At 44.0% G+C, this 71,943-nt stretch overlaps 1 protein-coding gene across 1 annotated transcript; it reads right to left on the bottom strand.

Moving 5' to 3' along the window:
- Window positions 1-17,740: 17,740 nt before the first annotated feature.
- Window positions 17,741-43,818, bottom strand: SLC2A1 (solute carrier family 2 member 1). The gene is made up of 10 exons (XM_027864394.1): window positions 43,454-43,818; window positions 31,547-31,642; window positions 22,699-22,859; window positions 22,142-22,382; window positions 21,333-21,495; window positions 21,058-21,245; window positions 20,621-20,725; window positions 20,154-20,255; window positions 19,179-19,382; window positions 17,741-18,878 (listed from the first exon to the last, which is right to left on the bottom strand). Exons 1-10 carry the CDS (start codon window positions 43,469-43,471, stop codon window positions 18,681-18,683), a joined length of 1,476 nt encoding a protein of 491 aa, XP_027720195.1. The 5' UTR covers window positions 43,472-43,818; the 3' UTR covers window positions 17,741-18,680.
- Window positions 43,819-71,943: the final 28,125 nt, after the last annotated feature.

The following is a 71,943-nucleotide window of genomic DNA, read 5'->3' as shown; positions in this document are numbered from 1 at the left end:
AGAAAGAAATATACCTTTTTCTTGGTAGTACATGGCACCTACACAAAAACTGACCATGTACTAGGGCATAAAAACCTCACAATCCAATGCAGAAAGTAAAAAATATTAAATGCATCCTTTTCAGATCATGGTGCAATAAAAATTGCATGTCATAAAGGGCCGTGGAAAGATAGGCTAAAAATTAATTGGAAACTAAATCTAATCCTAAAGAATGAGTGGGTTAAACAACAAATCATAGAAACAATAAATAACTTCATCCAAAAGAATGACAATAATGAGACAACATACTAAAACTTATGGGATGCAACAAAAGTAGTTCTTAGGGGAAGTTTTGTATCTCTAAATGCTTACATGAATAAATTAGAAAAAGAAGAGATCAATGAATTGGGCACGCAACTAAAAAAAGCTAGAAAAAGAACAAATTAAAAATCCCCAATTTTATACTAAATTAGAAATTCTGAAAATGAAAGGAGAGATTAATAAAATTGAAATTAAGAAAACTACTGAATTAAAAAATAAAACTAAGAGCTGATTTTATTAAAAAAAACAATAAAATAGATAAACATTTGATTAATTTGATTAAAAAAAGAAAGAAGAAAACCAAATTACCAGCATCAAAAATGAAAAGAGTGAATTCACCACCAATGAAGAGGAAATCAAAACAAATAACTAGGAGCTATTTTGCCCAACTGTATGCCAATAAATTTGGCAATCTTAGTGAAATAGATGAATATTTACAAAGATATAAATTGCCCAGATTAACAGAAGAGAAAATAAAATACTTAAATAACCCCATTTCAAATAAAGAAATTGAACAAGCCATCAATGAACTCCCTAGAAGAGAAAAACTCCTAAGAAAAGAAAAAAATCTCCTTGGCAGATGGATTTACAAGTGAATTCTGTCAACCTTAGAACAACTAATTCCAATACTTCATAAACTATTTGGGAAAATAGGTGGAGTCCTACCAAATTCTTTTTATGATACAAATATAGTGCTGATACCTAACCTGGGAAAAGCCAAAACAGAGAAAAAAAATTATAGACCAATTTCCCTAATGAATATAGACACAAACATTTTAAATAAAATATTAGCCAAGAGATCACAGCAACTAATCTTGAGGATAATACACTATGACCAGGTAGGATCTATACCAGGTATGCAGGGCTGGTTCAATATTAGGAAAACTATCAGCATAATTGACCATATCAACAACAAAACTAACATAAATCATATGATTATCTCAACAGATGCAGAAAAAGCATTTAACAAAATACGATGCCCATTCCTATTAAAAAACACTAGAGAGCATAGGAATAAATGGAGTCTTCCTTAAAATAATAGGTAGCATCTATCTAAAACCATCAGCAAGCATTATATGTAATGGGGATAAGCTAGAAGCATTTCCAGTAAGATTGGGGTGAAACAAGGATTTCCATTACCACCACTGTTATTCAATATTGTATTAGAAATGTTAGCTTTAGCAATAAGAGAAGAAAAAGAAATTGAAAGAATTAGAATAGACAAAAAAGAAACAAAGCTATCACTTTTTGTAGATGGTATGATGGTATACTCAGAGAATCCTAGAGAATCAATTAAAAAACTACTTGAAATAATAAACAACTTTAGCAAAGTTGCAGGATATAAAATAAACCCACAAAAATCATTGGCATTTCTACATATTACTAACAAAGGCCAGAAATAAGTGATAGAAAGAGAAATTCCATTTAAAGTTACTATAGACATTAAAAAATATTTGTGAGTCTACCTGCCAAAACAAACTCAGGAACTATATGGACAGAATTACAAAACACATTTTTGCACAAATTAAGTCAGATCCAAATAATTGGAAAAATATCAATTGTTCATGGATAGGCCAAGCTAATATAATAAAAATGACAATTCTACCTAAATTAATTTACTTATTCAGTGCCATACCAATCAAACTACCAAAAAATTATTTTATGGAGCTAGGAAAAAAACAATAACAAAATTAATCTGGAAGAACAAAAGGGTTAAGGTAGTTTGAAAGAAAGGTTGGGGGCTGAGTTGTGTATGATGGGGTGATTCTAAAAAACAAAATTGGGTAGGAAAAGGTAAAAGGGAGCAGTTATATTATAAAAATGGGGTGTGAAAGGAAGAACAAATAGAAGAAACAAGTAGGGGTGGAGGGCTGTTAACGTTGGAATCATACTCTCATCTGGGTTGAAGAGGAAACAATGTGTACATCTAGAAGGGTGTAGAAGTCTTCTGAACATGTAGGTGAGAAAAGTGGGGGATAGGGTGAGGGAAGAACTTTTAGAGGGGAGTGTAGATTGGGATTTAGGAGGGTGGGGGAGAGGTGGATTGAGATTGGGGGTAGAGATGGGGAAGGGGATGGGAGAGACTTGAAGGGATGAGTGAAGTGGGAGGTGGGAGTGTGCAGAGAGAAGATTAGGTAACAGGGATAGGGTAAAAAGAAAGGTTGAGTAAGAAAATAGTGAGTAAAAATAAGATGGAGGGAAGTTCACAAATAGTAATTCTAACTGAATGAGAATGGGATGTTTATAGCAGCTCTCTTTATGGTGGCAATGAACTGGAAATTGCAGGAATCTCCATCAGCTGGGGAATGGCTGAACAAGTTGTATGTGGTTGTGATGGAATACTACTGTGCTATAAGAAACGAGGAGCTCGGTGTATGATCTGATGATGAGTGAAGTGAGCAGAACCAAGAGATCATTGTACAAAATAACAACTACTTTGTGTGATGACTAATATTGATAAACTTAACCCTTCCTGGCAATACAAGGATCTAAGACATCTCCAGAGGCCTTGTGATGGAAAATGCAATCTACATCCAAAGAAAGAACTAAGGAATTTGAATTGCTATTTTTTTTCTCTTCTTTTGAGTTTTGTTTCCTCTTTCTGATGGTTCCTCCTATTGGTTTTTAATTTTTACTTACAACATCACTAATGTTAAATATGTTTAATATGAATGTAAATGTATAGCCTATATCAGATTGTGTGCCATCTTGGGGAGGGTGGTGGGGAGGAAGGGGGAGAAAAAATTTTAAACTCAAAAGCATACGGAAGTGATTATTGATAAATCAAAAGAAATTAATAAAAAAAAGAAAAAAAAAAGAAATGAGGAGCTCGGGGCAGCTAGGTGGAGCAGTGGATAGAGCACCAGTCCTGAAGTCAGGAGGACCTGAGTTCAAATCTGGCCTCAGACCAACCACTTGATACTTATTAGCTGTGTGACCCTGGGCAAGTCACTTAACCTCAATTGCCTAAAAAAAAAAAAAAAGAGGACCTCAAAGAGTTTTTTAAAAAAAATGAGTAGTTCATTGATCTTAGAAAGGCATGGAAAGACTTGCATGAAATGATGTAGAGAGACTTGAGCAGAAACAAGAGAACATTGTATACAGTAACAGCAATACTGTTTTAAGAATAACTTTGAGGGGCAGCTAGGTGGCACAGTGGCTAGAGCTCTGGCTTTGGAGACAGGAGGACCTGAGTTCAAATTCGACCAGACATTTGACAGTTAATAGTCATGTGACCCTGGGAAAGTCACTTAACCCTGATTGCCTCATCAAAAAGCAAAAAAAAAAAAAACTGAGCAACTAAGTCATTTTGACTATTATAAATACACAAATTAAAAATAAAGAACATATAAAGAGGGATGCTATCTGTGTATATATATATATATACATACACCTATTTGTATCTAATGGTAGCCATCTCTAGGATGGGGGGGGGAAGAGAGAGGGAAGAAAAAGGGGAAAAAAGAAATTTACATGATAACTTTGTTGTATATTTGGAGGGAATAGTAAATTTGTACGTGGTAGATTTACAGTTTCATGTGGAATCATCTTTTTTATTATACTGTGTTATGGAAATGCTTGTTTTGTTCCCAGAATTGAAAATAAAGTTAATTTTTTAAAAAAGGAAAAAAATAGAGTAATTTAAGCAAAACTAATCATAGGGGAAATAGAAACAAAAATCTTCTAAATAGCAATATTAGAGACACAAATGGAGGAAAACATAAACTTAACTCTCATGACTTTATATATGAAATGATTAAACAATTCAATAAAATTAGAGTGGCAAGAATGGAGCAAAAAAAAGAAATTCCACAATTTGTTGTTTAAAAGAAACACATCTATGAAGGAAAGACAAAGAGGCTGGAACAAAATTTACTATAATCAGATATAACCAAAAAAGCAAGACTTGCAATCATGCCATTAGGCAAAATAAAAAATAAAAATTTGTAATGTCGAGATATACAAGTAAATTACATTATGCTTAAACGAACTATAGACAATGAAATTCAACATTAATAGCAAACTTATATACTCTGAATACCATAGTATTTAAATTCATAGAAGGACAATTTAGTATATTGCAAAACAAAACAAAACAAAAAAGCAGAAGAGAAAATAAAGAAAAAAGGATTGGAAAATTTAAAGCCAAAAGATTAATGGTGCCTTCTGAATTAATCCATTAAAAATATTCCTATTTCTTAGCACCACATGGTACTTTTAAACAAATAGACCATGTATTAGAGTACAGAGAAATTGCAAATAAATGTTTTAAAAAGGCAAAAATACTGAATAAATCCTTTAAAGACCATAATGAAATCAAAACAGTAATCAATGCAAGGAATTGACACACAGCCAAATGGAGAGACTAATAGAATCCTAACTATCTAGTGGGTCAAAGAACAAATCACAGAACCAATAAATAACTGTGGGAAAGACAATGAGAAAAGAAACCAACATTTTTGGGATGCAGCTAAACCAACCTTTGGAGAAAAATTATATTCCTGAAAAGATACAATAATGAAGTAGAAAAATAAAAGATTAATGAACTGAACATGCATTTTTAAAAATAAGGCAGCTAGATGGCACAGTGGATAGAGTATGGGACTTGAAATTAGGAAGACATGAATTTCATTCTTGCTTCAGACGTTTTCTAGCTATGTGACCCTGAACAAGTCACTGCTCTTCGCCTCTGTTTCCCCACTTCTAAAATAGAGTCAATAATATTACCTACTTCTCTGGGTTGTTGTGTGGATAAAATGAGATAAAAGATTTAAAGAGAAACAGATATAAAAAGTACTTTGCAAACCTGAAAGTGCTATAGAAATGCTAGTTATTTTTATTATTAATAAAAAATTAGAAAGCTAACAAATAAACCCAGAATAAGCATAAGAAGAAATCTTGAAAATTCAAGGAAAAATAGATAAATGGAGAAGCAAAAAGACTATAGAATTGACAACACTAAAATGTGATTCTTTAAAAAAACAAGTAAAATTAATAAAATTTTAGCCAACTTGATTAAAGGGTAGAAAATTATTAAATTTTTTTTAGGCAATTGGGGTTAAGTGACTTGCCCAGGGTCATACAACTAGTAAGTGTCAAGTGTTTGGTTTGAGGCCAGACTTGAACTCAGGTCCTCCTGACCTCAGGGCCGGTGCTCTATCCACTGTATGACCTAGTTGCCCCTAAAAATTATTAAAATTCTTAAAATGAACAAGGTAAGAGTCTAGCATTTAGAAGCCACTAGTAGGGAATTGCAAGGGCTAGGGTACCTGCCAGTTCTTGTCATTTATCCAACCATTTTGTCCTGTACTAGGTTCAATGTTAGGGAAAGCCTGACATCTCCTTAGGAGACTGGGCTTCCCATTACCATATTTGTGGGCTCATCACCCCTGCTCTTTCTCCCACCAAAGGGAAAAGCCAAAGAGATACCCAATGCACAAGAATATGATTTAGGTATGGTACAGGTGTTTATTCGCATACTGAAAGCAATTATAACTATAATGGAGTCACAGTGGGAATTACAGAATAATTAGAACAGAAATTCAGTAGCTTAAATGAATTGCTGGTGGAGCTGTAAATTGGTCTAGCCATTCCGGAAACTAATTTGGAGCTATGCCCCAAAGACAACTCTACTGTGTACACCCTTTGACCCATTACTAATTTGATACCATTACTAAGCCTATGAAGGAAGGAAATGAGCATTTATTAAGTGCCTACTATGAATAGACACTATACTAAGCACTTTACAAATTTTATCTTATTGATCCTCACAACAGCCCCATTTTACCATTGAGGAAACTGAGTCAGATAGAGAGGTAAAGTGATTTGCACAGGGTCATACAGCTAGAAAGTGTCTGAGGCTGGATTTGAACTCAGATCTTCACGTCTCCAAGTCCAGTTTCTACCCACTGTGTCATCTAGCTGCCTCTATGACCTAAAGAGATCAAAAAAATAAGCAAAACACCCATATGTACAAAAATATTTATAGCATGCTTTTTGTAGTAGTCAAAAACTGGCAACTAAAGAGGGGGGCTGGAGGGGCAGCGCTGTTCTGCCTATTGGGAAACAGCTAAACAAACCGTGGCGTATGAACGTGATGGAATATTAAAAACGGAGAACGCCTCTATTATCTGTTGCAAAATGAAGTGGGTAAAGCTAGGGGGTTTACTATTGTTTACTCTTCCTTCTTGAAGAGGACCATGACATCAGGGAGGTGATGCCAACCAAGACTTGTAGGTGAATTGGATTTAAATGAAGGAGGGCTGTGCAAGGTCACCAACCTCACTTTCTCCTCCGGAGTCATCTGGGTCCAGTGGCCAGATATGGATCAGGATAAATGAAGATGGCCAGAACTAGGGGGAACAATTTATTCAATGACAAGGACCTTGTAGAGAAACACAATGGACTTTTGAACCCGAATGCCAGAATAAGTCCAGATTACTGAAAATGAATTGTACCACTTACCCCCTGCTAGAGAGATGATGGACTTACCCAGAATGATACATTCTTATGTGGACATGAGCGATTAGGGGTTTGTTTTACTGGATTATATGTATTTATTGTGACTTTTTTTTTAATTGTTCTATTGGGGAGCAAAGGAAGGGAAAGCTAATAAATAAAAAAAATGAAATTACTTAGTTCTACATCAAAATGATTATATAGAGTATGCCTTTGTGATCCACTCTGCTCTGCATATATATGAATGTAAAAATATACTTATTTTTTAAAAAACGTAAAGACCTGTTGAAAAAAATTCAACAGCTTAATCCGTAGCTACTTTTGCTATAAAGTCATATCATCAAAACATAAAACAGTTAGTAGTTCTACTAATTAGCCATTTAACATTTCATCTTTGTAGGAGCATTAAAAACCCCCTTTTAAATGAAACTGAAAATATGAATAAATAATATTTTTCTGAATTGAAACCTTTCCAGACTTTTCTCTTTAGGAAAGTGGGTAGAAGAAAAGATAAAGCCTTTTTTAAGGAAATGTATTAAGAGTGATAACAAGTTGTTGTTCAGTCATATCCGACTCTTTGTGATTCTATTTGGATTTTTCTTGGCAGAGATACCGGAGTGGTTTGCCATTTCCTTCTCCAACTCATTCTACAGATGAGGAAACTGAGGCAAACAGTTAAGTGACTTGCCCAGGGTTCACACAGCTATTAAGTGTCCAAGGCCAGATTTGAACTCAGGAAGATGATTTTTCCTGACTTTAGGTCCCATCCTCTACCCACTGCACCATCTAGCTGCCCCATGATAGCAAGATGTCTGGGCAAATAAGATCTTAACCTTCTGGACCCTAGAAGTGATTGGGATATTAACTTACCTAAAGATAGGCTCCTACTTTATCCCAGAAGGGACTGGCCTATGAAATACCCACTGGAATTCCATTCAAAGGGAGGGACCTTCTATTATTTAAAAGAGTTCTCCGCAGGTGTCTGGACAGAGATGAAGAGATAAAGGGTAGGAGAAAAGTGTCCCGGAGGGAATGGGAAGATGACTTGAATTACTATTCTGGAATGTTAACTCCAAACTCTATTTTTACACATTGTGATATTCTTCTTGCAGAATTCCAATAAATAAATTGCCTTGGGAAAGAGGGAAGATTGTTAGTGTGGACATCCTTCTCTTTAAACTAGAAACAACTTAGATCTGATATTAACATTAAATAAAATTATTTCTCGAAGATTTGTGCCTGGATCACAGAGATGAGCATTAATACTTGTTCTTCAACATCTCAGGTGGGATTGTCTAATCTGGAGAAGCTGAAGCCACTTAGGTGGGTCCTGCCCTTTGCTGCTAGCAAACCTCCAGGCCAGGGTAGGGAACCTGGGGCCTGGATACCACTTGTGGCCCTCTAGGTCCTCAAGTGCAGCCCTTTAACTGAATCCAAACTTCACAGAACAAATCCCTTTATTAAGGTTCCAGGGGTTCTCCACCCCTGCTCCAGGCCTTTCTAGCTCACCGGGCCTCCTATCAAAAGGAAAGAACCATAAGAAGAGGCAGATAGTCAGGGGCCCTGGTGCAGCCTTGCCTAGTTAAGTCTCCCAACCCTACTTGCTATGTAGGTGGGATCTAAATGATTCCCCAAGGTACTCCTCAACTAGAGTCACAAGTTGCTATCTTGAGACCCAAGAGCCTAGAAGGTGACCAGCTGGAAAATGGCCTTTGATAAAGGTCCTGGGGGTCCTCAGTTCTTCTGTTTCACCAGTTAGTTAGGGGACTCTCAGGGAATGAGCCCCTTCGTGGTTGACAGTTATGGTACCTGCGCATACTCTAGGGCACAAAGGGAGGACCTCATTAGTAATAACTCACACCTACATTTTGCTCTGAGGTTTGCAAAGCGCTTAACAAATGTTCTCTCAGCTTATCCTCACAACAACCCTGTAAGGTAGGTGCTATGATCATTTCCATTTTACTGATGAAGAAACTGAGACAGATATTAGTTAAATGACTTGCCCAGGTCACACAGCTATTGAGTATTGAAGGCTGGATCAAAACCCAAGTCTTCCTGACTCGAGACCCAGCCCTCTATCCCTTGTGTCTTCTAGCTGCCCCTACAGAAAGATTGAGGATGGTTATTAGAAAGGATTATCAAAGTGAATGATGAAGTTGCCAAAAAATAATCATCAAGGATGAGATGCAGAGAATAACTATTGAACACTGTGAGGAAATGAGTTGGGATGTCAGTAGAGAGTGTCACTGAAGATTGGGAGAGGGTGGTATTATCAATCAATGAGGTCAACTTCAAGGTGTTCAGGGTGTTAAGTGATGGCAAGTCCAGCAAGGTCTTGAATGGGCAGTGGGAAGCAAGGAGTATTCTGCCACATCCTTCTGGCCCTGGACATGGGGTATTGAGAGGTTGGGCATCGTCAAGGGGAAGGCAAGTTTAAGTTAGTTTGAGGAATTAGGAGTATAAAAGGAAAAGAAGGCGGAGAGAATTTCTAGTAAGGATATACTATTAGGGAAGAATTTTTTTTCTTTCTTTCTGTCAACAGAAGAGGGTAAGGTGGCTGTGTGATGGGAAGGAGATTGTTTTCTGAAATATTTTGATAACTGTATTTCAATAGAATTGGTTTTCATTGTAATCCTATGTGTTTTATTTAAATTTATTTAAAATATTATTCTGAAAAGTCTTCCCCAGACTGCCAAGTAGGGGGCAGGGGTGATGGTTTATAATACAAAAAAGGCCAAAAAAAAAAAAAGGCAGTAAGTGAACCACTACAGAAGATCTTGTTTCCTATAAAGCTTATGGTACACTTGTAATGGAATGGATAGGAAGGGTTTGGGACAAGGGTGGGGAACTGTGGTCTTGAGACCACATGTGGTCTTCTAGTTCCTTGGGTGTGGCCTTTTGACTGAGCCCAAGTTTTACAGAATAAATCCTATTATTAAAGGGATTTGTTCTGTGAAGTTTAAATTCAGTCAAAGGGTCGCACTTGAGGACCTAGAGAACCACTTTGAAGGTTCCACATGATGGGTTTGGGGGAAGAAGAAGCATAGCCATGTGTCAGGAATGCAGGGGCTTCTGAAGTCATATGCAGAGCAGGCCATAGAATCGCCCTGGCAAGCTGAGTAGACTGGCAGACAAGCAGCAAAGAATGGAGAACTGTGGCCATCTGTCTGGTGCCATGCAGAAAGTGTGGATGCTACAGGAGTGGTGGCTGATGCAGGTGCAGCAAGGGCACACAGACGCTAGAACAAGTAGTTTTTCATAGTTTTTCTTGATTTCCCCTATTTTTAATCTGAGATCCACAGATAGGTTGGAGATTCTCCTTTTCCTTAGTCAGTTCCTTTGAGCCATGAGTGTATATAGTCAGGAGGCCTCACCAGCCTCACCCAAAGATCTGAGAAGTCCGCCAGCAAGTGATTTAGGAGGAGATGGCTAGACGTGGGTGCTTCCATTTAGAAACATTCGATCCATTTCCTTTCTATCTTATTGAATGTAAAATAAACTATATTGTCACAGAAGGCTAACTGAATCTGAGGACTACAGTACATTGAAAAAGGAAAGCCCAGAGAGAACAGGGTTTCCTGAGCTAAACACAGGCAGTAGATTTCATATTGAAATTCCTAAAAAGATCACTAAAGAGATGGTTGATTAATATCTTGAAAGGGAAGCAGTGATTTCAAAGAGCCGGCATGACTTCATCTAGAACCGGTCATGCCAGACTAACCTCAATCTCATTTTTGAAAGGATTGCTAAACCAGTGGATGAGGGAAAGGCTGTGGATGTAGTCTGGTTGATTTTTAGCAAAGCTGTTGATAATGTGTCTCAACAGTTTCTGTAGAGGAGTAGACCAGCAATAATATAATTAGATGGTTTCAGAACTGGTTGAATGCGCAGATTCAAAGAGTAGATTAGTTTTTGAATCTGACCGGGATGGGGGGTGGGGGTGGTCATATAAGCAGTTAAGCCTTGGTACTGAAGTGTGGGTTTGGCTATGTAGGGAAGCAGTCTATATATTTGTGGGCTGAGCTATTTAGGGTTACTGCAACCTCGTAGGAAGGCTGTCCCGTGCTCATGCCGTACAGAAACTGAAGAGACCGCTGGCTTTTACCTTAATTAAAGTACCACCTGGTGTACTACACACATTTTGCCTGCCTTTACTGGATAATTAACATAATGACAAGCTATTTTCTTGTAGCCTTCAGGAAGGCATTTCTGTAGCCTCATGACTCGAGAGCACCAGGAAAGGGGCCAAGGGATCACAGTTATAACATGGGAATGTGAACTAACTTTCTGGAGGAGGGCAGGAAAGAAAAACAGCCCTACTCCTTTGCTAGTTGGGCTTGGAGCCATGTCCCATTTCTGATCTTTATGTATTTTGTAATAAATATACTTTATGCATGGCAGAGAGATCTGGAATCCAGAGGGCAATGGAAAGAAGGGTGTATGGTGTATGGTGGACAGATAACAGATGAGGAACTTAAAGAACAAGAATAAAAGATGTCATTGAGGAAATGTATGACAGGAAGAGAAGATGGAATGGGATGGTGTTGGACAAGTAAACACATCGACCGCCATTTTTTATTCTAATCTAGTCTTCTCAAAGGGAGTTTGCTGATAATGGGAGCTCCAACTCCTACAGCATTCCCTAACAACCCTTCTCCCAGGGGCCAGCGTGAAGGGGAGGGGCCAATTACCCCTCTGTCTCTATGGGGTCAATTGAGACCAGCACCACTTGTGCTCTCCCCTAAATTCCCTCAAGTCTCAATAGGGGCTGGTTGAGGCAAACACACAGATTCCTCCTCCCAAGCCTTGGTGGGGGCCGATCAAGGAACGCACAGCATTCAGCCTGCACATTCACCCCATGGGGGCCCCCCACTCACTGACCAGTGCCCATTTGTTTTACAGGGCAATAGACAAAGAAGGCACATTGCCAGCAATAGCCTCATAATTTTACATGACTTCATCCCTATATCTACCATGGCTGCGAAATAGAAACAGTTTTGAACCATCATCATGAAAACTCCTATCTAACACCTGCGAAGTAGGGATCATTATGGCTATGGATGCTGAGAAGAAAATGCTAAGAAAGAATAACAGAAAATCCACTTTACGCACGCTAAAGTTCACCTTACTTACAGATGGTCAAGTACAGAGTTCAAAAGATGGACAGCCAGAATGTTCCACTACTACCTTCTCTGTCAGAAGGAACTGAAGGAGGCTTCTAGCATGTTTGATGGACCCCCTCTGGCACACTTCCAGGGGGATATAAGCCAACGTTACCCAGTATGCGCAGGCATCAATAGACAAGTTGTCAGTCACTCAACAAGTATTTATTAGAAATACAAAGAAAGGTAAAAACAAGCAAACAAAAATAGTTCCTGCTCCCATGGAACTCACTGTCTAATGGGAAAGACAACACGAAAGTAACTGTATAAACAAGAGATATCCAGGATAAACTGGGGGATAGTTTCAGAAGGAAGCTGCTGAGATTAAGAAGGCCCGAGGGGGCAGCTAGGTGGTGCAGTGGATAGAGCACTGGCCCTGGAATCAGGAGGACTTGAGTTCGAATCTGGCCTCAGACACCAAACACTCACTTAGCTGTGTGACCCTGGGCAAGTCACTTAACCCCAATTGCCTCACAAAAAACCCCCCAAAAAACAAAGAAAGACCTTGTAGAAGGTAGAAGGTAGAATTCTAGCTGAAACCTGAAGGGAGCCAGGAGGCAGATAAGAAGAAAAATACTGTAGATATGAGAGATAGCCAGAGAAAACGCCTTTTTACCTTTTGAAAAAATGATTTTCATTGTTATTTTCTGTTTCTTACATCACCATAAATATCCCAAGTATTCCTCCTTTTCCTGTCCCAAAGAGGCACCCCACATGACAAACAGCATTTTTTAGAGAAGAAAAAAAATCAGCACGGTTGACTGATACTTTGAAAAAGTCAGAAAAATTTCTGCAATGTGTAACAGCTGTGGACCTCTCCCCTCCATGAACCTCCTCACATCTCTTCATGTGAGGCCTGCTTGATCTTGATAATTTTGGTACATTCACTTGGGATTTTTTGGTGGGTTTTGTTCTTTCCATTTACGTGCTGTAATTATTGTGTATATTGTTTTCTTGGCTCTGCATACTTCACTCAGCATCAGTTCACGGAGATCTTTCTGTGCTTCTTTGTGTTCGTCTCACACATTTCTTACAGAGTAGAAATATCCGTCACATTCGTGTACCACAATTTATTTCACCACTCCCCAATTGATGGGCCTCTACTTTGTTTCCAGTTCTTGGCAATCACAAAAAGTCCTGCTATAAATATTTTGTAGTATATAGGGACTTTCTTATTGGTTCCTTCCTTTGGGGGTATAAACCCAGTAATGGACTCTTTGATTCAAAGGGTGTAGACATTTTAGTCACTTTATTTGCTTAATTCCAAATTGCTTTCCAAAATGGTCCTACCGTTTCACAGCTCCACCATCTACATCTATTGAGGTGATCATATGGTACCTTTCCACTTTTGTTTAATTTGAATTGTTAACATTTTCTCCACAACTTTCTTAAGTCTAGGGAATCAATAAAACAATAAATCAAGCTCTGATTTGTAGTGACTGCTGATTTCTGAGGTGTAAATGCTCACAATAATAATAGACTTTCTGGAGCAGATCTGGCCATGGAAAGCCACTAAACCAGAGACACTCTCTCTAAGACAGAGATCTCTAGGAGGGATCTCATGGATTTCTCAGAGGTTAACGGTACAGGATGCAGGGGTGGGGAACCTGCAGCCTCGAAGCCACATGTGGCCTTCTCAGTCCTCCAGTGTGGCCTTTGACTAAGTCCAAGTTTTACAGAACACATCCTTTTATTAAGGGGATTTATTCTGTGAAGTTTGGAACCTCTTGGATTTGTGAAGTTTGGAACTAACAAGTATACTGTGTATGTGTGTGCGTGTGTATGTGCGAGTGCATGCACGAGTTTAGATATCAGAAATCCTGGGTGGGAACCAGGGGTGTGCTAGAGCCAGCTTAAAGCTGATTATTAAATTTTCAGTATGATCATTTACACCTGGGAAATTGGCAAACTACGAATCAGGGCTTGATTTATTGTTTTGTTGATGGTCTAGAACTAAGAAAGTGATGAAGAAAATATCAATAAATCAGATTGAACTTCTAACTGTATCTTGCTTTTCATTTATTCCCTCTCCCCCCCCCCCCAAGCTGTTGTTCAAAATGTATCACTGTGGAGCTTGGAGCTCTGCCCCTTACTGGCTTGCTGTGACAGTGGGCATTGCCTGATCTAAGTAGACAGGACAGGCAACCACTTATGGAGGGGGCATGCCTATGCATGATGAGGGATGCTTTTTAATATTTTCTGCGATTCAGTATATACACCCATGGCAGACCTCCCTTCACATTTGCAGGTCAAGACCAAAGTATACCTTCTCTTGTGTGATTTTTCATCCATGTCTTTCCACAAATCCTTCAGAAAGGTCTGCCTGGTGGTGGTGGTGGTGGTTGTTTCAAACATTTTGTGGATATTAGTCTAAGCACTAGGGCTGCTCATTTGTCCTTCCTCACTCTCATGATCTTTTCCATTCATATGTATCCAAGTTAAAGTCCAACAATAAAACCGTCTTTGAAAATGCACTTATTTTAGTGCCAGTGACTCACCTCTCTATAGCTCGTGGGGATGCATTTCCTCCTAAGTCATTTTATATGTGCTACAGGATTAAGAGCTGGAAGGACCTTTGGAGATACTTTATTTCAACCGCCTCATTTTACAGATGGAAAAACACTGGCCTAGGGAGGTGAACTCAATGGCAGAGCATGGATTTGAATTATGTATTCTAATTCTAAATTTAGCAGGCTTCCCCCCCACAATGTAGCCACCACAGTGAATTTAACGTTTCAACAAACATTTATTAAACACTTACTATATGCAAGGCACTGATACAAAGGCAAAACATAAAAACTGGCTCTGCCTGTAAGGATTTCATATTTTAACGGGGTATATAACATACACACAAGAAGGAAATGCAAACTAGGGAGTGAACATGGGTGGGGGTTTCATATTTTACCCGGATACATAGCATATAGACAAGAAGTAAATGCGAAGTAGAGAGTGAATATGGGTGGGGATTTCATATTTTACTGGAATACATAACACACGCAAGAAGTAAATACAAAGAAGGAAGTGATTGGGGGGTGGGGGGTGGGGAGTAACCTCTGAGCCTCCTTTTCCTAGTCCGTCAAAAAGGTTGAATAAAACTTTGCATTGCCTCCCAACCAGGGTTATTGGGAGGAAATCGCTTCCTAAAGCTTTTAAGCATCATAGAAATGCGAGCTGCTATAATGATTAGCATTATCTTCATGAAAGAGTCGCTCGTGGAAACTTCAGGACGACAGAAGTCAAGTTCATAGACTCAGCTTTGGCAGCTTCCCACTAGATCCGTTGACGTCACCCCTAAGAAAATTCAAGCTCGCCGGGACTTCGGGTCCCAGGAGCCTTTCTGCTCCATTCCAGCCGAACTACAATTCCCAGAAGGCTGAGAGCGCCAACAGCCGCGGTAACCGCGGGAGCTCATCACGTGGTCATGAAGCCTTGGGTAGTGATTGGTGGAGAGGTGCGCTTGTTTCCCCGAGTCCTGGCTCTGTGTGCACATGCGTGAGGGGTGGTGGGCAACGGAATTGGAGAGATCTAGCTTCCCGCGTTCTGGCTGTATCTGCGCATGAGTGGGATCTGATGAACAACGGGATTGGTGGAGGGATCTCGCCACGCTAGTCCTGGCTCTGTCTACGCAGGCGTGGGGAATTGAGTGCGAGGATACCTAGCAAGTTTCCGAGAAGTAACAGGTTGGATGATTCTCTTACATATCATGGAGGCGGGGGACGGAACCCGAAAGCGGAAGTGACATGCCCCCTGGGAAATGAAGTTCCCCGGCTCTGTTGCGCTTGCGCAGTGCTGGATCCGTCTAATTGTGTAGGTGTTGGGGGGAACTGGGCGGGCCAGTCATTTCCGGCTCCACGTGGGTAGTGGATACGCTCAGGTCCCAGGCTGGAAAACTACAGCCCCTCGGTAGGGCTGGGTGCCAGGAAGGTTGGGATTCGATCCCCGGCTCCTCTTTCATAATGACGATAGCTAACATTTCTATAGCAATTAAAGTTTGCGAAGCACTTTACTTGTTCTCCTTCGATCCGCACAATCCTGTAAGTTATGTGCTGTGATTATTCCCATTATCCAAACGGACAAGCTGAAGCATAGTCAAGCGACTTGCCTACGGTCAGGGGGGTAGTAAGGGTCTGAGGCGAGACTTGAACTCGGATCTTTTCAGACTCCCAAGCCCAGTGCCTCCTTGCTGCTCCTCTGTGCCACGCTTTGTGCTTGGGGCCATCTACAGAACCTCGATAAGAAAGGGAACCGTAAACTTGGTGACGATTATGGGAGGATCACTTGAGGAAACGGATCATGTGCCTTCTCTCCGTAAAATGGGTGCAAAAAGGCCTTTTCACGCCCTTAATCCCTACTTCCTATGAGGATGCAGGTCGTGGAGTGCTGGCAACTGGGAAGTCGGCTCTGATTTTATCACCCAGTTGATCTTGGGGCAATTAATGTCCCTGTTCCTCAGTTTCCTCATCTGTAAAATGAAGGGTTTGTGCGAGATGGCCCCTGAGGACCCTGCTGGCTTTATGACGTTTTTGTGTGTGTCTCCTCCCTCTCTAGTTTGGATTGGACTCAAGTCACTTCTGCCTCGAGGGTCCTCGATCCCTCATGTGTAAAATGCACTTCTGGACCCACAGGGTTCCAAGGAAAGCACATCATAAAAACAGGGAGTTAGAGATCGCCTGTGCTCATAGCGACCCTGTTTCCATTCTGCAGGGTGATACACATGGCCCAGGAAACAGTATTACAATTCCCCACTCGCACCCATCACTCATTTCATTTCCCTGAGGTCCCTTGTCCTACTCCTACTGCCCACCTCCCTCTATACGTTAATCTTATGTCCTGGGGACGAGGCCAGAATGAACTCTGATGGCCTGAACTGTTAGGTTTTAGGTTGGATTGAAGAGGGCATGACCGAGCCTCTGTCCAAATGCTTATGGGCAGGTCTCAGCCAAATCCCAGTGGAGAGTGGATGGGACCAGGGATAGCAAACTTAAAAGGTAGGCAGCAGTCTAGTGGGAAAGAGACTGGATTTGGAGTCAGAAGACCTGAGATTCCAATTCTTTTGCCATTTTGTTACTTCTGTGAACTTGAGCACATCCTTTCCTCTTCCTGGGCCTTTGAATCTCATCTAGGAATGACAGATTTGAACTAGATGATCTCTCTGAGGAATGGGGAGGTTCAGAAGATCACATGCTTTTCAAGCTAAAAGGGGCCCAGGTCCCTTTCTGACCAGTACTCTTTCCAGTATACTTGGAGATCAACCTAGGCCTTGTCAATAATTATTAAAATTAAAATCTATGGATTTAAAACAACTGTGTCCCCCCTTCTCTTCCTTCTTCCAGCTTCATCTTGACTCCCAATCCCATAGCCAGTTGAATAGAGAATGAGGTACGAGGAGCCTTGGATTACATGGCTTTTAAGGTCCCTTTCAGCTCTCTCCACATTCTGTACCTGGCCCTGCTGCCCCCCCCCCCCCCCCCCCCCTGTGAAGGATCTCATAGGATGATAAGAGTTGGAAGGACCACAGGATCTAGCAGGAAGGGACCTTGAGGCAGTCTGATTCAACTTCATCTTCTTATAAATGAAAACTTTGAGGCCCAGAGAAAGGAAGGGATTTGCCCAGCATCACACAAGTAACAAGCTGAAGTGTGGGGATTTGAACCGAGGCCTTCTACACTCCAGATGCCAGTCCTGGCACATAGGTTGATGCCATATATTTGAGACCTGGTTTTCTAGAGCCAGAATCCAAGTGTAGGGTAAAGGGCAGCTTCACTTGTAGAAAAACAAAGTTTCATGCATGTCGCCAGACTGATGGATGGACAGACAGCCAATGTAGAAATCAGGCTTTATAAGTGTGCCTTTCAGCTTTAGATACTGGGGAATGAATGTGCAGGGTTATTTACATGTTGTCCTGTCCATCAGATACGCTATAACTTACTGCTATTAACAACAAACAAAATATATATATAATATATATAAATATCTTCTGATCTATACACAACGGGCCAGACAAATCCATGTCTCTTGACACTGTCAGCAACCTCAGGCAGCTAGTTCTGTATGTCACCCCTCCCTCCAAGGTTCCGTTTGGCAACCAGCTCCTGGCTTGGTGCTGCTGGTGGCAAGATGGTGGCCTCAGAGCCTGTGTCCCTCCTCCCAACCCTTCCCTGCTCCCCAGAGTGTGTCCAGCCAGCCCCTGGACAGAGATTCCTCTGGGGGTGGAGGTGGGGAGTAGGGACAAGAGAACCTGGTTGGAAGGCTGCAGCAGGGAAGGGGAGAACTCATTCTGGGTTAGTGTGTCTGTCCTTGGTTGTAGATCCAGCCCTATAGATTAGTGTAGTGGATAAGAAAGGAATAGGTCTGAGAATGTCTCCTCCACCCTCCCTGCCAGACACTCTGGTTCATATGTGCCATAGTGGCCCAACTGGGGTGGGGGACTTGGGCTGATTTAATGTTTTAAAAAATTAAAAGTTTTTTTTTTTTTAAAAAATGTTTGCTAAAGATTCAGCTCTGATTTTTCCTCCTGTGCACAATCTTGAAGGAGAGAGCTTCAGCCCCAGCTTGTCCTTGGCTAGTGCCTCTGACTGGATCTTTCTGCTTGGAGATCCAGGGCAGGGGGGCAGAGGAAGAGGAGCCCCAGTAATCCGTCCTTGTCCAGGATGGTGAGGCCGGGGAGGGCCAGAGAGGGATGGGGAAGAGAGAGAAGAGTCCTGGGGCTCAGGAGGTCCAGCAGGCAAGCCCTCGGCCAAGGGACCGCCGCCCCACTCCTCACACTTGGGAGTCGGCTCCCAGGCTGTGGAACTCATCAGGTGTCTTGTCACCTTGGCCAGCTCCCCCTTGTCGGAAGCCAGAGGCAATTTCATCAAAGGTCCGGCCCCTGGTCTCAGGGACTTTGAAGTAGGTGAAGATGAAGAAAAGGACGAGCAGCACAGTGAAGATGATGAAGACGTAGGGGCCGCACAGTTGCTGAAAAATACAAAGGGGGTCTGTGAGAGGCCTGGCCTTGGAGAAGGAGGAGTTGGCCATAAGCTAAGGGGAGTAGTCGTGACTAGGGCTGCCCGAATGGTCAGAGAGATGCTCCTTCCGGCTTGGTGGGTCACCTCGAGCAAGCCAAGGCCCCTCTCTTGGCTTTAACTGCCTGAGTTTTAGGTTATAGGAAGTCTGAATGCAGTCAGATTTGAAGAGAGCAAAGAAGGTGTGATCTCCATGTCTGAGAGGGCATGGGGTGATGGCAGGAGGAGGGGGTGAGAGCATAAAAGGACTCACCTCTACATACTGGAAGCACATTCCCACAATAAAGTTGGAGGACCAGTTAGACAGGCCAGCCACAGCAAAGGCAGCTGGGCGAGGGCCCTGGCTGAAGAGCTCAGCGACAATGAACCATGGGATGGGGCCAGGGCCAATCTCAAAGAAAGCCACAAAGCCAAAGATAGCCACGATGCTTATGTAGGACATCCAGGGGAGCTGGTCCTGTTCAGAAGAGGGGAAAAGGAGCTTTAGTGAACCCTGCCCCCACATTGCCACACAGAAGGATGCCTTGGAGCCATGAGGCTCTGCAGATATGGATCCCCCCAAAGTCCCAAGCAGGGTTAGGAAGTTTCATTCCTAGAGGCCTTTCATCTTGCCATTCCCACCAATCATGTTCCCAGACTTTCCAGTCTGGCTAGAGAGGACACCTGGTCACTATGGCAGTACAGGCCCAATGTTTGGTTGGGTAGTTCAGGGATACCTTCCATATAACTCCCCCCTCCTTCTCCAAGGCCTTTAGCCATGTTCGAGGCTGCAGAGTAGTTGCCTGGTAAGCTTAATTGCATCTTTTCCAGCTCTACCTAGTTGAGGACATGGTCCAGTCAGCACATTTCCCCAGGCCCCATGGCAGAGGGCTCAGCCTCTCTGGCTTTCCATCCCTTAGAGATGGGGAAGGACCTTGCTGAGGCTGTTATTGGGAAGGACTCTGGCTGTCCGTGGGGTGAACCCCTACCAACTAGCAGTACAGAATCTGGCTCTCTGTGTCCAGAGCTGGGCCCTCACAGGACTTGGGTAAGAGCTTGGTTCTAATCCAGAGATCTGCCACTCGATACCCATGGAATCTTTGGCAAGTCAATTTCTTGAGGCCTTTGCAAAATGAGGTCCCTCCCTAATCTAAATCTTCTCTTATAACAGGGACTCAGGAAATCTAGATTTGCATATTGGCGGCTTTGATCCCCATCCCTCCTCAGGGGCAGGCAGCGCCTGACTCACCAGCAGGGCCAGGGCAATTGTCATGAGCACAGCGCAGCCCGCCATGCCTGCTAGACCAATGAGGTGCAGAGTTCGGCGTCCAGCCCGCTCCACCACAAACAGCTGCAGGTAGAGTAGAAGCATCAGAATCACGGTGTTCCAAATCTTATCCTTTCCCACTTCCATGGTTCCCTATCAACCACAGCCTTTGACCCCCCCCAGTCTAATAGGGCCACTAATCCCAAGTCCAGGATCCCCAGATAGTGCAAGAGGACAGCTTCCTGTCACTGTCACACCATTATCCAGTGTTGGGGATGAGGGAGAAGGCTGGACCTCTGGGCTGGCACTGGGAAGATGGAGGAGGACGGGGATGGGGAAAGTAGGATCCCTTCTCTTGGAACAAGCAAGGCCCCCAGTAGAAATATCCAGTGGGGAACAGGTCCTGTGGTGCTAACCCTGGGACAGACTGGGCTGGCCAGGAAACTCACCGACACAACAGTGAATGCAGTATTGACCACCCCAGAACCAATGGTGGCGTAGACTGGCTGTTCCACTCCGGACTTCTCAAAGATGCTAGTGGAGTAATAGAAGACCTGAAAAACAGAGCAGCCATATAGAGGGGTGAGGGGAATCAGGTCATTCCACCCAATCTCCTGCCTCTACACAGAGGGTGTGAGACTTTGACACAAAGATGTAAAGAGTGAAGAAGGAAGGGAAGCCCAGGCAGCCAGGGAGGGAGCCAGACTTTCATTTCATATGCACTCTTTCTGGCCAGGCTGAGTCAGTGTGGTTGGGTTTGGGGTTCAGCAAACCCACGGGCACTGTTCCGGTGTTGGGCTCATGGTACTATTCAAGGCCCTGCAAAGGAGCCTGGAAAAGACGTCTGTGAGGCTAGCTACTGTGTTCAGGGTGGATGCCTACTCACAGCATTGATCCCGGACAGCTGCTGGGACAGCTGGAGCACCACTGCAATGAGGACGGGCTGCCGGTACATGGGGGAGCGGAACAACTCCAGGATGGTCACTTTCTTCTCACGCATCATCTGCCGGCTCTCCTCCTTCATCTCCTGAAGGTCGCTACTCACATCAGTGGTTCCCCGAAGTTTCTTCAGGACTAGGGTGAGGGGACAGAGCTATGAGGACACAAGCGAAGCCAGGGGGGCAGGCAAAAGAGAAGGAGATGGCAGCAGGTGCTACTGACCGCTCTTGGCCTTATTCTCTTCATTGCGGTTGATGAGCAGGAAGCGGGGGCTCTCAGGACAGAAGGGCAGCAGGGCACATTGGATCAGGGATGGGATGAAGATGAAACCCAAGAGAAGGGGCCACAGTTCTTCATTACCCATGATGGAGTCCAGGCCAAACACCTAGAGGAACCAAGGATCCAGACCTGAGTCATAGGATCAGCTGGAAGGGCCCATCAGAGACCATCTGGTCCCATCCCTTCATTTTACAGGTGTGGAAATGAATCGGATGGGTGACACTTCCCTGGGGTCACATAGTGAATAAATGTCCTTGCTGGGCAAACCTTGCCCTCCACTCCCAAGTAACAGCACTTGGAGAGCTGGGGGGAGGAGAGGAGAGGCCTTTTGTTAACTTTGCACAGCTTCCTCTGCTCTGGCCAGGCCATTTCATCCTTCCTTCTGGGAAGACATCCTAACTCCCAACCTCTGCTCAGGTTTGAGCTCCCTACCTAGAGCTGTATTTTTCTAATACATCCAAATCCTACTTACCTTGAAGGCCCAGCCCTAGTCCCACTTTCAGGAAGCTCTCACTGACCAGTCTCAGCCCACAGTGGTTATAGCCCTTGGGTCTGGACTGCTCTTGGAGTGAAACTTTCAAGTCCATAAAGGACAAGAGGGTGGAAATGCAACTGGAAGGATTCAGATCAGATTTTAGCAAGAGCTACCTGGCTGTAGGGTTCAGGTGAGATAGGATTGTGTTTCTAGGGAAGGCTCGAGGCAGAGGGATAGATAGGGAAGAGGTGACCCCATCCCATCCGTAATGACTTACCTGGGCGATGAGGATGCCAATGACAATGCCTAGTTGGTGAAGGGTGCCCAAGGCTCCACGTAGGGCTGTGGGTGACACCTCCCCCACATACATGGGCACAAAGCCTGTGGTGAGGCCGCAGTACAAGCCAATAATGAAGCGCCCCAAGATCAGCATCTCAAAGGACATGGCCATTTTGGAGAAGCCCATGAGCACAGCAGCAATAAAGGCCAGACTGTTCATCATCAGCATGGAATTCCGTCTGGGAGACAAGAGACCAGGGGTCTATGGTCAGAGGTCAGGGTGTGACATGAAGGGTCAAAGTCTGGGACAGAGGCCATCAGATGGGGTGGTTCTTCTCAGAGGTGGCCGAATATGGGTGGGGAAGGAGGCATACATTGTTAGTCATGTCCAATTTATTGTTTTCCTCTGCTATTACTTTGTTACAAGGGAAGATTCTATGGAATGGGAGAAGTCATTAGGAAGCATCAGTAAAAGGTTTAAAAAAAAAAGAAGCAACAAGTAGACAATGCTAGGGGATAGAATTAGGGTGGCTCAAATGGATATCATTTTCTTACCGGCCAAAACGATTGACAAAGAGACCCACGGAGAAGGAGCCGATCATACCACCAACGGAGAAGATGGCCACGGAGAGGGACCACAAAGTGGTCAGGGTGGTGGATGATACGGGTTCATTATATCGATTCACCCAGGTTCTATTGTAAAATTCCTCTATTACCTGTGAAGAAAACATCCAAGTCCTTTGAAGGGGGAGTCTCAGCTAGGAACTATAATAGGTAAGCCACTCCCCTTCCCAGAACCCCAAATTTGTTTCACCTTCTCTAAAGGAGTATTGGTCCCTCCAGCAATGACATCCCACCATCATATATTGGAATATTTCAATCAATGAGGTTTTCCTGATGCACAGCAGGGCCTGACATTCAGGTTGCTGATACTATGACTAATGGAATTTCAGACAGCAGGCAAGGTCTGGGAGAGGAGGACCTATGAGAAATGGCCCTTCTTCTGTGACTGTGGTGGGAATGAAAGTGTCTGTTATACGATGGGACAGAGACCACAAGTGGCCTGGGAAGTCTTTCTTCTGAAGCCCCCATGAATGGTAGGTCTTATGGGCTGGATGCTTAACTTAGCAGGCAGAGCTCATACTGTGGCCTGGGATAGCCCCACCCACCACCTGGGCTTTGGCAAAGACAGCAGCTTTGCCAGCCCAGCTGAAAGGTAATGCAGAAAGACAGGTTCTTCCATCCAGTCAGCTCCCCCCAAGGCTAGAAGCAGGGGGTAGGAAGAAAAGGAGGGTGTGTGGGGGGTGTGTGTGAAGGAGGGTGGTTGTGTGTGTGTGTGTGTGTGTGTGTGTGTTTTCAGGTCCTGCAACATGGGAGTGAAACCCAAGAGCCTGGGTTCCAAATCCTTCCTCTAACCACTTTGCTAGTTCATACTCTCCCCCCACTCCCCTTCATCCACCAATACAAATACAGCTTTCCCCAAAGAATAGGAAAAGGGAGGCAAGAGAACCCTGGCTTGGAATTGGGGGATGGGGAAATAAGAGAGTGGGTGTAGAACCAGGAAGAACAAGGATTCCAGGAAATGCAAGCACCAACGTAGTACCGCCCCTCCCTGGCCCAGGCACCCCACCGAGCCAGGTGAGAAGAGGCCAAGCTAGTAACTGAGTTTGGCAGGAACACAGTGTGGTGTGCTGGAGGCAGTGCCTGGTTCTGCCCTGAATACAGGAAGCTATTACAGACAACTGTACACAAAGGACCTACGTTTTAAGAGACAGTGACTGGAAAACACCTCCTGTAGGATACAAAGCCATCCGTACATGCTGGTGGTCAGAGAGGATCTGGCTGCTGAGGATGGAGCCCAGCCACAGCCTTTAAGAGTGGGCACCTTTTTCTCCTTGCTTCTGGGGCTACAAGTGGAAAATCCTCAGTTGTCCTACTTCACACACACCCTTCCCCACCCTAGCCTTTGGGATAAGAGTTGGGGAGGTGGAGTCTAATGGATTTGAGGAGGGCCGAGAGGCTCAAGCTATTTGAGTTGTTCACAGTTGAACATTGGTGGGGATGCTGAGGCACAAGAAGATGGTGAAAGATAGACAATAAGCTCCTTGAGGGCAGGGATTGTGTCTGGCATACAGTAGGTGCTGAATAAATGCTCGTGGATTGACTGAGGGAGGCTCTAAGTTAAGGTAACTGAGACACAAGGCAGCACTAAGCCAGATATCTTGGCTCCTGACCTGGCCCAGCCCTCTTCCTTATGAGGTCATCTAGGTCTGGTTAGAACTGGAAACCTGCTCCTTCTCAATTCCTCTCCTCTCCTATACACACCACCTACTTCTCTTTGCTCCTCTTGGGACTGAATGGGGACAAGAGGAAGGAGTGCTGGGTACCTTTGGAGGAGGAGGCATTGAAGACCACCTCCAATACACCAAGTCGACTGCGCATTCCACCTTGTTTCCCTGTCTGTCCAAAGAGGGGGTAGACCTCAGTGACCTGTAAAGCCCTTTGAGGTCTGACATGTCTAATATTCTAGTAGGAAGGTCCTGGGAGCATTTCTCCCCAAAGGAGCTCAGAATTCAACCTTCTTGGCCTTATTGGACTTGTTAAGCCTGGCCACTCTGGAATTGGGGTGGGGAGGTCGCTAACTGGCCAAAGATGGGCTCCTCTTTTGCACACAGAAGCAAGGAAGCCATCCCCCTCCACAGGGCCAGTCATTTCTTCAGGATCTAAATAGAGAGGATTCTAGAATGACTGGTAGCACTTCCCCAACAGCCATTTGCAAAAACACAGATTCTCAGGGCAACTAGGTCCCACCTATGATTGGAGCATAAACACTTCTACAATATCTATGAAATTTGTAAGGAGGGCTGGTATGGGGTGGGAAGGGAAAGATGAGGGAGAGAGGCAGACGGTCTACTTTGGAGATAAGCTTTGAGGTTCCCAGGGGGTCACTTGTATGCAGAACAGAGATAAAAAATCCATGAAGGAGGAAAACAGTGAAGCATTTCTGTCCCCTTGGGTTCAAAGGGTTGGGCTAGGGACCAGTAGAGTGGAAATCTGTATAGGGCAACTGAGCTATATATAAATGCTCATTCCTACCTAAGGTCAAGTCTCCCACATCACCCACCATGTACCACAAGCACAATATGTATCCCATGTTCATGCTCAAGCAAAGTGGCCAATTCACCATCCCCAAGGCCCTTATGCCTGAAATGCCCTTTCTGGGGAGCTAGTTCAGGAAGTTAAGATGACATCTTGGCCAGAACGCTGGAGCCAGGAAGACCCAAGTTCAAATCCAAACTCAAATACTTACTAGTTGTGTCACCCTGGGCAAATCTCTTAAAATGCTGCCTGCCTCAGCTTCCCCTCTGTAAAATGGGGATAATAACTGTTTCTTCCAGGGTTGTTGTGAGAATCAATTAGGAGAACATGAAAGTGCTTTGTAAACCTTAAAGCCCTATAATTGTTATTGCTAGTTCTGCTGCCACTACTACTATTACTACCACCCACAGTCCTTCTTTCAGTATCCAACTCAACTGCTACCTCCTTTGAAGAATTCCAGATTCTCTAGTTAGTAGTTATAAGATTAAGAGTTAGTAGTAGTCATGAGGTAAAAGATCTAGGATTAGACAGGACCACAGAGGTCTATCTAATCCAAGCCTCTCATTTACAGCTAACATAAGTGAATAAGAAGAGAACGTAAATGACTTGCTGAAAGTCACACGAGCATCTCTTCTGAAAACATGCCTAACAAGCTATGATCTGATTGTCACCCACAGTGCTGGGGAACTCACTACTTACCATGCATGGCAACCCATCCCACTTTTGGATAGCCCTTACACTGAGACGAATTTTGTCATCGGTACCAATCCTTCGGGGCTCTAGGCTTCACTTTGGATAAGGAAAGCTACTGGCAGGAGATGGAGTTATTCCAATCTCAGGCTAAGAGGGGCTCAAAATCAGAAACAGAATCTGGAGTTGGAAGGGTAGATACCCCATTGCTCCTAACTCTTTTCTTGGCCTGTTCTCTTCCTTCACCTCGGACTAATAAATTAGTCCAAGAAAAGGGTGAGAAGCAGGCCTGGCCCAACGATGCTTCTTCCTACCATCCCCAGAAATATACATAAGTGAGGTTCACAGATGGAAACCTTACTGAAATGTATCCCTGAGGTTCCAGACAGAAGGCATCATCCTCTATTTCTCAAAGACTTAAGCTCATTAATCGCCACTGAGTTACTCCTCTGGGCCTAGAGAGGTTTGGTAGGAAGGTGGGGTATGCTGGAGCCAGCTTAAACCTGCCTGTAGCCTATTATTGTTAGGGAAATAGGCAAATGATAAACCAGAGTTTGATTTTTGTTTTGTTTCTGCAGAGTAATGGAGAAATATGTTAACAATTAAGTGAGTCATGAGCATACCTTTTTTTTTTTTTTTCAGAGAATGGGATGGGGGGGAGTGTGTATGCATGCAAGCACGCATGGTCTCGAGACACTTTTTGCCCCTACGCTGAATAGCCCCATATGCTCTGGGAATTCTACATCTCTCCCTCTCTTCTCTACATCTCAGCTGTTACACCTTGCTCTCGTCATGTTTTCCTTCCTCTTCCTCTAACACTAACACTGTCTGGCTGGCTTAGGCTCAGAGACTCTAAATCTGTTTTTTCCTAATCCGTTGTGGCCTTGAAGAGTCAGGTAAACAAGTCTAGCTGAGCCATGTCTCACGGAGAGTACTTGAGATCAGAGGCACTATCCTAGGAGTTTTAAGGGATAGCAATGGGAGGGAGCTACTGAACGACTTAGAATCCTAGATCTGGAGTAGAAGGGGTCTCAGAAGCCATCTGCTTCAAGCCCCTTCATTTTACAGGTGAGGAGATTAAGGGATTTGCCCAAGATTACTGAAAGTAGTAGTAAGCATCCTATGGAAGAACCGAACCCAGCTCCCTGGGCTCTAGTGTTAATGCTTATTCAACCATAGCAGAGCAACTAAGGGAAAACAACCCTTCCAGGTTCTTGGTTTCAATTTAGATAGGTGAAGATACTGGCTAAGTGAGACTGTTGGAAGTTATTCCAGTCTCACAGATAACTAAACTGAGTCTCAATATCAGAATCACAGAATCTAGAATTGAAAAGTCCCTTAGGTGCCATTTGGTCCAGCCTACGTGAAATCTGAACAAGAATCACGGTCTTTCCACCTCCCCCCCCAACATCTGACAAATCCGGCTTCTGCCTGAAAACTCACTACCCCTAGAGGCAGCCCATTGTGCATGGTGTAGCTCTAATTTGCCTAAATTCTCCTCTTTGTAACTTCAACACTTTTCTTTGTTCAGTTCTGGGGGAAACCAAGGAGAAGCAAGACAAATCTCTCCCTCCATGAAGACCCTTCAAATACTTGAAGACAGCCAACCTCTCTACTCAACTATGATCCATATCCCTCAGGAGGTGTTCCTATAGGAAGGACACCCAGAAAATCAGTAATAGAGTGGATACCAGGCTGGACTCAGAGACCAAGGCCATTTCTGTTTCAGGGCATTTACCCCTTCTTGAGCTGAGCTGAGGGGCTGAGTGGAGGGGGAAAGGGAGACAGGCAAGTTCTGGGCTCCTTCCCCCCCCGGGGACCTCCAGAGAAACTGGCAGATTTCCAAGCCTGCACTTGGAAGATTTCTTAGCTCTGGGGTCAGACTTGAGGGCCCCAACATGATATGAAGGGGGCCCTCCAAAGGGGGTCTCTCAAAAAAAAACTCCTTTGGGGGCTGAGCCTGAATGTGCAGTAGGATTAGCCGGGACCCTTCCTGCCATCCCAAAGCCACTCAGAGCTGGAAGGAGTCTCAGAGCCCATCTCATCTGATCTCTTCATTGGATAGAGGAGGAAACTGAGGGAAGAGAAAAAGCATTGGCCAAGGTCACATAGCAAGTTGGTGGAACAACAGGGACTTTCCCAGGTGTCCCATCACTTCAGTGTTGATTCTATGACAACACACTGCCTTGGGGGATGGGAAGTGAGAGGGACAAGGGAATATCTTTATTTCCTCACTACACGGTCATAAAATTTGGGAGAAGCTCAGAGTTCATCTCATCTAAATCCTCCACAATCAGGCTTCTGTTCCCACCAATTTACTGACTGTTCTGAGGTCACCAGCAGCTTTCTGTTTGCCAAACCCGACGGGCTTTTTTTCAATCCTTGTTCTTTTGACCTTTGTCAAATGGTGCCGCGGTTGACTGCCTTCTCCTCCTCCATCTGATGCCTTTGACTTCAGCCTCCTTCACTGAGCCCTCTTCTACCCAGGGACCTTCAGTCCCTTACCAGACATCTCCCACCTGGATGTAGTCCATGGCTCTGTTCCCTCTCCTGGAGTCTTTGCCAGGTACAGAACTTTGGGAAACGGTCAAAGCTTTCTGGATGGGAGCTTAGTGCTTTTTAAGATTCAAAGGGGATGGTCAGCAGAAAGGAGCTGTTTCCCATGGTATCTGGCCCTCCCCTCCCCCAGTTTGCCTTTCTTTTGTCTCCTTGGAGGAATCAGGGCAGGTTAAGCTAGTGCTTGCGCAAGGACATCTCAGGTAGGGCAAGAGCCTTGGGCTGGGGATAAACCTGCCTGTGCTTGTATCACCTTCTGGTCACTAGTTCTGAGGATCGTAGTTTTAGAGCTAGAGAGAACTTTAGAGTCTTAGACCCCCTCATTTTACAGAGGAAGAAATTGAGGGAGGGTAAGTGACTCACCTAGGGCCAAATCACTAGTAAATGTCCAAGGCAAGATTTGAACCCAGATGCCCTGACTCTACATCCAATTGTATTAGAGATGCTGGCTTTGTCAGCAGCTAGGCCTAATGATAGCAGTGATTTCTTCTAATTCACGTTGCAGTGATATTCCGCCCCCCCCTTTCAGAAGCTGCTAGATACTGCTGGTCTTGGAGTCAGGAAGTCAGTCAATTTTTAGTCACATCTGACTCTGTGACCCCATTGGGGTTTTCTTGTCAAAGATACTGGAGTGGTTTGCCATTTCCTTTTCCAGCTCACTTTTCAGATTCAGAAACTGAGGCAAACAGGGTTAAGTGACTTGCCCAGGGTCACATAGATAGTAAGTGTCTGAAGCCAGATTTGAACTCAGGAAGATGAGTCTTCCTGACTCCGGGCCTAGTGCTTATCCAACTAGCTGCCTCTGAAGTCAGGAAGATCCAGGTTCAGTTCAAGTCCCTTCTCATTGTTCTTTAGACCACTCTAAGCCTCTGTTTCCTCATCTGTGAAATGGGAGGTAATGATATATGCAGTACCTACGTCCCAGGGTGGTTGTGTATGAGTGCCAGTTATTGCTATTCTGAAGTCTGCCTTTGAGGCAACACCCACGTCTGCAAAGAAAACCCTGTGGCTGATCTGGGCCAGAGGTGGAGGACACAGGCAGCTTAGAAAGCTCTGAGTAAATGCTGTGTGAATGAATCAATGGACTTTATGATGTCTATTTCAGAATTCTCAAGCTTACTTCCTGGTTCTTAGCCAGGTTGTAGGTTCGAGGGGCTGGCATCCCTAATACACAATTAGGGAAACGTCCTCATCTGTATGAGTGGAGTATCCCTCAGAAGTAATGATCTAGTACAAAGGGTGGGGTAGCAGAAACCTAAGTCTGAGGCCACAATCCAGCATTTATTAGCTCAACACTGTGGCCAAGTCACTTGGTTAACAGACTGAATCTTAGTTTCCTTTTCTATGAAAGATGAGACAAAAATACTTTGCAACCTACCTTCTATGGTTATTTCAAGGAATATGATTTATAAACCTGAAAGCACTATAGAAATCCAAGTTATTACTCTGCCTATAACTCATGTTGGGGTACCCAACCTTACATGTCAGATGGATACATGGATCCTTCTGACTAGTCAGGATCCTAAAAAGTCCTGGTATTTCCCAGAGAAAGGGAAAACTATTCCTAAAGCCAAGATAGGCTAGAAATATGCTCTAATACCATGGCCACCAGCATAGTATAGGCCCTAGTCACTCCAGCCTGGTCTCCTCCTAATGCCTCTTCCCTCTGCCCTGGATAAATCGATCCTTTTCTCATGTGCCGTCTATCAGAATAATCTTCCAAATCCCTGAAGCTAGTCATGTCAGTCCTCTGCTCAAAAGCTTTCAAGGGGGGCAGCTAGATGGCACAGTGGATAGAGGACTGGCCCTGGATTCAGGAGGACCTGAGTTCAAATCCGGCCTCAGACACATAATACTTACTAGCTGTGTGACCCTGGGCAAGTTACTTAACCCCATTGCCCAAACAAAAAAAACAAAAACAAAAACAAAACAAAACAAAAAAAAGCTTTCAAGGGATCCCTATTGCCTAGACAGTAAAATCTGAGCTTCTCTTCCTGGCATTCATGGCCTCCATGATCCGCTACCATTCTCCTTTCTAACTTATCTCACCCTCTTTCCCCCTGCATAGTATATTCACGGGGTAGCTAGGTGGTACAGCGGATGCGGATAGAGCACTGGCCCTGGATTCAGGAGGACCTAGGTTCAAATCAGGCCTCAGACACATAACACTTACTAGCTGTGTGACCCTTTGTAAGTCACTTAGCCCCACTGCCTAGCCGTGCCCCCCCAAAATGCACAGTTTATATTCTGGCGAAACTGAACCACTTGAGGTCCCCTGGACCCACCCGTGCCCATGTTTCCATGCTGGGTCTTTGTCTCCACTGTTCCTTAATCTGAAATGTCCTATTACCCTGATGAATTCCCATCTGCCTTTTAAAGCTGAACTCAAACCTCCTCCAGTAAAGTCCCTGAACCAGTCTGGGCCTTGGTTCCTCATCTGCCATGATGGAGTTAGATTAGATAACCTGAGGTTCCTGTGAACCTTCCCTGGCCCTTTGTCAGTAATGACCTCTTCCCAGAACACCCCTCCTTGGACCTCACATCATCTAGTCTTGTCCTTTACAGGTGCCTGACTGTGTCTCATCCCCCTCCTAGACTGTAGGTTCCATGATGGCAAAGATCATGTTTTCCCTAAATGCTGGTTTAGGTGCCAAGCCACACGAGGTGCTCCGTAGATGTTTGGTGAACTAGACTGAACTTCTGTGGTCACCGCTGTTAAAGATCCCTGCCTGCTAATGGAGGATGACTCAGCATCCCAGACTTTGCTTGTGACCTGCCTCCCTCCCAGAGGGTGTGGCCTGGTAGGCACCCACATTCCAAACAACACAGATTGGCCCTGGGCACCGCCCATTTCCATTCTGCAGCTCTGGGGAGGCTCTCGGGCCACCTCAATGTGGCCCAGAGCTCTCAGGGTCCCACTGTATTGAGTGAGAGAGATCAGAAACCCTGGGGGTTTCCGATAGGACAGTGGATTGGTCGTGAGGGAATGGTGGCAATAGGGAAGAGGGGATGGTGTGTGTGTGTGTGTGTGTGTGTGTGTGTTGAGGGGAGTACTTACCTTCTGTGGGGCATTGATGACTCCAGTGTTGTAGCCAAATTGTAGGGAGCCCAGCACGGCGCCACCCACGGCCAGCATGAGGGAGGCCGTCACCCGCTGTAGGAAGAGAAGCAGATGAGTCAGTCAGTGAGGCTCTGGGTTGCATTATGAGCCCCAGAGGGGAAAGGTTGTGATTAGAACAGACATGGCCACTATCCCTTAACATTTTATATTCTCAGTCAGGGATGCAGGTGCAGGGTAAACTCTTGAGAGGTACAAGATGGAGAAAACCAGGGGGAAGAAAGGTAATGGTGGTGTTGTATAGAGAGAAAGGAATGGGCATTTATTCTTTTTAATTCTTATTTTCAGTCCCAAATTGTCTCCTTCCCTCTACTCCCAACTATCAAGGCATACCCATAGTATATATGAAGTCACATAAAACATTTCCATGGAATGTGAGTTAAGTAAGTGCCTAATGTGTGCAAGGGTACTGTGTGCTAAGGATTTCTCACTTGATAAGACTGGCTGGGTGTGATAAAGTGAAGAGTTGGGATAGGAGTGGAAAGGCAGGGACAGATGGGGGCATCTCTCCCCTGAAACCCTCTATTTGTATAGAAGCAGTATGCTGGTAAGGCCACTGCCTAACAAGGCCAGGCACAGTCAGGGCCTGTTTCCCAGGAGAGGGACCTCCCCCCTGGCCAAGGTCAAAGCCTCAGCTTTTTATTTCACATTATTCCCCTTTATGCACTCACTGTTTCAGATGAATTCTCCAGATCTCTAGCCTTTGTACATCATGGTCCAACATAGCCTTTTCTCCCTAACCTCCACCTCTTAAAAGCCCTTTCTTTTTCTTCAAGGCTCAGGACTAGGAGTCACCTACTAGAAGTCATTCCTGACTCACTCCCTGGATCTGTTTGGGGTGTCTCTCCCTCAATAATCATATAAATGCTTACTTTTTCTCTCCTTAGTAGAATGTAAACTACTCAAAGGTAGGCCTTTGCCCGTTTGCAGGCCTGGAAACCGTCGCTTGGACAGACCCTAGTGGCTTGGGCTCTCTGATCAAGTATAACCTGACTTTCTCAGTGGGAACCCCAAAGGAGGAGGGAGGGAGGAGGGCATGGAGGATATGAAGGAAGGAAGGAGAAAGGAAAGGAAGGTCTAGGGAAGCCCTGACCTTGTGCACATACAGCTTCACCTTTCAGGAGAAATACAGAGCAGTGTTTCCGGCTGCAGAAATAAAGCTGGTGAAGTATGAGGAAAGATGAAATTTTTATTGAACTGTTGTACCTGTAAAGGGCAAGGTAGAGTGGGCTTGCCTGTGTCAGCCTCAGGCCCTCCCCCAGCAGGGCCTGCCCCACTGCTCCCCTCATTCTCTCAGTTCTATCCCATGGCTGCATTCAGCAGTCAAGTTTACCAAACATACTTTTCCTGGCCTTTTGCCAAATGAAGAGACTGGATTCTTAATTTCTCTTTAAATTCAAAAGCCTAAGAGATTCCTTTTCTCCTCTGCTAGGGGTGGTGGGAAGGCAGTGGAGCTGAGAAGCGTTTTATTGTGAGGCAGAGAAACAAACAATAGTGGAAAAGGTGCTGGACCCAGTTCAAATTCAGGCTCTGAAACTTACCGTCTTTTGTGACCTTGAAACTAATAACAATCACTTTATTTTCTGAGGCTTGGTTTCCTCATTTGTAAAAGAGGGATAATACCTACACCAACTATACCCTACCGCCCTAAGGGGGTGTGGGGGGAGGTGAGGGAGATCCGAATTTTACAGATGAGGAAACTGAGGCTCAGAGACGTGATTTGTCCAAGGTGACAAAGGCATTGTCAATACCTTTTCTACTGTACTACAGTGCCTCTCAATAAAAAGTTTCTTAGACCAAGAGGAGTCACATAGGCTTTTCAGCTGGATTTTGTAGATGAGAAAACTGAGGCCCATGGGGAGGGGGTGGGCGGCGGGCTTTGAACTCACATACCCTGACTTCAAATCTCTGCCACCCTCAAAAGTCTCCATTCTATCAAGCTCCTGAATTCAAGCAGTGGTTTGGGCTGAAGCTTCCCTCGCTATAAGCTCATTTGATCACACTGCTCCAACCTCTGCCACCTAGAAGGTCCTAAAGAGTTTTGTCTAACTTGGGGACCAGGGATGGATTTGGGTTTGAGACCCTGGGGCCTATATCCTTTACTGTGTCCTTTGGCACCTGTGACAATCACCTTTCTAGGGACAGTTTCCTCACCTGTAAAACTCACAGGGCCGGCCTAGATGACCTGATGTGTCTTCCTGCTCTAGGGTCATTCTAGCTCAACTGAACAACTCCTCCAGGAAACCTTCCCTAAAGTCCTCAAGCAGGCCACAAGCCCTCCTGGGATCTTCTCACCAGCTCAGACTAGCAGTCAGTATCAAACAATCTGCCCATAATTGTTTTATGCTTTGTGGGTCTTATCTCCCAAATTAAATTCCGAACTCCCAGAGGGCAGGGCTGGGGCTACAAAAAAGCACTGCTGAATAAATACTGGTTGACAGATTAGGGAAGATAGGCTCTGGGGCTGGGGTGAGGAACCTGTGGCCTCCTAGGTCCTTGGGTGCAGCCTTTTGACTTGAGTCCAGGTTTTACAGAACAAATCCTTTTATTATATAATCCTTTTATTAATCCTTTTATTTGTTCTGCGAAGTTTAGATTCAGTCAAAGAGCTGCACTTGAGGACCTAGAAGGCCACATGTGGCCTGGAGGCCACAAGTTCCCCACCCCTGCTGGGTTTTGAAAACAGCACAGATCTGAGTCTGACTGAAAAACAGGGTTGTCACCCTTCTGAGGAAGTAACGAGGACAATAACAGATCCCATTACTCTACTGGCATTTTCCCAGATGTCATATTTGATACAACCTTTATAAGGCAAGCAGTGGCAAGTGGTATTAATGCCCATTTCACAGATGAGGAAACTGATGCCTAGAGGGGAAAAAAAAAAGACTTGCTCCTAGTCACAGAGGAACCTGTAGGTAGATAACCTACCAGGAAAGGTTATCAGCTTGGAGCAACTGGGCTGGATTTATCAGCCCCAGCTGATAACCTTAGCAACCAGCATTCAGAGGGAGGGGTGGAAGGAAGGAGATAGGAGCTGGGTGGAACTGAACTGGACTGGACTGTCCATCCCTAGAAATATTTGAAAAGCAGAGGGGTTGTGTTTCCAGGTTCTCCCTGGGCTCTTGAGGGTGCAGCTCTTTGAGCGTAGAAAGAGTGGGAAGTAGCAAGCATCTTGTAAGGCAAGCAATCCGGTGAGCTAGAAAAGACCACTGCTGCAAGACTTGGTTTTGCAGGCAAAAGGCATACATTCCCAATTTCTGTTCTGTGTGACCTTGGGTTAGTCACTTTCTATTTCTGAGCCTCAGTTTTTTTAATCTGGAAAATAATGATAAAACATCACATTATAAACATTTAAGTGCTGCCAAAATGTGAGTCGTTTACAATCCCCAGCCCTCCTTGCCCATTTCTGCCTTAATTCCATGGAACCATCCCCTGAGATAGGACAGATCAGAACACCAGGTTCATGGCCTGGTCAAATTCCCTCCTTTTCTTGCCTGACAGGAGAATCATAGAATCCCAAAAGAAGGAATTTTTCAAAGTCCAACTTCCATGAGAAGCAGGATACCTTTTGATAGGAACCCAGTCACATGGTTACCTGGCCTTAACCTGAACACCTACGATGATGAGAAGGCTACTACCTACCTACACAAGCAGCCTGCTCCATTGTTGGGAGCCTGGAGTCATTAGAAATGTTTTCCTTAGATGAAAACCCTATACAAACATTAACCCTAATTCTGCCTCCTCATCCCAGGTTTTCATAGTTCTGCACCTTGGGGTCAGGCTGCTTTTTCTTGATTCTGGGCTGTCCAGAGCTGAGGTTTGTCAGCAATCTTCCTCTGGCCCTTGTCTTGAAAAGTGCTAAGATAGGGATAGGTCTTGCATTGTTCTTTAAATAAGTATGTATGAGTCTGGTCTCAATTAGACAGGACTTTCCCCAAGTAGGGCTGGCTCTCCTGTTTCTGCTCTCTGGCCCTCCCCATCCCCCAGCTTAGCACAGTGGGAGAGGATGTAGAGGGCACCAAGGCTAGTAAAAACTCTTGGAGAGATGTGTATAGGAAGGGCCATATTGGGGCAGAGAGACTGGACTTGTCCTGTTCCTGAGGACTCTCAGCAGAACCAGGGGTAATGATGCTGCACGTCAGGGAAGACTTCCTAGCAATGATAACAGCCATCCTCAGATGGCCTGAGCTACTGGCCTTGGGAAGCTCCCGGGGGAGGGCTAAATGGACCACTTGTCGGGAGGCAGAGAGAATCTGTCTCACATATAAGTTGGACTCATGCCATCAGATACCCCTTCCACCTCTGAGTGAATATTTTATCTAACAGGCCCTTGAGAGATCTCATAGGCCCAGAGCAGAAGCATTTTACAGAGATAAGGGGTAGAAGGAAAACTGGGGGGCCCCAAAAGCTTGTTTTTGTCTCTACTTGTTTTCTTCCTGGATTTGTAAATTTTTTTTTTAATCACGTAATTTCAGAGAGGGAAGTTCACTTAGTCTAACCCAGACACTCATTTTACAGATGAGGAAATAGGCTCAAAGAGAGAAAAGGGACTTGCCCTGGGTCAAGCATGTTGCAGATACAGGATTAGAACCCAGGCCTCCTGATTCCTAGTCCCAAATACTGTGTTGGGCAGCAAACTCATATAACTTAATCTATCAGAAAGCCTCCCAGTCATGAGTTGGTCCTTTTAGGGCAGACATCATACACCTGGATGACCTTTAGGTGACCTCTGGTGTTAGGTTCTCATTATCCTGAAATCAGATTACTTCCGCCTGGATTCTGGTGTTAGGCTTCAGGGTTGCTCTGACTGATTCTTCTACCTCTGCTCCAGGGAACCTGTTTCCAGGTTCCACATAGGCCCACAGGCAGGCAGACAGAATCCTTGTTTCCAGGTATTTCTCTATGCCAACATATGCAGAGATTGGGGATTTAGGAACCTGGAACTGGTGAGATACAGAAATTTGGTGGACCCTGTCTTCAGGGCTAGCAAAGGGCTCTCCTTTGGAATCTTGTGTAAGTAAAAATCGTGTTTTAACTGCACCAGGACAGCTTGGTCTAGAAGAAATCCTTTCTCTATACCCTAGCTCAATGACTATGGTCTCTCATGGAGGAGAGATAGGATCTGGAGTCAGGAAGAGCTTGAGTTCAAATCTAGCCCCAGGCACTGGGCAAGTCACTTAAAAAAAAAAGTCTGCCTCAGTTTCCTCGTCTGTAAAATGAGGATGATAACGGCCACCTATATCATAGGGTTGCCATGAGGATCAAAGGAGATGACCTAGGTAAAGCACTCCAGGCAAAGGTAACTATTATTAAATGAGATAGGAGGTAAAGAGTTAGGGGCTTTTTACTGAGGCAGGAACATCTTCAGATGCTCAGCCCCAAGTCCAAGCTCAGGGAAGACTGGATATTCTGCTTGTTAACAGACCAGCTACATTGACTCCAAGGCCAGGCTTTCCTGCTCCTTCCCCTGGTGGCATCTAGCCTGTCGGAAGATGGGCTCAATGGGACCGTGCTAGGATTGGGTTCATTTTCAGCCCAGTGTTCCCTTGTTCATTTCACTGGCTACCCTAACCTTGTATTCTCCCCCAGAAACCAAGAAAGGGCCCCTTGGTGCTCAAAGGAAGCTCTGGGCTCAAGCCTCGTGACCAGGTGTCTCGGGAAAGGCTGGAATCAGCTGCAGTTACAATCTGATTAATAAGGATCTGGAACTGGCCCAGGCTTGGGGTGAGCAGGACCCAGTCCCAGGCAGGCTCAGTATGGGTGGGCACAAGGCCACATTCTTTACATTCAGCCTGAAATGGGCAACTTTGCTTCAGGGTCAGTTTCTTTCAGTTCTAAATCTACAGGTCCCCACATCTTTATTGATAGCAGACTGAGGGGGTGATGTTTGGCAGTGAGCAGCATCGGTGGGACAGACGTGTGTGTGTGTGTGTGTGTGTGTGTGTGTGTGTGTGTGTGTGTTAATGGCAGGCTAAGTCCTGTGGGTGTAGGAGATGGGGTAAGACGCAGCAAGGGGAAGAAAAGGTTTAAGAAGCATTTGCTGATTGACCTTCATCAAATCACTTCCCTTTCTCAGGGCCTCAGTTTTCCCATCAGTATAATGATAGTTGCTATAGTCCCTTCTGGATTCTGCCAGTCTATGTTGTGAGCTCTCTCCCAACTCTAAGGTCCCTCCCTCCCAGTCCTGATGTTCTATTCTGACACCCTGTGTTGTGTTTCTGCTGAATTTATTATATGCTTAAAAGCAAAAGCAAGCTGTACATAATAGAAATTCATAGTTTCACAATCCTCCTTTTGTACTTCGTAGATTCGAAGGACTCATTTTATTTAGTATTTATGATCAGAGGAAACTATGTATCCTGAGGTTCCTTCCAACCCAGACCTTGTATGAGTCCATGCCTTGCCCTGCAACATTCTAAGATCTCTCCCCGTATGAGCACTGGGTGTTCTCAGGTCCTTTTCAGCTCTGACATTATGTTCTAAGGTCTCTCCCAGCAATGGCACTGTACGTTTTAAGGTCCCTCCCAGCTCTGACATTTTATGACCATAAGGTTCTAAATATTTATTGTGTGTCTCTCTTAATAAATGGTAGGACAAAGTTAGCCTCTGGGGCTGTCAAAAGGGTAGCCCAGTGCTAAGATATAACTTTCTTTCTCTCCTTTAGCAGGTATAGGAGTGAACAAGGGAAATGAAGCCCAGGAGGCCATCTGCAAGGATATGACTGGCTTTCAGGGAAATTGGGCAGGAGAGAATTTCCCCAGCAGAGAACATTAAATTATTTATCAGGTCAAGCAGGCTAGGTAAATTCCCAGAATGCCAGGCCTCTAGGTATTCAAGAGCATGCGGTTCCCTTTCCTTTCCCAATGAATGTTTGATTTCTTCTCTGGGTCTCAGTTTCCCTTTCTCTAAAATGAAGGGGTTAAACAGGATAATTCTCTAAAGCCCTTTCCCTCTCACACACACATTTTTTTTTCTCATTTGATTCCCAGAACCACTGGATGAGGGAGACAGGGCAACCCTTAATTTACAGGTGGGAAAAAAAACATGTTTAGTGTGGGAAATTGATATAAATAAAGTCACAGTGAATAACAGAGGTAGGAACCCTAGTCTCCTGATTCCACTAATAGCTGAGATTAACTTGATTCCTAGTCCCTGAAAAAGCACAAAAAATATAGGTCATTCTACAAGGCAAATACTGGGAAAGAACAAGGGAGTTCTTATCTCAGGGTTACCACCAGTTTCTCTGGTACTAACAGTTCAAGTTAAAACTAACATTTATGACAAATAGTCTTCCCTCAACAGATTCCCCTAGCTAAGCTGCTGTACTGAGGGCCTTGGCCTTTCTGGACGCATAGAAAGAGCCAGATTCCACCTGGGCATCTCTGGTAGAAGCCTGGATGAGTGATCTGAACCCTAGATGGGAGGCACCCTCCCTTCCATCATCAGGAAGGGTTCATTCTCCATAGAATGCTAAGTTTTTAAGTAACTACTGAATCACTTCAATCACCATTTCCCTAAACTTAATTCGGAGGGGTCCACTGTCCAGAAGGCCTGGTTGCAGCTTTTAGTTCAGTCAGTTATTCTGGGTGAAGCCGCCATATCAGGATGGGACCTGCTCCCTGCAGCTTCCTAGATAAGGCCTCAAGTTTATTTTTTTAAATCAAATTAACCAATGGTTTATCTATTCTCCCCCCTCCCCTCTTAAAACCGGTTCCTCAACTATTACTTATTAGTTCAATGTTGTTGTTTTTTTAATTTTCAATTTTATTAATTTCTCCTTTGATTTTCTAGGATTTCCATTTTAGTGTTTAATTAGGGATTTTAAATTTGTTCTTTTCCTATTTTTGAAAATTGCATGCCCAATTAATTTGCTTTTTCTGTTTTATTGATGCATTTAGAGATATAAAATTTCCCTAAGTACTTCTGTACCCCATAAATTTTGGTATGATTTGTTGTTTGACGCACTTAATTTGGAAGATTAGATTTAGTTTCCAATTAATTTTTCATCTATGCTTGCAGGAGCCCTTATTGAATGTAATTTTTTTTATTGCATTATGGTCTGAAAAGGATGCATTTAATATTTCTGCTTTTTCTGCATTTGGTTGTGAAGTTTTTATGCCCTAATGCATGGTCAATTTTTATGTAGGTGCCATGTGCAACTGAGAAGGTATATTCATTTCTATTCCCATTTAATTTTCTCCAGGTCTATCATATCGAACTTTTCTAAAATTCTATTTATCTGGTTAATATATTGTTTACTTTGTGGTTAGATTTATCTAGTTCTGAGAGGGGAAAGTTGAGATCCCCAACTAGGAATAGTTTTACTGTCTATTTCCTCCTGTAACTCATTTAACTTTTCATTTAAGAATTTGGATGCTATGCCATTTGGTACATGTATGTTTAGTATTAATATTACTTTATTTCTGATACCTTAACAAAATACAGCTTTCCTGCTTATCTTTTAAAATTAGATCTTATTGCTTTTGCTTTGCCTGAGATCACTATTGTTAACCCCCCCCAACTTTTTTTAAACCTTATCTGAAGCTTAAAAGATCTCCTTATTTTTACTGTGTTTCTTTGTTTCAATATGTTTCTTGTAAACAACATTTTGTTGGATTCTGGTTTTTAATGCATTCTGCTATCCAGTCTGTTTTATGGATGAGTTCATCCCATTCATAATCAGTTATGATTACTGTGTATTTTCCCCTATCCTACTTTTTTCCTGTTTATTCTTTCTCTTGCTCCTCCCCATCTACCTCTCCACTATAACAGCTCTTTCGTAACTATATTATGTGAGATTTTACCCTATTCTACCTCTCCCTTCCCCCTTCTCCCAATGCACCCCTCATTTTCACTCCTTAATTTTTTTTAAATCATCCCATCATAGTCAACTCACACAGTTACCCTCTGTCTACGTATACTCCTTCTAACAGCCCTAATAGTTATAAAGTTCTTAAGAGTAACAAGTATCTTCTTCCCACGTAGGAATGTAAACAGTTTAACCTTATTGAAACCTTTATTTTTCTTGAAATTGTGGTATTTGATTCTAAGTAGTCATCAAGTTTAGAGATAATATAATAAAGCAGGATGGTATAGTGGAGGAGAGGGCTTGGGATTTGGAGTTAAAGAAAGGTCCTGATTCAAATCCTGGCTAACTTAAATCACTGTGTGATTTTGGGCATGTTATACCTCATCTCTCTGGGCCTCAGTTTACTCATCTGTAAAATGAGGGATTTGGAACTTTTGATTTTCCTTCTAGTTCTAAATTGAAGAGCCTATGGGAGGCACTGCAACCTTATTCAGTCCACGGATGTGTGCAGAAACAGACACACACGCAGAGCATGGTACAGAGAGGCAGCATTGTAGAGTGAGAGGCTGAATGGGAAAGGAGAAAGAGAGCTGAATTAGAAGTCAGAAGATCTAGGTTCTAATCCTAGCCTTGCTCCTTCCTTCCTCCAAGCCTCAAATCCCCCCACTATGTAAAAAATAACGTTAGACCACAAAACGTTAGAGCTGCAAGGTACCTTAGTAGCATTTGTTCCCAACCCCATCATTTTACAGAGGAAATTTCAAAAGCTAGCCCTAAGGTTATATTGCCAGTAAGTGGCAGAGATAGGAACTCAGGGTGTTCTGTCTACAAGTCCAACGTTCCCTCCACAATCACCCCTCCAGAGGTGAAGAGAAAAAGATTAACCTGGAGAACCATCAGAGTAATAAGAGTATTTGGAAGAGTAGATTTATCTAGGTATCCCTAGGAAAAACTAAGCCAGTCTTGTTGGGGGGAGTGCTCTCCCTAAAATGGGTGGGGTTCAATCTGACAGATTGAATTCAATCTGGTCTTGGTAAACCAGATCCTCCCCTCTGGGTGCCCACCTAGCCTGAGCTGTGTTTGGTGTGGGGTTCAGATCCCTCCAATACCGAAGAGGAGAAGAGACATAAGAGATTTGCTCTTTCCTCATCTCCTATTCTCCCTTCCCCTTCTACCAGGAAGCTAGAACTCACTCAGCCTTCAACTTTCTCCTTTTTGTATCTTTCCAGTCCATCAGACAAGAAGGAAGAAAAGGATAGGGGTGGGGAATTGGGGTGTGTCCCTGCCTCCCCCGTACTATGATCCTTTCTCCCAAGAGACCACCGGGCCTTGTGAATGTCTGGATCTGAAAAGGCTCCCCACCCACTTCTCTTCCCCCAGCTACAGGGCAGTATCGAGAGAAGGGAGAGGGGGCTCGGCCGGTGTGGCCAATCCGGAGCAAGCTCTGGGAAGCCCCTCCCCTCTAGCCCCTCACCCCGATTTCCGGCAGCTACAGAGCTCTGGAGGGAAACGAGGGTAGGAGAGCTGGGGGAGGGCTCTACCAGAGAGAGGCCAGCCCTAGAGAGAAGGCTTAGTGCGTGCGGAACGTGCGACTCCTGCCCGCACGCCCGCCCCCTCTCCCTCCTCCCCGACCTAGCCACATTAGCTAAGAGTCCTTCCCCTGGGAGACTAGGACCAGGGTCCTAGAGCATCCTTTCACCTTTGGCTCCTGCGGAGAGATGAGGGGAAGCCAGGAGCCCTAGCCCCGCCAAGGCCTAGCAGGGAGAGAGTTGCGGTCTGGCTGGGTAGGAATCTTGGACCACCGTGGTCAGAGATGGGAGAGTGCCCAGGGCTTGGGAATACCTATAGGACTCTTTGTTCCCTGCTGACCATGAGGGTCTCCAAGCTTCCTGCCACCTCCCTAAACTGGGGTTGGCAGTGAGAGGGACTGGGACTTTTCCGCTGCTAGTTCGCACTCCCACGTACGCGCCCTCCTCTTTCACAACTGTAATTTGGTTTCTTTAAATCAGTTTGTAAAATCTCCACTCGCCAGATGTGCCTTTTCCTAGAGGCTTGTTTGCGCAGCTGACATCACCAGGGCCCCCGCCCGGCCCCAGGTCTCTCCTTTGCCCAGGGTTGACTCTGAGATAAGATCCTCCATTCCAAGGTTTAGTGTCAGCCCTCGCCCACCCAGCCGGCCCCAACTTGGCGCGCTTGCGCCCTGCGCAGATCACACAGCAGGAGATGGGAAAGGGACCTAAGAAATCTGCTGTAGCTCCCTTATTTCACATGTAAGAAAACTGATGACCAGAGAGGGGACGCGACTTGCCCACAGTCTTACGGCTAGGAAATGGCAGAGCCAGAACACGACCACAGAATGACGGCCTCGGCTCTCCACCGTGCCTGCAGAGGCCTGGCGGTCAAACTGGCGGCTTCCTGGGAGTGGAGCGACTGCAGCCGCCAGGCTGGGCCGGGGGCTCAGACTCTCTCAGAAATTCCCGCCGGCGGCTGGCCCCTAGCCAGTCGGGTAGGCGGGGACAGAGGCGGAGGCACCACACCTCTGGGAGGGAAGAAAGGCGCGGGATCCGCACCTTTCTAGCCCGGGGCCGTCCGGCCCCAGCCACAGTCCCAAGACCTCACTCCCCCGGCACTCCCTTGGGCATTCAGGTCTCAGCCGCGGCTAGTGATGGGCGCCAGGAGCCCAAGAGGGCCTTCTACGCACACACCACGCGGCTGGGCCGGGATGGGGGCGCCGCGCCACGCTGCCCTCGGTGATGCCCCGAATCTCCAGGCCCCGCTGGGCTGGGGCACAGCCACCTGTTGCCCAGGCCCCCAATGCTCCTCCACCCCCAGAGCCTTCCGGGGCCCCCGGCGGCCCAGGGCAGACTACTGGGCACTAGGGGCGCGAAGCCCTCGGAGCCGGAAGCCGCCGGGTGCCTCAGCCCCTCCCCTCCGCATCACCAGCAGAGCACGCCGCTCGCCTGGCCAGGGGCGGGGGGTCGGAGGGCGGCATGGTCCTCGGCCTCTCAGTCAGCACCAGACCTGGCCGCGGGTCTTACCTTGCCGCCGGACTCCATGTTTCTCGCTGTGCCCTCTCGACGCCGCCGCCGCTGCCTAGGCTGCCACCGCTCTTTGCGCTCCGGCTCCGGCTCGGATCCCCAGGGCTCTGAGGCGGGAAGCTGGGGCGCGCTGCGCTCCCCTGCGCTCTACTTTTCTCCCTACTCTCTTTTATACTTTTTTTCCTCTCCTCTTTTCTTCCCTTTCCTCTCTTCCCTTTTCTTTTCTCCTCTCCTTTCCCTCAACTATCTTTTCTCCTTTCCTTTCCTTTCCTTTCCTTCTCTCCGGTACTTCGCCCCCGGGGCCTTACCGCTCGGTCCACCCCACCGAATCCGTCCCCCTCTCGCTCTTGCCGGGAATGCGGAGCCTGTGGTTTATAGAGGCAATGTGTGGCCGGGACCCGTTTTCTCTGATTGGCTGAGGGAGCCAGGGGGTGTGTTGGGGGTGTGTTGGCCTCTTAACTAACAGGCCCAGCTCTAGGCTCCTCCTCCGCGGGGGAGGGCTTGGATGGGGCCGGGGGTGGGGGGAGATCTGGCCGGATTTGCTGGACCCTAGGATGCTGCCACTGTCTGCGTAGGAAGAGGAAACACCCTGGTCTCAGGGTCTCGGAGTCCATCCATTCCTGGTGTCCAAGAGAGGTCCTGTTTCTTCTATAACCCCGCGGAAAGAGACACTCAGGCAGCATTTCCAAGCCGTCCCTACGAAAGGACTGGGATGATAGCGGAAAGAAGAAGGGGCACAGCTGTTTGCCCCCTTGGGTTGTAGCTATTCGAGTATGGCTCTAGCACAGCAAGGAAACATGGGGGATGTAGGGGCACCAAAGGACTTCGGGGAAAGAGCGATGGCTCGAGAACCTGGATCCAAACCCCAGTTCTGATGCTTACTACCCGTGTGACCTTGGGTAAGTCACTAAATCTTGGACCTCAGTTTCCTTAATTGTAAAATGAGAAGTTTGGATTAGCTGGCCTCTGGTGTCCTTCCAGTGCTGGTTCTATGAGCCTATGATCGTCTAATGTCTCCGTTTGACAACTGAGGAAACTGAGATTCAGTGAGAAGTGGCTTGCTCTTAAAATAATACCTTACTTTTTTTCTACAGCTTTATTATATATTTTTCCATTCAAATCAAATCAACAAGTATTTATTAAGTGCCCAGTCTAGCCCAGCTACTGTGCTTGGTGGGAGTTGGGGGAGCTACAAAGACAAAAATGGAACAGTCTCTGCCTTCAAAAAGCTTACTTCCATTGATACGTGTATATGCGTGGGTGAGCAGCATATATATGTTGTATATATACAAATGAGTAAAAAAAAAAATATGTACCAAGTAATTCAGGATGTCCCTCCATCCATCACATTTTGTGGGAACAATTGGTCTGTGAGGTTACCAAAGCAGGGAATGGGTCTCCCTGTTTTATAGGAGAGGAAACAAGTTCACTGTAAGGTTACTTATTCTGGGTCAGAAAGTGAATTAGTGATAGACCGAACCAGAATCTCCTTCCCTGGTAGCATCATCCTGACTTCTTACAGAATCATTCTCAGGTCATCCCTCCCTCCCTCCCTGCAAACTCTAACAATGAACTCTGAGCCGCCTCTGTGACTTGGGAGGGTGGGTTGGGAGGGATCTGTTGAGGGGAGCCAGACAGCTCTTTGAGAACCCAAGGAAAGCGAAGGCTGAGACGCAGAAACTTTCTAACATTCCTCATGGCTGGACTCACACTGGATGCTTTGTCTTGGAAGAACTTGAGTTTATCCCTGGCTCGAGCCCGAATCTATTCCCAGAGATTCAGTTGATTTCAAAAGGAAAAAAGGAAAGCTTTGGGGTTGGTGGAGCAGAGCTTGATGGCAGGCAGGCAAAGTAAAGGCCCATGCTATGCTGGTGCCAGTGTAAGCACACGTGGGTAGTGTGGGAGATGGGGGGGGCGGGGAAGAGGGAAATGTGTGTAGAAAGAGGCGATTTACTCTCTGGAGCCGGGAGCAGGCAGGGAGGGGCTGGGTGTGTGCTTCTCATGCTGAGCTGAGTCTGATGAGTAAGTCTCCAGAGCAGTCGATTTTACCTTTAAAGGAAAGTCCTTTTCCTCTGCCTCTCCCACTTTTCCCTTTTCTCTCTTTCCTCTTCCTTTCTTACTTGCTTTCTCTCCTCCATTTCTTTTTCTTCTCCTCTTCATCATCTCTTCTCTCCTTTCTCTCTCTTTCCTTTTCCTTTTCCCCCTTTCCTTTCCCTATCCCTTTTCCCTCCTGTTTCTCTCTCTCTCTCTCTCTCTCTCTCTCTCTCTCTCTCTCTCTCTCTGTCTCTCTCTCTCTGTCTCTGTCTCTTGTCTCTCTCTCTCTTTTCCCTGGGGGGATTCTGTCAGTATCAGAAAGTGGACCCTCTGATAACTTGGAGTTGGCAGGGACCTGTCCTGGACAGGTCCATCAGAGACTTGGGGAGAGACAAGCTGCTAGGGATTCGGGGGTATTTTCCAACACAAATCCTCCCAGGCTTCAAGTAAACAAGATATTAGATGGGTTTATAAAGGCTATTAAACCGTTGATAAAGACCTTATAGACTGAAGGGGACCAAGATATCTGTTCATTGTTCTTTGGATTTACCTAATTACTGCCCGCTTTGTCCCACTGCCTCAAGCTTAATCATTAGCCTTCCCCTCATTCATTATTTACCCAACAAATATGAAGCCTATATACAGCTATATATAGTTCTGTGCTGAGGGAGTTGTACAAAGGATGTATGGGGAGGAAGCACCTGAAATCATGAAATGTCACACTTGGAAATGTCATATATACCTAATGAAATATAGTACTAGAAAGGATCTTAGAACACAAAATGTCAGAGCTGGAAGGAACATTAGAATATAAAAGGTTCCATGAAATACAGATGCCAGAAGTGGAGGAAGCCTTAGAAACCAGCTTGTCAAGTCCTCTCATTTTACAGAAGAGGAAAAAAACTCAGAGGAAGGAAATAACTTTCCCAAGGTTACGCCTTAAAGACGAATGGCTGATCCTTAACCTCAAGGAAGGAAAGAAGCATTTATTAAGGATGTACAGTGCCAGGCACTGTACTAAGTACTACAGATGCAAATATAAGCAAAAAGAAAGAGCCCTTGTCCTCAGGGAGCTTATATTCTAATACAGGAAGACACACATACAAAGGAGTTGAAAAGGGCATGTGTGTGGTGCGGAATGAAGGTTCTTGGCATAGGGGCATGATTTTGAAGTCCGGGAGCCTGGAATAGGGCCAAGAGGGAAATGAAAGGCACCCTGGGCCCCTCCACAAAATGAAAGGTACTAGAGGAACCCATCAGTGGGAGGAAAGAAGGATATTCCAAGTTGAGAAGGCTGCTTTGATGGTAGGGTGAGGTAGCCTCAGACATCTAGAGCAGTTCCAGGATGAGCCAGGAGCAGCAAATACATGATTTTGGAGTCTAGAAGCTAGGGGCAGGGCTCCTCAAGGAGTTTACAATCTAGTATATAGAGTATGTATTAAGATTTTGGTTGGCTGCCCAGCTTTGAAAGGTTAACCCTAAATGCTGCCACAGTGGGGACTCTGATAATATCTCTAATTCAAGGAGCATTTACCATGTACTATCTACCTGATAAACCAAAAACCATTTCCTGCCCTAAAGAAACTTATGTTCTATCTAGGGTGAGAGAGGTGGGTTTGTGGAGAGAAAAAGAGATAGGCAGACTAGTATGTATGGGATAATGAGCAAGGAGAGAGTGTTAAGAAGAGTTTATGACTTTATCCTTTAATCAGAGGGGCAGAGGGTATTGATGAGGTGTGAATACTAAGGTTGATTGGATCTTGCAAGGTTATAAGATTTCCCAATGATGAGGTTATGGGGGCATGGTAGAGAAGCCAAAGAAATCCAAAATGAGTGCAGCTGGACAGGAAATGAGTTTTCTGAGGAGTTGGAATACTGAGTTCTGGAATAGCAAATAGGTCAGTTTAGCTAGAATACTGGTTGGGAATGTGTGAAGGAGAATAATGTGTGATAAGCCGAGAAGGGTAGGCTGGAGCCAAATGATGAAGAGTTAAAATGGGCATTTCTAGAACTGTTCTGCAAGTGCATGACCTCTGGGGTCAGCCCTTAATGGAAACTTGGAGTTTGCCATCAAGATCTTCACTCTCTTTCTCGTTACCTTTTCCTCCTGACCCCCCACCCCCACCTCCATTCTAGACTTTAGGTACTTAGTGCCCTCCTTTGATTGAAACTACAGGACAAAGAGCCCAAGTCTAGGAGGCTGCAGATCTGGGTTCTGACTCAGATTCTGCCATATGACCCTTTCTACTGTAGTCCTTTGCTTTTCCATATTTTCTGGCCAGAACAGATACTCACCTTCACTCTTAGCCATCAACATTCAAAACAATGGACGGGAGAACCTTGGACTGGGACCTGTTATTGGCCATTTAATGCAAAATGAGTGATTTAGGTTTAAAGGCCTAGTCAGGTAGCTCCATTTGAATCATAATGGGCTTTTTCAAAGTCTGTTTTTTCAGAGCTATATTTCAAGGGATCATAAGTGAAAACTGCATAAGACAAAGAGTTAGTTGTTCCAGCTTTCTGAAAAAAAAATGATAAAAGAAACCAAAAATTATATTCCTTTGGACAGAGCACCCACATGTAAGTATATGACTCCCCATGTGGGCAGAGGGACCACATATGATAAAGGAAGAAGGAAGAAGAGGAGGAGGAGGAAGAGAAATAGTAGCATTGCCCAACTTGTACTAGCAAGTTGGGTCCCCAGAAGGCAGCTACTATTACTCACAGCTATATTTCAAGAAATCATATGAAAATGAAAACCATGTAAGACAAATAATTGTCCCAACTTTTTATGAAATAAATAGGAAATTTTTAAAAATCTAGCTCCCGAGCCCCAAGACATCTTGCAAAATATTCTTTTGGGCAGAGCACTCACATGTAAGGCTATTGATGGAGGATGGGATTTGTGCTGGACCCCTAAAAGGAAAAGACTATGGTGACACAGTAGACCTTGTCTCTGACTGAAAAAATGCTTGAGTGGTCAAATTCTTTTGAGGCAGATTCCTGCCCTGTACCCTTGCATTTTAGGGTTCCCAGCACTCTGGACCACAACACTTTGACTCTTCACGTGGACAGAGAGACCATATGTGATAAAGGAAGAGGAAGAATGAGGAGGAGGAGGAGGAAGATGATACAGCCTTATCAGTTATAGATTGTAAATTCTGAATCAAGTTGGATTTATACAAGTATTACAACAATGGTTTGATATTACAAAAACAATCACCATAATTGCATAATCCCCCAAAAGATCAAACCATATGATTATATCCATAGGAATAGGATTAGACCTCTGATTTCATTAATGCTTGGTTACTCTAGGGTGAGGCAATTCCCTCTACTGATTCAAGTTGCCACCTTCTCTGAAATTTATAGTCTTAGAGAATTGCCTGTAGCACCGAGAGGTTAAGTGATTTGCCCAGGGTCAGTCAGTATGTGTCAAAGGCAAGACTTGAACCCAGGTCTTCTAAGCTTCAGGGCTAGCTCTCTATCTACTATGTCAAGCTGCCTCTAATTAAAATAATAATAGTAGCCAGTATTTATAAAGTGCTTTAAGGTTTTCAAAGCACTTTAAAACTATTATATCATTTCTAGTCAGTCAATAAAAATTTATTAAGCACCTATTATGTGTCAGGCATTCTGCTAAGGCAGAAGGCAGTCTCTGCCTTTGAAGGACTCACAGTTTAATGGGGGAAATAACATACAAATAGTACAAAAAAATTATGTACGAGATAAATTGGAAATTGTTGTTGTTTGGATCCTGCATTCTTCAAGAGAATCAGGACATCAGGGAGGTAATGCCATGACTTACAAGTGAATTAGTTTTAAGCGAGGGAGGGCTGTGCAAAGTCACCAGCCTCACTTTCTTTTCTCGAGCCATCTGGGTCCAGTAGTCAGATATAGATCAGGACGACTGGAGATTGGCCAGGATGCAATGGGGGACCATGGCTTTTTCAAGCTAAGGTCTTTAACAGGTTTCAATTTGACTGAGGCAATGCCCAATCAGTGATTAAGGTTATGTAAGAAATGGGGCAGAGAATGGCCTCTTTACCTAGTTAAAAAAAAAATGGAAATAATCAATAGAGGGAAAGCACTAGAATTAACAAGGTTAGGAAAGGCTTCCTGTAGAAGATGGGATTTCAGTTTTCACTTGAAGGAGACTGGGTGAAGTCAGGAGGAAGAGATGAAGAGGGAGATCATTCCATGCATGGGGGATAGCCAGCAAAATACCAGGAGTCAGAGATGGAGTGTCTTGTTTGAGGAATAAGAAGGAGGCCAATGTCTCCGAATGGAAAAGTTTAGGGAAAGGTATAAGGTGTGAAGAGACTGGAAAGGTGGGGATCAGATTGTTGTGGTCCAGGGGTGCTAGGAACCCAAAATGCAAGGGTACAGGGCAGGAGTCTGCCTCAAAAGAATTCAACCACTCAAGCCATCTTTCAGTCCAAGAGACAAGGTTTATTGTGTTGCCAATAAAAGTGGACCAGATTTTAAGAATCTCTGCATTTGATGAAGATGGAACCAATATTTTTATATAGAAAGACTGTGGGAAGATTTGGATAGGATCTAGGGATAGAAAGAAAGTAAGTAATCAAGGTGGGCTGGGGTGAACCAGATGCCTCAAGAGAACTCCAGGGACTGTGTGAGGGACTGCGTGCGGCCAGTATAGGACTGGACCATGTGGGAAAGTCCAGGGCTTTTTAGGGGTCCTTCATTAGTGCCCCATCAAGATCATCAAATAATGAAGGATTTTGAAAGCCAAACAGAAGATTTTATATTTGATCCTGCAGGTGATAAGGAACCAATGGAGTTTGTTGAGTAAGGGGACAGGAGATATATGTGAGATGGTTGGACTTTGGTGGCTGAGTAGAGGGTGGACTGGATTGAGGAGATGCTCATGGAAGTCTATGTAAATCTTAAAGATAACATTTAGAGAGTCAGACCAATCAGCAGGCTATAATAGTAATCTAGGTGTGAGGAGACAAAGGCCTGCATCAGGGTAGTGGCAGTATCAGAGGAGAGAAGGGAAATATGCCAAGGTATTGCAAAGGTAAAATCAATAGGCCTTGGCAACAGTTTGAATGTGGGAATGAGGAATTGAGGTGACACTTAGGTTGTGAACTTGGGGACCTGAGAGAATGATGGTGTCCTATATAGTAATAAGGAAGTTTGGAAGCAGGGCACAGTTTAGAGGGAAAGATAATAATGAGTTCATTTGTGGACATAGTGAATTTAAGATGTCTAATAAGCAGTTGGAGATGCAGACTGAGGGTCAGCAGAGAGGTTCGGGCTGGTTATATAGACCTGAGAATCATTAGTATAGATAGGATAATTGAATCCATGGGAACTATTGAGATTACCAATGAGATCCCAGTATAGTGGGAGAAAAGAAGAGGGCCTAGGACAGACCCTGTGGGGAGTAGGTAGAATAATTATCTCCATTTTATAGATGATGAAACTGAAGCAGAAGAAGTTAAGTGACTTGTCCTGGATCTCACAGCTAGTAAGTGTCTGAAGCCAAATTTGAACTTAGGTCTTCCTGACTCCAAATCCAGCTCTCTGTCTGCTTCATTTATATTAAAACCTTTAGCAAGCATAGGCATAGAAGAATCACTTTAATATCATAAAAAGTATATTTTAAAAGATATGATGAAATGGTACATGAGCAGTAGTGAGGAGGCTTTGGAGGAATGACTGGAGAAGAGGCTCTCTTCTTTGCTGCCAGAGGTCCCACTCCTTGAAACACTTTCCTAAATGGCAGTCTGTGTCCGTCTCTGTCTGAAAAGTAGGTGTTTCTCCCGCTTCCTTTTAGGAAGGTGAGAGAAATTCCCTCTTGCGAAGAATGATTTCATGATTTCTCTTATAGAATGATAGGCATTAGGGATCTTTGAAGTCATCTAATCTAACTTCATCATTTTGCAGCTGAGGCAACTTCAGTCCAGACAGGTTGAGGAATATATGTGTGTGTGTGTATTTGGGAAAACAAAGGCTCAGAGAGGGAAAGTGATTCATTTACATAGTTGAGTGAGCAGTAAAGCAAGAGAGTTATTTATGGAAATCAGCAACTCCCTAGTTAACTAACTAATGGATTAATTTGGAAATCCAGCAGGCTAGACACAAGGGTTGTGGGTCCTGACAGGCCTCCAGATCCTGCTAGGCTCCCAGAAGCTCTCATTCTCCTTCCCCCAGGAAAGACTGAGTCAGACTAAGAAGGTGAAAGGGGGAAATGAGTCACCTATACCTGCCACCTGCTTGCCCATGTGAGGCAGGTGGAGCCTGACACTGTGGCAGAAAGAGGGCATGGCTGGCACTCAGCCACAGCTGTGTCTCCTTCCCTCCCACACCCCCCTCCAACTAGGCCCTCTCAACCACTTAATGTAATCCAATTCAAGTTGACAATTTTTTAAAAATAGCCTACTGTGTTTTAGACACTATGCTAGGCACTAAATGTTCACCTGCAAGACCCTGTGCCTGGGGCAGACACACAGACCAAGGTGGGCATAGACAGGTTCTATTTGCCCCCTCTTTCACTGATCTTTTCAACATCCTGGGGAGGTTGGTAGGGCAAATATCACCATTTTATAGACCCAAGAATATTCAATTTTGAGTTTATGGAAAAAAATGCCCAAGGTCATAGAGCTAAGGGTAGGGATGTGAGGGAGAGAGTGAGGCTCTCCACAAAAGGACTAGTTGAAGAGCCCTCTGGCTTTGTTTTCTCCTCCTCTCCTCATTTTCCCTTCCTTTCCCTCCCCTCTCACTTCTCTTCCCTTTTCCATTGACTTTTGGCTTTCTTTTCTATCCTTTTCTGTTTAGAATACATGACCTACACAGGCTTGAAGATGTCACTTTGCACATGAGGTGGACCCTCTGTGAGAAACTTATGGAAGGATGTAGATAAGGGGGGCACAAGACTGGCAGGCATGGATGGGTTGGTATCTCTAGCATTGGAGGGACTACCCACATGGGTGAGATCATCAGTCAGAGGATTGAGGTAAGACATTATAGAGCTCTTTTAAGGTTGACAAGGTGCTTTACTTACAGTGGAGCCTCACAATAACCTTTCCAGGCTTATTTTGTATTGCCTACCTTCATATACTCTCCACTGCCCTCATGTGACATTGCCTCTACCACCTCTGTATCTTTGAACAAGTGGTCTTCTGGAACTGGAATGTACTTCCTCCTCTTCTCTCTCACTCTAACCTATCTTTCTGGGCTTATTACACATCATTCCCTTTCATCTGCTCTGGGAGAACTGACCAGAGAATGGTCTTCTGGCTGTTCCTCGTTTATAACCTAGCTTCTCCTTCCTACCGCTCAGGCTCTTAGACTCTATCTTTCGTCAAAGCTCAATTTATATGCCATGTCCTACATGAGGCCTTTCCCTGTTCTTCCTAGATGACAATTGGTAGGGGGGGGTGGCAGGTGGTGAGACTCAGTTCTGGGGAGGAATTCAATTGGACATCTAGATGGAGCAATAGATAGAATATTCTTGGAGCCAGGAAGACCTGAGTTTGAATTTCACCTCTGACACTTACTAACTGTGTGACCCTGGGTGAGTCATTTAATTCCCTCAGCCTCAGTTTCCTCATTTGTAAAATGGCAATGATAATAGCACTTATCTCCCAGAGTTGTTGTGAGGATCAAATGAGACCACTTAGGTAGAGTGTTTTGCAAATCTGAACGCGCTGGCCATTAACATTGATGACCTCGTGCAGTGTTTTCTTGGAATATGTTCTATTTTTATTTTACACATGTAATGTTGTCTGCCCCAGTAGAATGTAAGTTCCTTGAGGGCAGGAATCCTTTCCTTTTTGTCTTTATGCCCCCAGGACCTAGCACTTTGTTTGGCAGGTAGTGGGCACTTAACAAATATTTATTAATTGATTGCCTAGGACCCTTTTAGGGGCCATCTCCAGTCGTCCTGATCTATGTCTGGCCACTGGACCCAGATGGTTCTGGAGGAGAAAGTGAGACTGGTGACTCTCCCTCACTTCAATCCAATTCATTTGCAAGTCATGACATCATCTTCCCGGTGTTGTGGTCTTCTTCAAGGACAAAGGACAAACCACAAACGGAGAGTAGTTGGAGCTGCCCTCTCCTCTCCTGCCCTCTCCTATCCTTTCCTCTCCTCTCCTCTCCATTCCTCTCCTCTCTTTGAGAAAACCTATCCTTGGTTTTATTCTCTATAAACTGGAGGTGATAATTCCTACCCTTCTGCCCTCCAGCGATTCTTGGGAAGATGGAATGAAAGGAAGAATGTGAAAGGGCCTTGAAAATTCAGGAAGAGATCATTAACTCAGCTCTGGGGAGAAATTCAATTGCAGAAACAAAACAATGGCCCGTTTTCCCACCAGCCCAGGTATGAAGCCAGTGTTCTAGGGTCTCTCTCACCCCATCATCTGACAGGCCCCTGACTCCATCCTCCCCAAATCTCTACAAAACAGTCAAAATGCTCAGGAAGTCAGGCAGGGGCTCCTCATATTCCATGTTATCCATGGGACCTAGCTTATTTCCTTTAACTCAAGAAATAACTCAAGAAATTCAACTCAAGAACTGGAATCCTTGAATTCTAGAATTGGAAGGGACCCTGAAGGCCATCAACAATCAACTGGTGCCTGAGCAAGAATCAATTGACAAGTATTTATTAAGCACCTACTGTGTGCCAGAATCTGTGTTGGGTGCTGAAATTACAAAGAGAAAAAGGAAAAAGACCTTTCCCTCAAGGAGTTTAGTCCTTCTTCTTCTTCCCCCACAAACGCTCATCTAGCTTTTGCATGAAAGTCTTTACTGATGGGGGACCCCACCATCTCTTCCACATTTGAATAGTTCTACTTGTTAGGAAGTTTTTTTTTCTTACATTGAGTCTAAATCTTCTAATTTGCCTTTCTCCAATTTCCATCTGTTGCTCATCTGGTCCTATGTGGCCAAGCAGGACATGTCTGATTCCTTTTCCATGTGACAATACTTGAAAACAGTTATAATCATGAAGTCTTTTCTTCTCCTCCTCCTCTTCCTCCTCCTTCTTCTTCTTCTTCCTTCTTCTTTTTCTTCTTCTTCTTTCTTCTTCATCATAATCTTCTTCATCTTCTTCTTTCTTCTTCATCATCATCTTCTTCTTCTTCATTTTCTTCTTCTCCTCCTTCTCCAATCTCCTTCTCCTTCTTCTACTTCCTCCTTCTCCTCTTCTTCTTCTCTCTCTACCTCCTTCTTCTTCCTTCTCTTCCTAATATACCACTCTTCTGAACATGCTCTTGCATATCTTGGTCCTTCTTTAAACATGTTACACATACCTCAACTTTGTGCCCCAGGTGTAGTCTGATTCCATTCAATTAAGAATCTGTTCTGTGCAGAGTAGGAAGTTCAAAGAAGGCCTTGTAGCTGCTTTCCCAGATGAAGTTTACAACTGAAGTTAGACACATATATAGTTAACCATGACAGATTGTAATAGTTTAACAGTGATTCATGAATAGGTATAAGGGGGAAAACGATGAGCTGGGTTTGAGACATTTTGGGACAGTTTGAGTTGAGAGGTCATCTTATCCAACTCCCTCACTTCATAGGTGAGGAAACAGGCTCATAGAGATTAATTAATTTAGCCAGGATCATACAGGTAGCCAATAATGGATTAAACTCTGATTCCAAAGCCAATATTCTTTCCATTGTTCCATGCTTACAGCAGTGAGGGGGGAAAGAAAGGGGAGAGAGAGAGAAAGAGAGAGAGAGAGAGAGAAAAAGAGAGAGACAGACAGAAACAGAGACAGAGATAGAGAGAGACATAGAGAGACAGAGAGAGAGAGACAGACAGAGACAGAGAGAGACAGAATATGATCAAAGGAAGAACCTAGTTGAGATAGGCCTTCTGAGTCCCAGGCCAGCAGTGTGCCTCTTGCTACACCCTCTCTCCATATAGCAGCATATTTGGGTTGTATAGTCAGATGTCTTTCATCTGACTAGATTCTTCTGCGGAAAGCCATGACAAGCCCTGAGGATTTGTTCCCTCCAATCTGGAGTCTGGGTCAATTTCTCATCCAGCCAGGGGGAAAGTGGTAGACTAGTCTCTGGCTCTGGTATTTTTGAATGAATGAATGAATGAAAAATAATTTATTAAATGCTTATTAGGTGCCAAACCTTGGGCTAAGGTCTTAGGATACAAATATAAAAGCAAAGATAGACTTTGCCTTCAAGGAATTCATGGTTGTGTGAGAGTGTGTGTGTGTGTGTGTGTGTGTGTGTGTGTAGGAGGGGAAAACATGTAGAAGAGTGGACAGGGAGGAACAATTAGGACTCATTTTGGACTTCTTCAAATTTTCCATCATGGTGGACTTCTTTGCCTCCCTCCCTCCTGACTTTTTAGCTTCCTTTTATATGTGGTCTTCTCCCATTAGACTATAAGTTCCTTGAGTGCAGAGATTGTCTTTGTTCTTCATATTTGTAAGCCCAATGCTTAACACAGTGCCTTACACATAGTAGGTGCTTCATCAATGTTTAATAATTATTGAATTTGGTCCAGAAAGTTACAGGTATGGTGAGTGGGGACTTAGGAATAGGACCTCTAGTCAGGCCACATTTCAAATTCTGTGTTCAGTGCTGGCTGTAGGCTGACATTGGTAGAGCTGATCTGGTCCTGGTTCATGATTCCAGATCTGGTGGAGGGGAAGGGGATATGGGGAAGGAAAAGGTACTTGCTGAGGTGAGGCAGTTGGGGAGGTGGCCCTGGAGGAAATGGCTAGAGAAGAGGGAATGAAGAGAAACATGGGCAACCTTTTCCTGAAGGTCTGGTGAGTAAGTCACCAAGTGAGTAAGACCTGGTGAGTAAGTCACCAAGCAGGGAAGTGGGGCCTCAGGTCAGAAGCACTTCCAGGTCATGGTCTCTGGAATAGGCTGTAAGGGAGATTTGGGGCAGGGGGCTGAGAAGAGGGCTTGGATGCAGGAGATATTACCTGCCATTTGTCTCTATGTCTGGGCAAAGTTACTGTGATCATTGAAGGGCCCCACTTCCCCATAATGCAGGGTATCCTTTTCAGCACTGCTGACTCAGGCCTTTAAAAGGGGCGCTCTTGGGCTCTGAGGGTGATCCAAAAAACCAAAGAATTGACTGGCTGCAGAGATGAAAAATGTTGTTGTTGTTGTTGTTGAGCTGTGTCTGCCTCTTCGTGACCCTGTGGACCATACTGTCCATGAGGTTTGCTTGGAGAGATACTGGAGTGGTTTGCTATTTCCTTCTCCAATGGGTTAAGGCAAACAGAGTTTAAGTGACTTACCCAAGGTCACACAGCTAGTAAGTGCCTGAGGCCAGATTTGAACTCAGGTCTTCCTGAGTCCAGGCCTGGCACTCTATCCACTGAGTCATTTAACTGCCCCTATAGAAATGTTAGCATTTATTATTATAATTATTATTATAATTATTGTACAGAGCCCTAGAGAATGAAACACAAAGTGCTGTTACTAGACCCAGGGGCCACTTCCTGCAATGTTTGTGCATAAAGAGAATTTGGGCAAATGACAATAACAAGAACTCTCATTTCTGTAGCACATTACAGTTGATATAGATATTGCAAATATTGTGCCCATTTTACAGATGGGAAACTGAATCCTATTGTAAAATGATCTGGGCATTATTTTTTTTTCTCAACTGTTATTGGGCTTCTATTATATCAGGTCTACAAAGGGCATAAGGCTTGGATAGCCAACCAACAGATCAAGTCTGGATCTCAAAAGGTCTGGACAGACTGGGATATTAGGCTTCACCAATGAGATGGAATTAAGTAGGAATGAATGGAAAGTCTAACCATGGATTTTTTAAAACCAACTTTATAAAAATACAGTGGAGGGGATAGTTACATAGCAAGACAAAAGATCCCCTGAAAAATGTCTGAGAACTTTAATAATAACAACTTGTATTTACATAGCACTTTAAGGTTTGCAAAATATTATATATATATTATATACATAATAAGGTTGCAGAATATCTCAGTTTATCCTCACACACACTTGGGAGGTAGGTGCTGTCATCATCTCCATTTTACAGATGAGGAAACTAAGGCAAACAGAGGTTAAGTGACTTACCCAGGGTCACATAGCTTGTAAGTATCTGAGGCTAGATTTGTACTTAAGTCTTTCTGACTCAAGGTCCAGTACTCTATCCACTAGACTACCTTACTGCCACTAGGTGAATTACAAGCTCAGTATGAGTCCATAGCATTCCATGGTAACCCAAAAGGCACTCATTGTCCTAAACTTCATTATGAATGAGAAGGCTGATGTACTCTCTCTCTCTCCTGGCCAGGACACACTTGGGGTTCTGTGTTCAGTTTCGGGAAACTATTCTATATTGATTTTTGTAGAAAGGACTCTTGGTCAGTTACAAGTTGGATTAGGTGCCCTCTGAGATTCCTTTTAGGTCTTTGATTTTGTGATTCTGTGACTTACAATGTTTATTAAATTTCATTTCGGTTAATTTGGCCCATTGTTCTAAGCCCATCAAGATCTTTTTGGATCCTGACTCTTCTGCCTAGTGTTTTCCTCATTCCTCGCAGGCTCAGGTGTGGTCTTATGATTCCATATCATTGGCAAATTTGGTGAACATGCCAACTATGTTTTCATACCAGTCATTGATAAAAATGCTGAACAGCATAGGACCAAGGACAGATCCCTTCTGCACTGTTAGACACCTTCCTCCCAGCTGGCACCCACCCATATGGGTCTACTCTTTGGGCCCAGGTATTCCCCCAATTCTGAATCCTCCCACTGTATTATCATCTAGCTTATGTTTCTCTAGCTTGTCTGCAAGGATAGCATGAAAGACTTGGTCAAATGCTTTGCCAAAGGCTAGGTGTAGTAAGCCTAAAGCATTCCCTTGAATTACAGTCTAGTCATCCTGCCAAAAAAGGAAATGAGCTTAGCTTGGAGTGACCTCTTCTGCATGACATCATGCTGGCTTCCCTTAATGACCACGTCTTCCTTTTCTGAATGCTCTCAAACTGTCCGTTTAATCATATATTCCAGAATTGTTTCAGAAATTGGTCAAGGTCACTAGCCAATAGTTTGTAGAATCACTTCTCCTTTAAAAATCTTATCTGAAAATCAAGTTAACATTTGCCTGTCTCCACTCCACTCTCCCATTTTTCATAACTTTTCAAATATCACTGCTGATGGCTTGGCATTTACACCTGTTTGTTATTTTCATACTACAGGGACATAGTTCACCTGGGCTTGGAGACTTGAATTCATTGAGCCTCAGTAGGTGCTTTCTTACTCTACTTATCTTGGGTTTCAACTCCCTAGGAACCATTTTCTATTCCATTTGCCTCAGATGAAGATGATTTTCTTTGGTCAAGAAGATAGGAGCAAAAGAAGAGTTTAATCATGTTGCTTTCTCTTCATCATCTGATATCATTGTTGCATCAGAAGCAGCTGTCTGGTTTTTTTGTCCCCTCAAAAACTAAAAAATGAAGCCATTTTGTGGTCCTTCACATTGCTGTCCAGATTTAAGTCTTTGGAGCTTTAGAATGCTTGACATTACCACCACCACCATTCCCACCACCTTCATCATTATTCCTATCTTGCTAGGGCTGAAAATGCAACGGCCACTCACAGACCTGATTCTACTCTTCATCATCATAGGAACATTCATCTGGTCCTTTTCCAACTTAGGTCTGTCCGTCATTCTTTAAACAGCCTGTCTCCTCCATGCTCTTGGGGGCTCATCATATTGGTGCTAGACTTGGTTCAAATAACCCACTCAGAACTGATGAACTCAGGCCTGAGATCCTGAGCTACCAGCTTCAGCCTCCCCAGTGGCAGGGATTATAGATATGATCCCCCACTCCCAGTTCTTGACATTATTCTTACAGAACTGTGTCGGTTTTGTGTTTTGTGTGTGTACGTGTGTGTGTTTACCCACTCTCCATTGCCAAACCTGGTTTCTCTTTTACATAATTTTTTAAAAATGAAAGTTGGCACTGAGTCCTCTGTATGTCTAGCATGTCTATGTTTGTCTCTATTCTAGACAGTTCCTCCTTTTTTTACTCATTGGGACAGCATCTGCTTGTGTTGTCAGAATTTCATCTTTGAGACTTTCTGCCAGTTTCCTTGAAGAGTCTCTGACCTCCAGATGCCTCTTCTCGTCCATGACTTCTCAGATAGTGGTCATTTCCTCCAAGGTTCCTGTCATTTTTTTTCAGCAGTCAGTTTCTTCTATTTGGTTAGAATGACCTTCAAAGTACCATTTCCCCATCTCACTTCCTCTGTTTTGATCATCACTATGATTGGGCTGGCACCTCCCCCTTGGCCTGGGCATAGACACAGAGGATATGAGGAAGGGTGTGGAAAGAAATATGCCCCAAATTCCTTCAAAGTGTTTAAAAGTTGTTTTTAAATCAAATTACCTTTTTTAAAAATTCTGAACTTAAACATTTAAAAAAAAAGCATTTTCATATACACAGCAGAACACAGAGGATTGTGTATGAAACCATGACTCTTCATTTCACATCTCTTTGCTTTAGTGTGTGTCTGTGTATATGCACACATACACTTTCAAAACTATCCCAATTGTCTGTGTTTCCTTTTGAACTTCCTTCAATTCTCTTCTAGGCATTTATAAAAATGTTTCAGTGGCCCTCTTATTTTTGGCATTATTATTTCTGATCTTTGTCCCTCTCAATCCCCCACCTCAATTTAAAAATTGAGAGAAAAGGAGTAACAAATAAGCATAGTCAAGCAAAAAAAAAAATCTATATAGGGGCCATGTCCAAAAATGCACGCCTCTGCATCCATCAGGAAGCGGATAGCAAGCTTCATCATAGGACCACTGGAAACATGTTTGGTCATTGCACGGATCAGAGTTTTCATGGTTTTTTTTTTCAGTTGTTTGTCTTTATAATGGTGTTGCTCTTGTATACATTATTCTATAATTGTATTTGGTTTGCATCAGTTCATACTACACAGGATTCTCTGATATCTCTTTTGTCATTTTTTACATCACAAAAACATTCCATTACATTCATATACCACAATCTGTTTGACCATTCCCCAGTTGAAGTGTGCTCACATAGATTCTAGTTTTTTTCTAGGTTTCCAGCTCCTTTCTAGTTCTTCCCTCCTCTCCCCTCCACATTAATAACCCTTGATTCTAGTCCAAACACTCCCCACTTAACAGAGCAGGAAAATGAGGTTAAGACGAGTGAAGTGATTTGCCAATGGCCACAGAGGGAACAAGCCGCAGAACCTAGATGTGAACCCAGGTCTCCTGCCTCCATGTTCAGTGCTCTTTCCACCCCAGTGCCACAGTTCCTTCCCTATGTTTCCCCAATGTCCTACCTCATTGGCCCTGGGCCAGAGCTGGGGAGAATAAATTATCTGGAGACAAAACAAGTAAAGATGAAGAAATTCTCGGTTTGGTATAACCCCAATGCCAATGACTTAGGCAAGATGATTATTGTACCCACTCTCTATTTTCTTTCTCTTCTATATGCAATAATTTTTCCTTCTCACACACAATAGGGATTGAGGGGTGGAGGAAGGCATTGGCCTAGGTCCCTGTTATGGTCTAGCACCTTGAAGGGGTGGGGGTAAGGAAGTTTGGGTGTGTCCTGTTGCTCCCTGGGCAGTGTAGGGCTGGGCTAAGCTTGTACCTGTCTAGGGAAGGCAATTGCCCACTCCCCCAGGTGAAAGCTGTGACTCAGACTCCATCCCTGGCCATTGGGAGTCCCACCTTCCCAGGTGCTAAAGATGGCTGTTAGTCTTTCTCCCAAGATTGATAGAGCAAGGCCTAGGCACCCAGGACAAATGGAGATGGAGTCAAAACAAGCTACTCAGGATTGGTAGACTTTCCCAGAGGACGGAGGCCATTTCAGTCCTATGCCTTACCCACATTATTGATATCTAGGTGGGGGCTCTTAACCTGGGATCTAAGAACTTTTTTTTAAAATAGTCTTTTTAGCAGAACCACCAGAAATATTAGCAGGAGGCTTCAGTGCCTGGTGTGTCCCTACTCCCCTTGACTTCAGATGGAGGTCTTTCCTAAACCTGAATTTCTACTGCTTACTCTTGAGCTGATCTGGGCAGGATTTAAATTCATGGGCTTCCAGAAAAGGGAGAGTGGAATGAATGAACAGGTATTATTTAATGTGCCTATCATGGGAGATAGTGGCTTCCCTCCACCCTGGAGGTCTTCCAACGAAGGCTGGGTGATCTCTTGTGTGCCAGGTACTTTACTAAGTAGTAGTGATACGAAGACTAAAAAAAGAGACAAAACTCTGCCTTCAAGGAGCTTACAATCCAAAAAGGGGAAGATAACACATATAGGGGAGAGATGACCAGTGAAGAGAGTTTTGTTCTGGAGAAATAGAAAATGGGTTCAGGAAAGATGACATATGCTGGTGGGGGCAGGCAGATGGTGAAGTAGCCTATATTGATGGCTGGATAGGATGTGATACATGGACAGCATTGTATTCCTGGGAGCATGAGTCAAACACGTCCTAGGTACAATGGGGGATAGAACGCTGGGCCTGGAGTCAGGAGGAATTGAGTTCAAATCTGGCCTCAGATATTTACTAGGTATGTAACCCTGTCACTTAACTTTTGTTTGCCTCAGTTTCCTCAACTATAAAATGGGGATCATGATAGCACCTACCTCTCAGGATTGTGAGGATCAAATGAGATATTATTTGTAAAATGCTTAGCACAATGCCTGGCACATAGTAGAAGCTTAATAAAAGGTTGTTCCATCCCCTTCCCCATCTTTTCTTTTTTCTCTAAGCTTTTAATTAAATTTTATTTTATTTTTGAGTCCCATTTTTTTCTGAGATTTTACAATGTCCACCTGGCCTCTCAGCCTTCACCTTTGTTTGTACTTCCCTGTTAAAATTTTTTGATGGGTCAGGGGTGGGGGTTGGGAGTAGATTATATGGAAATGCCCTTCCCTGATGCATATTGACAATTTCTCCCAACTTAGAGTTTGAGACTTGCCTGGAATATTGAGAGGTAATATGACTGATTTAACTCTGTCTTAGTGTCTGATATCCTTACTAGACTAAGCTTCTTAAAGGCAGCGACTAAGTCTTATCTAAGCTTTGCATCACCCTAACAGCGCTAAACACACAAGGACACACTTAATAAATATTTGCATTGTTGTTGAATGGAACTGAGGAGTGTTGGCAATAGGTAAGAGATACTAAAAGGAAAGGATTTAGCTTCTGCAAATTTTTAAAGACGATCTATATTTGAGATTGAATTAAAATTTGAGGCTACAATAATATTTCCTTAGTTAAGGTTATTGGTTTGCATCTTCTTATTTTTACCTGACCCTAGGGGGAAGTTGGGTAGCCAGTGATTAGATAAGAATGTGAGTAGAATGCCCAAAGGTCACTAATGACCAGGAGGGTGAGAACCACTGTCCAAGGTGGGGGATGGGAATAAGCATTTATATAGTGTTTACTATGTGTCAGGCACTAAGTACTTTAATAAGTACTAAGCTGAGGAAACTGAAGTTAAGTGACTTGCCCAGGGTCACACAGCTAGTGAGCATCTGAGGTGAGATTTGAACTCATGTCTCCCTGACTCCAGGCCTAGCACTCTATCCATTGTTCCACCAGTTGCCTCCTTTCAGAATTAGGGTTAAGGGTGTGAGTGAACAGCTCTAAGGAAGTAGTTCAAATCAGCCTTCAGAAAGTTTTGACATAGAAGATTCTAATCTTTTCCACCAATCACAAAAGAATTGGATTCTTGTGACCTAGCCTAGGGAAATGTAGACAGAATAATTTAGAACACCTAGGTGCTTTCCTAACAGATATTGGTCAAAGGATATGCACAATTTTCTTTTTCTTTTCTTTTTTTTTTTAGGTTGTACAAGTGTAGTAGTGCAAAACATATCCATAATAGTCATGTTGTGAAAGAAAACATAGATTAAAAAAAAAACCCAAAAGTCCAGAAAAATAAAGTTAAAAAAAAGTATGATTCATATACTATCAGTTCTTTCTCTGGGGATGGGTAGCATTTCTTATCACAAGTTCTTCAGAGATGTCTTGAATCATTGCATTACCGAGGATAGCTAAGTCATTCACAGCTGATCATCTTAAAATATTGCTGTTACTTTGTACACAGTCCATTTCGCTTTGTATCAGCCCACAAAAGTCTTTCCAGGTTTTTCTGAGAGCATTCTGCTCATCATTTCTTATAGTACAATAGTATACCATCATAATCCCCTCAATTTCTAGTTCTTTGCCCCCAGAAAAGAACTGCTACAAATATTTTTGTACACATAAATCCTTTTCCTTTTTTTTTTTTTAAATCTCTTTAGGCACACATACCTAGTAGTGGTATTGCTAGGTCAAAGCAGATGAAATGCACAATTTTCAAAGGAAATATTAAACCACGGGTTTGTCATGAAAGATCAAAGGAAATAAAAACATTTTGTAATAACAACAATTAAAAAAGAGAAAAAACAAAGTAAGATATCAGCAACCTCGTGGAAAAAATTTCAAAATTACTTAGCAGAAAAAATGCAAATTTAAACAACTCTAAGATCACTTCACACATATCAGATTGGCAAAGATGAAAAATTAAATGCTGGCAGGGCTCCAGGGGAACAGGAACACCAATGCAATGCTAGTGGAGGTTTGAATTGATTTATATGTTTTGGGAAATGATTTGGAATTATGCAAGACAAGTAATAAAATTTTTATACTCTTTGACCCAGCAATCCTATAGACTCCTGGGTTTATATCCCCAAAGGTATTATTGATACCAAGCAAAGACTTGTCTGCCCCCAGATATTCATAAGTAGCACTATTTATAATAACAAAAAAATGGAAACAATCTGTGTGTCTAATTACTGGGGAGTGGCTGAAGAAATTGTGATTAATGAATATCATAAAATATTATTACCCCATAAAGAAGGACAAATATGATGAATAGGAAATGTGGGAAGACAAATTAAGTGATACCAAGTGAAAAAAGCAGGACCAAAATAACACATCCTGACCACAACTATATTTAATTATGAAATTTTAGAATCATATTGCACTCCAGTGGCTAATTCAATGCATTCCCAAAAGATTCTGTATTACAATGTGTTCAACAAGAGGTCATTCATTCTTTGCTTGAAGAATCCCCAATGAGAGGGAAGCTGTTATCTCCCAGGATTCCCCATTCTACTTTTGGACAGCTCTGATTGGTTGGAAGTTCTGCAACCCCCCACCCCCACCCCCCCTCCGCCACCCCCATCAAGGGTTAATTTGCTTGTTGGCAACTTCTCCTTATTGCTTCTGGTTTTGTCCTCTAAGGCCAAAAAGAGCTAGCCTAATCCCTTTTCTACATGATAGCCCTTTGAATGCTTGAAGACAGCTATCTTGTCCTCCTTGAGTCTTCTTTTCTTCAGGCTAAACATCCCCAGTTCCTTCTACCAATCCTCACGTACCACGGACTCAAGGCCCATCGCCATCTTGGTTGCCCACCTCTGGACAGCCTCCAGCTTAACAATGTCCTTACTAGACTCTAGTGTCTTGCCTAGAACTGAACACAATGCTCCAGAGGAGGTCTGAGGAAAGCAGAGTACAGAAGTTCTATCACCTCCCTATTCCTGGAAACTATGAGTATCTTAATGCAGCCCACAATCTGCTTTACATGAAGACAACTGTAAAGATAACAAAACTCCAGTCAAAAACAATGGACAATGTTGGTAGGGTCTTAACTAAAACTTAAGTGCACACACCCTTCCTTTCTTTTAACAGACTTCTGAAGTGTATGGTTATATGTGGCATCAGTCTCTGCTACTCTTTTAAAATTGTTTTGCTAAAGAGTTTTGAGGGATTTTACCCTGCAGGAGATTAAATCATAAGTTTGTTGGGGTTTGTACAGTTTGTCCAAGCATAATTGGTCAATAAAAATATTGGCTTCCATGTGCACTTCCAATCCCCTTGTCCTGGTGCATTATTTCTGAATGTGTACATATTGCACGACATGGTGGGAAATATACAGGCTCAGAAGTTAGTAGACCTGGTTCGTATATCTGATGCTTACTACCTTTGTGACCTTGGGCAATTTACTTAACATTCCTAGCACTTGGTTTCCTCATCTGTGAAATCCTGAGGTTGGACCAGATGCCCTCTGAGATCCTCTAGATCTATGATAGCACCCACCTCCCAGGGTTGTTGTGAAGACAAAAATGAGATAATAGTTGTAAAGTGTTTTATAATCCTTAAAGTGCTATAAAAATGTTAGCAAGCTACTAAGTGGACCAGAGAGCTAATTACTACAGTGGGGACAAAATCTCAGAGCTAGATGAGACCTCAAAAGTCAATTCGTAGGATCTGGGGGTTCATGGTCTTTCTTTTTCACAAGAGGGTCCTGAGTGCATTTTCCTCCCACATAGTGCAAGGGAGGGAAGGCATCCTCTGAGAAAAAAAGGTTTCTCAACCAGTTTATGCTCTGCTCTCTCATCTCCCACTTTGAAGATAGTGTGGTAGATTGGGAAGAACATTGACTCAGAGTCAGACCCATCTCCAAGAAGGGAAAGTCACACAATCAATCAATAAACATTTATTAAGGACCCACTGATGTGGAATACATGACCTTTGCCCCTTTCCCCCAAAGGAACTTGGGTACCTACTTCTTGAGGGGGGGAGATGATGAGATTAGCTGAAGCCTTTCTGGAGATGATGAGATTAACATTTGCCCTCTGCTCAGGGCAAATGGGCTGGACGATGAAATCAAAACTCTGAGCTATTGCCCCTTGCCTGCATATTCCTGATTACCTCATCTTCCTGCTCACAGGGCACCTTTCTTCTATAATAATCCCTAGCTTCTCCTAGCTAGCTGGCTATCTCCTTTAAAGTGGCCATCTCTCTTAAGGAGCTGCCTCCTTTAAAGGGCCTTCTCTCTTAAGAAGAAAGGCCCCACTGGGTTCGTTACACCAAATAAACACCTTTACTTGATTTGGAGACAGCCTGAGTGAATTCATTTTTGAAGATACTTGGACACACATGCCCTTTCACCTCAGCACCCACTATGTGCCAGGCACTGGCTAAGCACTGGGGATAAAGAAAGAGGCAAAAGACAGTGCCTGCTCTCAAGGAGTTTACTACCTCTGTTTGCTCATCTGTAAAATGAAAGAATGGCACTAGATGCTCTCTGAAGTACTTCTCATCCTATGACTTTGGGTTCCTACAGGGGCTTGGGACTTCAGGAGGGATTTAAGTAACTATGGAAATTCAGAAAGAGGTGTAATTCCTAGGGTCAAGAGCAAAATCTGATAGTCTGTGTCTCATCCTGTCTCAGGAAAGGGTTAAGGGCTGCTAGACACAGACTTAGGATCTGGACCAGTTCCCAGAGAAAGCAGTAGTCCCTAAGAAGCTGAAGGGGTTAAGTGAAACCTGAGATCTAGTCCATGCCCCTATAACCTCCTAGGTCTTCTGGAGAGACAAAGCTTCTCATCAGCAAAAAGCTACATGAAAATGGCAGGGAGCCTAGAAAGCAGAGTGGAGAGAGTGATGGAGATGGTGAAGGGGAGTAGAAGAGGTCCAAAGGGGAAGCCAAGGAAGGCTTCTGCTTTACAATTTATTCCCAACAGCATGTGTGATTTGCCAAGCCTGTCTTTAGGAAGGGTGGCTCCAGTCCTAGAATTCTTATCCTGGTGACAAAAACATTCCCCAAATCATCACTATAGATCTCCCAGGCCTTCAGTTTCTGGGAGACTTGCCCTTTCCATATCCCTATTTCTTGCAAGAACTTATGGTCCCTCAGGAAGGGTCCAAGCCATGGTAGGGTCTGAGATTGGGTAAGGGTGTGTGGCTAAAAGGCCTTACAGTCCTGGGAGGCCAAGGTCCAACTCCATACTGTTTCTGCCCAGTAGGGGTTTAGCCCAGGTGGGTCTGCTATTAGGGGAGGTGATCAGAGGCAATGAAATCCACACCAGCTAAAAACCCACTGTTTTTTTCTACTCTGAGCTCCCTTGATTTCCTGCTCTCTAATCATCAGCCCTCAACATCCAGGTTCTAGTCCCCAACCCCTGGACCACTAATCCCCAGGTTCTAGTTTCCCACTCAAGGATCTCAGCCTCTCATTCCTTCGCTGCTACCTTTCATTCTTTCTGATTTGTAGCCTGCAAAAACCCTGCCCTGTCCCTCCATTTTCCTCTGGCATTTAGCTCCTGGCTCCTCAGCCATTACTTGGTCTTTTGTCCCAGGCTTACACATCCCGGTATTTCCATGAACCTCTAGTGGTTAAAATGATTGGAAGTGAGAGAGAGGGTGGGTCTGCAATCAAAGAAGAAGGGTCTCTGATTAGAAAGTTGAACCACACAGCTATCTGTGTAGGGTATGTGTAGGTCTGGGCTAGGTTAAGCCTTCCCTCCAAATTCACTTCTTGTTCTTGCCTGCTCTTGCCATTCTGAACTGACAAAATAATGAACAGTGTGTGATGGGGCATGGATAGGGGTTGGTGGGAACTGGCTGCTAGGCCCTTAACCCTTTCCTGAGACAGGATGAGACACAGACTATCAGAACTGGCAAGATGCTTCAGAGACCAGTCCAACTCTTCCTTTGCTCAGACAGGGACACTGAGGCCTAGGGAAGGGAAAGGACTTGTCTAAGGTTACATAATGAGTGTGATCCCAGAGGGAGTATGTTGTGTGTGTCTGTATGTCAATTTATCTCCCGGAGGTATGTTTGGACTTGTATGCTCACATGTCTATGACTGAGTGTCTCTCACGTATGGTTTTTGCTTATAGAGAGATAGCCTGGAGGAATAGGAAGGCAAGAGGTAATGAATACAAGCCAGTATGTATTCATCAAAAATAATTTTATTAGGCTAACCTCATTTTTAATTTGCCAGCATTAAGCTAGGCTAATAAACCAAGGCAATACTATAGGCAAGGCAAGGCAAGAAGCGTTTTATTAAGCACTTATCATATTCTTGGGCTTCATCAAGCACTGAGGATACAAATATGAGCAAAAAGACAGTCTCTGCCCTCAAGGAACTTATATTCGAATGGAGCAGGACAACAGATAAAAGGGGGAGGGGGAAGGGAAAAGTCCTAGTTCAGAAGGCATGGTGTTGACATCCCAAAAGTTAGAAGCACAGACTGAAAGGGAATGGAGCTTAGCTGGCCTGGGCCTCTCCCCAAAATGGAGGCTCCAGGAAGAATTCACCGATGGGATAAAGGGGCCAGCATAGTGGAGGGATGTTCCGACGTCACAAGGATGAATGGATATTCCGTTGTAAGAAGGCCGCTGGTACTTTCTCGGGTAAGACAACTGCGGAAGCACAGTATTGAAACCTGAGAGGTCAGAAGCACAGCTTTCTACATGAGGCCTTTCTGGAAACCTTCAACTGTTCTTGCCCTCCCTCCTTTTATTCAACTACTTTGTATTTCTTCTCCTTTAGATTCATTTCTGCAGAGATTTAAATATCTACTTGTCATCTCCTCCATTACAGTATAAACTCCTTGAGATACTTTCATCCTTTGTCCTTTATCCCCAGCATCTAGAACAGTGCCTGGCACATTATTATTGTTCAGTCATATCCATCTCCATGTTTTTCTTGGCAAGGATACTGGAGCTGTTTGCCATTTCCTTCTCCAGTGTGTCCCCATTTTATAGATGAGGAACTGAGGCAAATAGGGGATAAGTGACTTGCCTGGGGTCACACAGCTAGTAAGTGTTTGAAGCCAGATTTGAACTCACAAAGATGAGTCTTCCTGACTCCAGACCCGGTACCCTAGCTACCCTAACACCTGGATGCACCTTGATCCCTGGAAAGGCCTTGCATAGAAAATGGTACTTGAGGACAGAATGGAGCTGGAGATCTACTCTCAGCTAGCGATCTAATCTAAGAGTAGGGCTATTGTTGTTTGTCCTTCATTCTCGAAGAGGACCATGACATCAGAAAGGTGAGGCCATGACTTGCAAGTGAATTGGACTTAAGTGAGACAGGGCTGTGCAAAGTCACCAGCCTCACTTTCTCCTCTGGAGTCATCTGAGTTCATTGGCACGATATAGATCAGGATGACTGGAGATGACCTCTAGTCTGAGAAACAAGTCATTGGAATGAATGTCTTCTCATTTCCAACTTTTCAGAATCCATACCTCACTTAAACACCTCAAGCTGGACCTACTGTAATAACACCCAGGTTTGTCTTATCTTTAACTGTCTAATTGCGTGCTGATCCTGAACTTTACCCTAAACAATTGACATTCCGACTACACACAGACAGATCATTCTGAAATGACTTGGTTATTTCCTGTCTGTTCAGACTGAGTCAATCACATTTTGTGTGTATGTGTGAAGTTGTTCAGGATTTATGATCTCTGATACCTGCTGATTCCCTTTTAAAAGCCAAGTCAGCATTCATTCTATAAATGCAGCTCCAGGCTTCTGAGTAAACTAGAAATCTTTTACCTCTTTCAATTCTGAATCCATATTTTTCAATATAATTATCACCATCCTCCTTCATTGCACCCACCCTTGCATAGAAGTCACCAAGTATGAAGATTATGTATCCATTTGGTTAGGAGAAACTCTCTAAATTTTCCATAATGTGTCACATATACTAAAGCAGGGGTTCTTAAACTAGGTTTTTCCCCCATCCTGGACCCCTCTGGCAGTCTGTTGAAGCCCTTGGACCCCTTCTTAGAATCATATTTTTAAATAATTGAAGGAAATGCTCAATTTTAGTTAGAAGTTAGTGAAAATAAAGATGTCATTCCCCCTCCCCCCTATCCAAATTCATGGATCCCCTGAAATCTATTCATGGACCCCTCTAATAGAGTTCAGGTTAAGAACTTCTGCCCTTATAGAAAGTCTCCCAACCTCCACTCACACTGGCAGACTGACTCCCCAGAGGGTGGTTGAACTCCCATTGGTGGGTGAATTCTCATTCTAGGTAATGTTGAGGGATTGGGAGATTGCCTTCCAATGCTGTAGCTGATGAGCCCCCACTAGTGTGCTTCCCCACCTTGATTCTTAGTGATATCAGTTGGCCAATCAGTCTTTATTAACTCTGAGAAAGGGATATATTTACTAAGGAAAATAGTAAAAACAATTGGTACAACACATCCTTTATTCCCACTGTCCCCCAAACCTCTGTGATACTCTCCCACCAATATATAGAGAATCTAGGGACAAGCAAGCTCAAGCATAGAACATGTGTGGCAAAGGGATAGTTTCAAAGTCCCTAGTGGCTAGAAGTCTTTTTCTGCCCTCTGTGGGTTACTCATGAAATTCTCCATTGGCATACAGTACATACTGTATAAATTGGCAATATAATATATTGGCATACATTCTCTGCTGGCTTCCTTGTAGAGTCCTGAATCTGTCTTTCCTCATCACATCCAGTCTGTCCTTCACTCTGGATGTGAAAACCAGTTGTTGCTGTAAGGAGATGCTGTAAGGATGCTGATGAAAAGTCCCAATATTCTAGACTTCTGAAGTTTACAAGGCTCTCCTCTGGTCAAGGTGGGGAGGAGAAATTTGAGGTATTCTCTTCCCCTCAAAGAATTTTCTTCTCAGCACCTTGGTTGAAGTTTTCTACCACTAAGCTTCCAGATGCAATCCTCCTAGGTTCTGGACTGGTTTGCTATTTTTATGGAAGACTAATGACCAGGTCTCTTAACTAATCTGAACAGATTCCTGTATATCTAGTTGAAATGTAGGAGATATTCAGGCCTTGTTCCCATCTAGCTCACACCTCTGACTGATTGCCTGGCACATAGTAGGCACTTAATAAATGTTGATTGATTCTATCTAGGTGAATTCTTATCTCAAAGCTAAGTGAGGGTGGAAGTGATTGCAAACTTTACCCTTATAATAGTATTTGTCTATTCTTCATGTGGATCTGAAACCAGAGGACCTGGGTTCAAGTCCTATTGCTGACATTTGATTACCTAAACGACCTTAAGCAGGTCATTCAGTGGAACAGAATGGAAAGGCATTTATTTTAAGTACTTACTACATGCAAAGCATTGGTAAGTGCTGAAGAAGCATGAACATGAAGCATTTCCTACTCCTTGAGAATTCATATTCTAATTAGGAGGGAGACAACACATAAAGAAGGGTTCATATTTGTGTTCAATTTATGACAGTGGAAGGTTGTGATTGTTGTTTATACTTCTTTTCTTGAAGAGGACCAATGACATCACAAGGGTGGTGTCTTGACTTGCTAGTAAATTGGAGTTAAGTGAGGCAGGGCTGTACAAAAAATTGTCAGTCTCATCGTCTCCTCCAGAGTCATCAGGGTTCAGTGGTAAGACAAAAGTCAAGACAACTGGTGATGGCCCAGGATACAATGGGTGACCTTGGCCTTTTTAAACTAGGTCTTTCCCAGGTCTCAGTTTGTCTGAGGCAACACCCATTCAATGACCAAGGGCTAGTAAGAATTGAGACAGAAGATGGCCTAATTTGCCATCACAAAAGAATCAATCTGGGAGGGAAGACCCTCAGAGTTTCTGGCCAGAACAGAAAACAAT

The sequence above is a fragment of the Vombatus ursinus genome, unplaced genomic scaffold (genome assembly GCF_900497805.2).
Source record: "Vombatus ursinus unplaced genomic scaffold, bare-nosed wombat genome assembly UNPS02014775.1, whole genome shotgun sequence".
In the NCBI taxonomy this organism is placed as follows: domain Eukaryota; kingdom Metazoa; phylum Chordata; class Mammalia; order Diprotodontia; family Vombatidae; genus Vombatus; species Vombatus ursinus.
The sequence above is the reverse complement of the archived record's forward strand: the minus strand, read 5'-3'. Positions and strand labels throughout refer to the sequence as shown.

What these genes read in the sequence shown, in the direction of transcription:
- SLC2A1 (XM_027864394.1), bottom strand. An exon ending in TTGGCATCCTCATCGCCCAG is followed by an intron (nt 21,496 to 22,141) that starts GTAAGTCATTAC and finishes TGGTTCCTCTAG; the next exon opens with GTGTTTGGCCTGGACTCCAT. An exon ending in AGAGAATAAGGCCAAGAGCG is followed by an intron (nt 21,246 to 21,332) that starts GTCAGTAGCACC and finishes CCCTCACCCTAG; the next exon opens with TCCTGAAGAAACTTCGGGGA.